Source organism: Nipponia nippon, unplaced genomic scaffold (genome assembly GCF_047370975.1).
Source record: "Nipponia nippon isolate SJK-2023a ecotype South Korea unplaced genomic scaffold, ASM4737097v1 scaffold_27, whole genome shotgun sequence".
NCBI classification, from domain to species: Eukaryota; Metazoa; Chordata; class Aves; order Pelecaniformes; family Threskiornithidae; genus Nipponia; species Nipponia nippon.
The window spans coordinates 6,902,291-6,970,991 of record NW_028262344.1 but is presented as its reverse complement, the minus strand read 5'-3'; the positions used below and the strand labels follow the sequence as shown (position 1 = coordinate 6,970,991).

The 68,701-nt window shown below is 51.8% G+C and overlaps 2 protein-coding genes and 1 long non-coding RNA gene across 7 annotated transcripts; 1 reads left to right on the top strand and 2 right to left on the bottom strand.

Moving 5' to 3' along the window:
- The first annotated feature begins 23,748 nt into the window (after positions 1-23,748).
- Positions 23,749-43,586, top strand: LOC104013823 (dnaJ homolog subfamily B member 5). Of its 4 annotated transcripts, XM_087762725.1 has the most exons (5): positions 23,749-23,802; positions 25,256-25,376; positions 29,860-30,104; positions 32,418-33,016; positions 38,254-43,586. In XM_087762725.1, the coding sequence occupies exons 2-5, from the start codon at positions 25,339-25,341 to the stop codon at positions 38,485-38,487; spliced, it is 1,116 nt and encodes a 371-aa protein (XP_087618851.1). In that variant the 5' UTR covers positions 23,749-23,802; positions 25,256-25,338; the 3' UTR covers positions 38,488-43,586. The 4 variants fall into 4 exon arrangements, with proteins under 4 accessions (XP_087618851.1, XP_087618853.1, XP_087618850.1 ...); XM_087762727.1 differs by lacking the exon at positions 25,256-25,376 and having other exon boundaries at positions 23,751-23,802; XM_087762724.1 differs by lacking the exon at positions 23,749-23,802 and having other exon boundaries at positions 25,222-25,376.
- LOC148055112 (uncharacterized) lies at positions 27,439-30,556 on the bottom strand. Its single transcript, XR_015705906.1, has 3 exons — positions 30,412-30,556; positions 29,064-29,180; positions 27,439-27,786 (listed from the first exon to the last, which is right to left on the bottom strand). It is a non-coding gene; the product is annotated as an uncharacterized LOC148055112 (long non-coding RNA).
- Positions 43,587-43,727: 141 nt separating the features above from the next.
- On the bottom strand, positions 43,728-67,619 carry LOC104013822 (transitional endoplasmic reticulum ATPase). 2 transcript variants are annotated; one of them, XM_087762723.1, is made up of 17 exons: positions 67,452-67,619; positions 60,636-60,747; positions 60,076-60,248; positions 57,730-57,872; positions 56,605-56,735; positions 54,743-54,874; positions 54,227-54,329; positions 52,268-52,401; positions 51,862-51,997; positions 50,698-50,810; positions 49,890-50,054; positions 49,657-49,779; positions 48,366-48,578; positions 46,759-47,067; positions 45,116-45,271; positions 44,594-44,748; positions 43,728-44,176 (listed from the first exon to the last, which is right to left on the bottom strand). In XM_087762723.1, exons 1-17 carry the CDS (start codon positions 67,466-67,468, stop codon positions 44,071-44,073), a joined length of 2,421 nt encoding a protein of 806 aa, XP_087618849.1. In that variant the 5' UTR covers positions 67,469-67,619; the 3' UTR covers positions 43,728-44,070. The 2 variants fall into 2 exon arrangements, with proteins under 2 accessions (XP_087618849.1, XP_087618848.1); XM_087762722.1 differs by lacking the exon at positions 67,452-67,619 and adding an exon at positions 65,107-65,125.
- Between the last annotated feature and the right edge of the window lie 1,082 nt (positions 67,620-68,701).

The window sequence follows — 68,701 nt, the reverse complement described above, 5'->3', positions numbered from 1 at the left end:
ACTACCGACCTGTCAGCCTCACCTCTGTGCCTGGGAAGATCATGGAACAGATCCTCCTAGAAGCTATGCTAAGGCACATGGAGGAGAGGGAGGGGATTCGAGACAGCCAGCATGGCTTCACCAAGGGCAAGTCCTGCCTGACCAACCTAGTGGCCTTCTATGATGGAGTGACTGCATCAGTGGATGAGGGAAGAGCTACGGATGTCATCTATCTGGACTTCTGTAAGCCCTTTGACATGGTCCCCCACAATATCCTTCTCTCTAAATTGGAAGGATATGGATTTGATGGGCGGACTGTTCGGTGGATAGCAAACTGGCTGGATGGTCGCATCTAGAGGGTAGTGGTCAATGGCTCAATGTCCAGATGGAGACCAGTGACAAGTGGTGTCCCTCAGGGGTCCATACTGGGGCCAGTGCTGTTCAATATCTTCAACGACATAGCGGGATCGAGTGCACCCTCAGCAAGTTTGCAGATGACACCAAGCTGAGCGGTGCAGTTGACACGCCTGAGGGACGGGATGCCATCCAGAGGGACCTGGACAAGCTGGAGAAATGGGCCCGTGTGAACCTCATGAGGTTCAACAAGGCCAAGTGCAAGGTCCTGCACCTGGGTCGGGGCAATCCCCAGTATCAGTACAGGCTGGGGGATGAAGGGATTGAGAGCAGCCCTGAGGAGAAGGACTTGGGGGTACTGGTAGATGAAAAGCTGGACATGAGCTGGCAATGTGCTCTCGCAGCCCAGAAAGCCAACCGTATCCTGGGCTGCATCAAAAGAAGCGTGGCCAGCAGGTCGAGGGAGGGGATTCTGCCCCTCTGCTCTGCTCTGGTGAGACCCCACCTGGAGTACTGCATCCAGCTCTGGGGTCCTCAGTACAAGAAGGACATAGACCTGTTGGAGAGGGTCCAGAGGAGGGCCACAAAAACGATCAGAGGGCTGGAACACCTCTGCTATGAGGACAGGCTGAAAGAGCTGGGGTTGTTCAGCCTGGAGTAGAGAAGGCTGCGGGGAGACCTTATTGCAGCCTTTCAATACTTAAAGGGGGCTTATAAGAAAGATGGGGACAGACTTTTTAGTAGGGCTTGTAACGATAGGACAAGGGTAATGGTTTTAAACTAAAAGAGGGTAGATTCAGACTAGATATAAGGAAGAAATTTTTCACGATGAGGGTGGTGAAACACTGGCACAGGTTGCCCAGAGAGGTGGTAGATGCCCCATCCTTGGAAACATTCAAGGCCAGGCTGGATGGGGCTCTGAGCACCCTGATCTGGTTGAGAATGTCTCTGCCAATTGCAGGGGGGTTGGACTAGATGACCTTTAAAGCTCCCTTCCATCCCAAAACATTCTGTGATTCTATGACCTTGGAGAAGAGGGAGCAGCTCAGGGCTCCCTCAGGCCCAGCATCCCTTCCCCACGAGATGCACAGGGAGCTGGAGCCCCTTCCTCTCTGTGTTCCCTGGCAGGAGCCCTGGGCACTCCCTCCTCAGGCAGTGCAACTGCATGGAGCCACTGCACCCCCTGAGTAGTCATGGGGTCCATCCACACCAGGCACTGCTGCAGGGCCAGGAAGGATGGAAATGCAGCCAGGCACCAGGCGTGGTGACAGGGGTAGGGACAGCAATGTCTGCCAGTTCCCACTGGGACCGGTCACATGATGCTTGGGTCCACAGGGAAGCCTGGAGGGAGCCATATGGGACCTGAGCAGGGAAATGGGTTCCCTTAGCACAGTGCCAGGAGCAGCAAGACGAGCTGCCTTGATGGGACACAACTTTGTGGGCATCCCAGCATGGAGGTGGTGTGCTCCTCTCCCAGGAGGATGCGCGTGGCCTGAGCCGCCCATGGGAGCCCATGCAGGGGGCTGTGCACAGCTTTCTGCCGGCAGCCATGCCACCGGCTCCCATGCTGCCAGCTCCTGCCACCCCCACATTGCTGGCTCAGTGGCCCTGAAACAGCACTGGGCTGCCAGACACCACCTCCTGTTCCCAGCATGCTCGCTCCCACTTTCCTCCCCACAGCATGGCTGCATGCAGGGACACAAGGTGCCTGCATGGTGCAGGGGTGGCCCCAGGACAAGGAGGGGCACAGCCTCCCGGGCAGGGTGTCTGGGTCCTCTGCTGCGTCAGTGCAAGGCCATGCAGGAGCAACACATTAACACCAGAAGTCCTGGGTGCCTCCCTCCGTGCCTCCCTGCACCTATTGCCCTGGCCTTGCAGTGGGACCAGGAGGTGGCAAGGGGGACGGTGGCCCCAGCCCTGGGCTCCCTGAGGCTCTTGTGCACCATGACTCACTGTTGCCCCTCTCTGCAACCGCCTGCACCTTGCTGGCCCCTAAGCAGCCACTATCGAGCACCAGGGCTGGCATGACAGGGGCCATCGGCTGCTGAATAAGATGGGGAGGAAAATGGTTTGGGGTATGGTGAAAGGCAGGTCCTGCCTTCCCATTTTGGCTGTGCGGATCCAAGCCCTGTGGCTGGCATCAGAGCAGATACTGACGGTCCCTCCGGGTAGCATGGGTGGGCAGCTGTACGGTGCCACATGTGTGCTGCACACCCCAGCATCCCTTCTTGCACCATGCATGTGCCTGCATGCCCCAGCATCCCTTCTCCATCTGAGATGCACCCCTAGACCTGAAAGCCAGTACACACGGTCCCCTCTGCCCCCCCATGTCAAGGCACGCAATGGGGACACTGGTAACCAGGCATCAGTCCAGGGCTAATCTGTGAACTCCACGGGGCCAAGGTGTACCCTGGCTGGCCAGGGAAGGAGGAAGGCAGCCAGGGTACCTGGAAAGCAGGGATTTGGATTGAAGGCACCCCAGAAAGCCAGCGCCATGCTTGGCATGGATGGAGGCACCCAGCCTGCAGCCGGACGGGGACACGGAGTCCTGTCTGGGTCATCTGCCAACCCACGCAGCATCGACGGGGCCACTCACTCCCTGGGCAGCTGGGTTAGGGGCTTTGGCAGCAACGATGGGGGTAGCAAAGGGGGAGGTACCTTGTGTTCAGCACGGGGCACCCCGTGACCCAGTGAAACGATCCAGGGGCTGGAGTGACTGATCTGCAAGGAGCCGCACACAACTATATGTCTCACTTGGCTGAGCAATGACTAAGGGATGGACAGGAGAGCAGTCTACACACCGCCAGGCAGAGGAGGAATTATTTAGGCTGGAGCACGGGGGCTGGAAGGAGATGGGTGGAGGGAAGGTGGAGGCTGAGTGGTATGCTCTGGCAGCGCTCCCCCCCTCTGGTGGAGGGACACCAGGTACCAGGCTGAGGAGAAACAACACAAAAGCTGGGGGACTGGGAGCTGCCAGCTCACTTTTGGGGAGAAAATACTTCCAGCCAAGGGGATGTCCTGCCCTGGCCCCAACTCCACAGCCAGGCGCTGGCTCAGAGACCTGCCCTTAGCACTGCAGGACAGCCAGCATCTCCCATGCATGGAAAAACACCCAGCAGCTGCCTGCACAGGGCAGGCCCCCAGGCATGCACAGCCCCATCCCTGCCCTGCCACAACACACAGGCAGCGCACAGCTGGGTATGTGCAGGAGCTATTTCTGTTCATCTCGGGGCCATGCCACTCCCATGCTGGGCCAGCCCCGTGCCTGTGGATGGGCTGTACCATGCTGCTCCAGGCCAGTGGTGGGGCCGGCTGCTGGGGGACAGACAGGCGCTGGCCTTGCAAGAATTCACCTTGGTGCCCACAAGGTGAATTTTTAACGGCAGGGAGAGGAAGGTGGAAAAATGACCCCGCTGTGTGGCATCTCTCCTGAGCCCCAGCCCGGCACAGCAGTGCTCTCACGTAAGCACCCGGTGCACAAAAATCAAAGGCAGGAGGAAGAGATGCTGAGACCCAGCAGCTCAGCATCCTCTGGGGCCAATCCCTTCTCCCAGGAAGGAAGGGAATCTCGCCACATGAGCTGCTCCCGCAGCCTACAGGTACCAAACCTAACTCCCTGGGTCACCTCATGTTTTAGGGGCTGATGGCAGGATGGAGAAGAGCAAGTCAAGCACACAGCCAGGACTCCTACTGATACTTCAGCTGGGCCACCCTGCCTCGTTGACCTGCAGGTTGCAACTCTTCTCCCTGCTCTGCAAAGATTTTTGCAGTGTAACTGGGGCACAAATATCCCAACCCAGCTAGCATGTGAAGTTGTGAGAGCCTGCAGCCTGCTCTGCGCATGGGGAGCGGAGCTGAGGAACCTGCATACCCTCCAGACCTTCCAGCCCAGGAGGATGTTTGCAAGGAGAGCATCATTTCTAACCCAGAAAACCCCTAAAACTTGCAGCCAGGAGTGCCTCAAGGGTCTCTGGCTCACTTTACTGGTGCAGAATTGAAATGTGTGTGTTACAGTCAGGGAGTGGGGATGAGGCTGGGTATGAGCCCCATCAGTCAAACATTTATAGGCTATGAGAGCAGGACCACAGTCCAGAATGGTGCAGGAAAGGAAATTAAGGAAGGGGATATAACCCAGCACCTGCCACCGTGATTTCATGCCCATGTGTTCAACAGGGCTTGTCAAATAATCCTGGCTTCTTTATTTGATGACTTTATAAATCCAGCTGCTAAAACACCACCACAGACATACCAGGCTGCTATCAGGTCATCCCTCCAGCACCCTGAACAACGAGCAATGCCGGGGGAGCGCCACAAGGCTAGCGACCCACCAGGACCCAGCCCTGGGGACCACCACTCATCATCACACCAGCTCCCACAGGCAACAACACCTCCGTCACCGTCTGGTCCCCTCCGAGCTGGCCTGGGCAGCGCACCATGCCCGGCAGGTCCTTGGGCTGGCAGCAAGGTGGGATTCAGAGGCCACAGCATCACCCCAGCTTCATCTCCTGTCTCCTCATCCTCAAAGCAACCTGACATCCTCTTCTAACACCCTCGGTATGGCATGGCAATGGCTGTACTAGCGCAGCAACGGCTGTACTGGCAGGGGTGCTGGAGGAGAGACGAAAATGTCAGGCAGATTCCTCCTCGCCTTGGCCATTCCTCTGCTTTCTGGAGCAGCAAAGCTGCACCATCTCCCTCGGGTACCTCCAATGGGCTGGGCACAACGGGCCCCGCCAGCCTCGTCTCCTCCTCTCCCCATCGCCCGGCATTGCATGAGATGAGTTGGTGGGTCTCAGCCTGGGTCTCGCAGGTCCTGGAATCCAGGGAGCTGCACTGGCATGCTGATATCCCTTGCAGGTCCCCCGCATGGAGAGATGTAGTAAAGATAAGGGCTGGCGACCGGAAGATCACGTGCTGTACGGAAAGAGTTAAGGGTCGACCCTCCCTTGTCTCCGCCCCTTATAACATGACACGCCTACTGCTGGGGGTATAAAGCCCGGGTCGGCTGGAGATCTAGGGGGATAACCTTGATGTGTAGTGTTTGTTACACAGTGGTGACCCCGACGTGATCAGGCAACAGCGATGGAGCTCGCGGAACTCATAAAGGTACTAAAGTCGGTAACGACAAGGGTGCTCAAGAGGGGGTTTGCGGCAAGGCGGCGCCGGCCTGCTGCAGGTGGTGTGCTGATGGGGCAGGAATCTCCTGGGAACGAAAAGCCAACGGGTTTGGTTTCGGAGGGGACACAGGCTGGCTGGGAAGGAGTGGCCTGTGGGACACAGACGGAACCGTTGTTACTGGGGGCTGAGCCAACGGAGGAAGGGGAGGTGCAGGGAGACTATGGTGCAGCGGGAACAAAGGAGTCGGGAAAGGTGTTCCCGATACAAGTGGGGAGTTTAGAGCGGCCGCCCACGGAACCTTCGGCACCTCCTGCACCGGCGGATCCGCCACTTCCTCAATGCCCCTGGGGCGAGTTGCAACAATGTGTGGAAAGGGAGCTGACTGATAGGTTGCTGGATTGGGTCCCGGGGGCCGATGTGGGATCCCAGCAGTATTGCGAACTACGTGAAGGAAGATGGTGGGAAGGAGAAAAGGAAGGCAAAACACCTGAGGATGCCTCGTTGTATCCCAGTGATCGATGAGTGCTGGACAGAGAGCAGAGCGCAGGACATTGGGGGATGGTGGTAGGGCTCCCCCGGCACTGCCAGTGATACCTGAGCCACCAGAGGGAACCCCCTATCCCTGGGGCAATGGGAAATCAAACTGGTATTCCCTCACAGTGGAGGGAGCCTGTACACGATTACCCCATGAGCTCTGATAGCAGTGAGGGCGAAGGGGGTGACGAGGGGTCCTCGATTGTTGCTCATCTGCCCCTGCTTCCGAGATGGACTAACGAGGTTCCAAGGGAACTCGAGACATTGATCAGCCAATTGAGAGGGGTGGTGGCAAATGCGGAAAGTCTTATGCCAGGGGGAATGCCGAAAGAGAGGGCAAACAGGACGGATTGGCGGATGATTGCAAAAAATTGTGTCTTGGAAGGAGTGCGATTCCAGGCCCCTCTGATTCAAGCACTTCCTATCCGAGCAGCCCCAGGTGGAGGATATGAGTGGCAACCGTTAGATGCGAAGCTGGTGAAAGAATTGGTCACAACAGTGAAAAGTCATGGATTAAATTCCCCAGAAACCCAAGTCCTACTAGACTGTGTTTTTGCAACGCCGCTTGCACCTTTTGATATCATTCAGTTGATGCGGGCCGTATTGACCCCCTCGATGATGGTATTGTTTAGGGAGGAATGGAGGAATCGGTGCACCCAAGTTGTTATCGAGGCGCAACAGGCCAACCATCCCGTGGCAGGAGTGACTTAAGAGCAGCTGATGGGTGAAGGGCAGTTCGCAACTCCTCAGGCACAGGCTCAGCGAATGCGGGGGCGTGATTTTGCTGCATCTTCGAAAGCTGCCCAGGAAGCGATACGCATCATCGTGGCCCTTGATAAAAGGGAGTCTCCATGGGTCCAAATACGGCAATCGTTAAGTGAGCCTTTCACAAAGTTTTTAGACCGGCTGCAAGCGGCGCTCCAGGTTGCTCGACTTCCTGAGCAGGCTAAGGAGGCGATATTGCTTGACTGTGCACGTACACAAGCAAACCCACAAACCGCAGTGTTGTTAAGACAGTTACCCATAGGGACCACGCTTTCACAGATGATTCGTTACGTGCTGGAACAGGTGCAAAGTATGCAACTGGTAGTGGCTGCGGTCCATGCGGCCTGCCGCGGTGCACGACTTATGTGCCATAAGTGTGGGGGGCAAGGACACATGGCGCGACAATGCCCTTCAAAAATAAACACCCCCGGAACAGGGGAAGGAGAGAGAGAGACCTACGATGCTGGCGCTGCGGGCGACTAGGCCACAGAGCTCGACAGTGCAAAGCGGGGAATCAGCAAAGGAGACTGGGCTGGGGAAACGAGAAGAGGGGATGGCCGAGGGCCGTGCCATCCCCACCTGCCCCAGTGATCAGCTCAACAGGCCTGACGACAGCAGCGCAATGTGTGGCACAGGGAGTCTTTCCTTCCCTGGGACCAGCACAGTCGCCTGCGGTTCCAATGATGCAATATCCAACTCAGCTGCCTTGGGGAGATGGGAGCGCGCAATAGAGGAGGCTGGGGATAGAGCCTCGCCGTATGTGGCACTCACCCTAAACATGACCACACGACCAGAAGTAGATATTATAGTTACCCCATGGCTCCCAGAGTTGGGGGGAACACCATGCCTCGTATTAAGAGCCCTTTTGGATACAGGAGCGGACATTACAGTAATCCCATCACATCTATGGCCAGATGATTGGCCACTCGAACCGAGAGGTTCGCTGCAAGGCGTGGGAGGCATGCAGACCTCGCATCAAAGCAGGAACCCAATGCAAATTATGTTGAAGGATCCGGAATCCGGACAAGCTAGGGTAGCATGGTGTAACCCTGTCATTGCTGAGTTACCCATTGTCATCTTGGGACGATGTTGCTTGCAGAAGATGAATATAGTGCTGCGTACAAATTTATCATAATGGCCGCTGCCTGTGTCCGCCCATTAAAACTCATCTGGTTGACAGATAAACCAGTGTGGGTAGAGCAGTGGCCATTGACAGAGGAAAAGAGGGTGGCTGTTTGACAATTGGTACAACGAGAACTTGACACAGGACACATCGAACCCTCTACAAGTCCCTGGAACACCCCCATTTTCGTGATAAAGAAAAAATCGGGAGCATGGCGACTGCTACGTGATCTACGCGCAGTTAATGCATGTATACAAGACATGGGCCTGCTACAAGCGGGCCTCCCTTCTCCGGCCATGGTTCCACCTGACTATCAAATAGTGGTTATAGATATTAGAGATTGGTTTTTTTTTTTAGTGTTCCCTTGCATGAAGAAGATAGAGTACGCTTTGCCTTTACTGTTCCTGAGCCTAACAATCAACACCCGTGTGCCAGATATCAATGGAAGGTGTTACCCCAGGGCATGAAAAACTCACCAGTCTTGTGTCAAATTGCTGTAGCTGCTGCGATACGCCCTATTCGAGAAAATTTCCCTACGGTCATCATTTTCCATTACATGGATGACGTGTTATTGGCGTCCAACCAAGAGGAGTTACTGGAAAAGGCACGCGTGCAGCTGATAGTCAGTTTGGAGCGACATGGGTTACACATTGAGCCTCGGAAAACACAGGTAGGGTGTGCAGTAAAGTATTTAGGTACTCAACTGAGGCCACGAAGCGTGACAGCACAATCATTTGAAATTCGGACTACAGTGACAACACTCCATGAGGCGCAAAAATTAATTGGACAACTGTTGTGGCTTAGAAACTTTATTCCAATATCTGAGGCAGAAATGACTACCTTATATCAACTCCTGAAAGGAGGAGATTCCCCCCTAGCTCCAAGGACTCTTTCAAGAAACCATCAGGAGATTCTTAGGACAATTATGGAGCGGGCCCAGCATTGGGGTCTCGCTCGATTTACACCTGAACAACTGGTCACTGCCCTGATTTACATGACCGACACCGCTGGCCATGGTTTACTAATTCAAAATAATGGTGAAAAAGGCTGGCCTTTTGCTTGGTTGTATCAAGGCAAACCAAAGACGGCTTTAATTTCTTGGCCAACATTATTATCCCAGCTTATTCTCCGCTGTCGGAGGCAAACTCAACACTTAACAGGGAAGGACCCGGAGGTCATCGCATTGCCCTGTTCTTTGGCACAGTGGGAGTTGGTACTTCCACAAGTGGGGCTCCTGCAAGCGGCGATAGCTGAATTTACGGGTCGTATTGAAGGTCTAAGACCACACCCCTGTGGGGAGATAATCCAGGTACTCCATTTTTTGCCAGCTAGTGCCATAGTTGAACAACCCACCAGAGGCCGCACGGTTTTTACCGACGCGTCATCGATTACTGGGAAAGCTGTCGTTACGTGGCAGGAGGATGGTCAGTGGACCCACATTAGTTATCAAGATCAAGGGCAATCCGTGCAGTATCTTGAGGCCAAGGCGGTATGGATGGCTCTCACTCAATGGCCCGAAGAGGCCTTGGATCTAATCACAGACTCTTGCTATGTATATAAGTTACTGAAGAAGTGCCGATGGGCACTTGGGGAAACGTCAGAGATTGCCGGAATGTTGCTCACCGCACTGCAAATGAGAACCGCTCCTGTCTGTCCTATCCATGTTAATAGTCATAGTTCCATACCGAGTTTTCTTTCTGCCGGGAACGAAGTAGCGGACAGCTTAGCAAGGAGCGTACTGGCGGTTGAAGAAACTTCTAACCTAAGGCGAGCTTTCCGCCTGCATGAGCTCCTCCACTGTGGAGCTCGTGGTTTAGCTAGGCTCGCTGGCATTACGTTGCAAGATGCTCGCTCTGTGATTGCTGCTTGTCCTGTGTGTTCCAAAGGTCCCCTCTGGGAGGCAGGGGTAAACCCTCGAGGGTTGCAGCCCAACCAAATATGGCAGTCTGATGTTACGATTTATGAACCCTTTAATCCACGTAAGTATCTGCATGTCACAGTTGATACCTGCAGTGGAGTTATTTTAGCGACTATGCATGCTAAACAAAATGCTCTTGCAGTTATTTTACATTGGCAGGACTGTATGGCGCAACTTGGCATCCCACAAAAAATTAAAACAGATAATGGAGCGGCATATGTCAGCAAGAAGACAAAGGACTTTTGCGCGCGCTGGGATATTCAGTTGAGTCATGGCATTCCCTACAACAGTACGGGCCAAAGCATTGTAGAACGCGCGCACCGCACATTAAGAGAGTTACTCGACCGACTTAGGGAGGGGGAAAAGATAAGCCCAGGAACAGGGGTTCCCCCTCCCCTTGACCCTCCCTTATTTCGGGCACAGCGTCTGTTGACGACGGCACTAATTACCTTAAATCATACCATTCGAGGGAACACCTATAAAACCCAGACTGCAACCCAGGCACATTTCCGGCTCGATGAGAACGAAGGGCCTTACCCTTTGGTTCAAGTACGGGACCTGCAAACCCGTGAATGGGGGGGGCCTTATTCCCTCCGTTGCCTGGGACGTGGGTATGCGTGTGTGCAAACCGAGAAAGGGACGCTAGAATGGGTACCAAGTCGAAATATTCGGCCGTATAGACATTAATCAATCTATTGAGTCTTATCTTGACAGGTTACCATTTCCCTATGCATCCTGATGGTGTGGGGGAGTAATGAGGGAGCCGCGACGAACTACTGGCTGGACTGGGCAAAATCCATGAACGTAACGGATGTGTGTCTGTATAAGTCTTACCATATATCGATTATTTTACACGCAGCTTCCCCAGCAAGATCCAGAGCTACTGGAGCTAAGGGAGGGGGAAATGTAGTAAAGATAAGGGCTGGCGACCGGAAGATCACGTGCTGTACGGAAAGAGTTAAGGGTCGACCCTCCCTTGTCTCCGCCCCTTATAACATGACACGCCTACTGCTGGGGGTATAAAGCCCGTGTTGGCTGGAGATCTGGCGGGATAACCTTGATGTGTAGTGTTTGCTACAGAGAGACCCATACCCTCCCTTACCGCTCCCAGAGCAAACACCTTGTTTGAGGGGCAAAAATTTGGGAGATGGAGGAAAATTAATCAGGGAAAGGGGTAAAACCAGGCTCGCTAGAGATAAGCCTGGGGGCAGCACGCCAATATTTGAGGGATGGTGTGCTAGCGAGGTCCTTTGGTCTGCCGTCTCAGTGGAGGTAGGGGTTGGAGAGCCATGCACCAGTAAAGCCGCAAGGGCTATGGATGTGTTAGAAACCACGGAAGCACCTGAGAATGTTCACATAGGAACTAGGGCTTCTCCCCCCAAAAAGGTGGCAGGAGCAATAGACCAACTGAAGTGCATCTACGCCAATGCACGCAGCATGGGCAACAAACCGGAGGAGCTGGAAGCCATTGCGCAGCAGGAAAACTATGACATAGTTGCCATCACGGAAACATGGTGGGATGACTCGCATAACTGGAGTGCTGCAATGGATGGCTCTAAGCTCTTCAGAAGGGATAGGCAAGGAAGGAGAGGCAGTGGGGTAGCCTTGTACATTTAGGGAAAGTTTTGATTGTCTAGAGCTTAACGATGGTGATGAAAGGGTTGAGTGTTTATGGGCAAGAATCAGGGGGAAGGCCAACAAGGCAGATATGGTGGGAGTCTGTTATAGACCACCCAACCAGGATGAAGAGGTGGACAAAGTATTCTATAAGCAGCTGGGAGAAGTCTCACAATCACTAGCCCTTATACCTGTGGTGGACTTGCCAGATGTCTGCTGGAAATACAATACAGCAAAGAGGAGACAGTCTAGGAGGTTCCTGGAACGCGTGGAATATAAGTTCCTGACACAGCTGGTGAGGGAGCCAACTAGGGAAGGTGCCCCGCTGGACCTCTTGTTTGCAAACAGAGAAGGCCTGGCGGGTGATGTGGTGGTTGGAGGCTGTCTTGGACACAATGATCATGAAATGAGAGAGTTTTTGATTCTTGGAGAAGTAAGGAGGGGGGTCAGCAGAACTGCTGCCTTGGACTTTTGGAGGGCAGACTTTGGCCTGTTCGGGAGCCTGGTTGAGAGAGTCCCTTGGGAGGCAGTCCTGAAGGGCAAAGGAGTCCAGGAAGGCTGGACATTCTTGAAGAAGGAAGTCTTAAAGGCACAGGAGCAGGCCATCCCCATGTGCTGGAAGATGAGCTGGGGGGGGGAGAAGACCAGCCTGGCTGAACAGAGAGCTTTGTCTGGAACTCAGGAATAAAAGGAGAGTTTATGACCTTTGGAAGAAGGGGCAGGCAACTCAGGAGGACGACAAGGATGTCATGAGGTTATGCAGTGAGAGGATTAGAAGGGCCAAAGCCCAGCTGGAACTTAAACTGGCTACTACTGTAAAAGATCACAAAAAACGTTTCTACAAATACTTTAGCAACAAAAGGAGAGCTAAGGAGAATCTCCATCCTTTATTGGATGCGGGGGGAAACAGAGGATGAGGAAAAGGCTTAATGCCTTCTTTGCCTTGGTCTTTAATAGCCAAATCAGTTGTTCTCGGGTTCCCTGAGCTGGAAGACAGGGACAGGGAGCAGAATGAAGCCCCCATAAGCCAAGGGGAAATGGTTAGCGACCTGCTACACCACATAGACACTCACAAGTCTATGGGGCCAGATGGGATCCACCCAAGGGTACTGAGGGAGCTGTCGGAGGTGCTCACCGAGCCACTTTCTGTCATCTATCAGCAGTCCTGGCTGACTGGGGAGGTGCCACTTGACTGGAGGCTGGCAAATGTGATGCCCATCTACAAGAAGGGCCGGAAGGAGGATCTGGGGAAACTACAGGCCTGTCAGCCTGACCTCGGTGCCGAGGAAGGTTACAGAGCAGGTCATCCTGAGTGCCATCACACAGCACATACAGGACAACCAGGGGATCAGACCCAGTCAGCATGGGTTTATGAAAGGCAGGTCCTGCTTGACCAACCTGATCACCTTCTATGACAAGGTGACCCACTTAGTGGATGAGGGAAAGGCTGTGGATGTTGTCTACTTGGACTTTAGTAAGGCCTTTGACACTGTTTCATGCAGCATTCTCCTGGAGAAACTGGCTGCTCGTGGCTTGGACGGGTGTATTCTTTGCTGGGTAAAAAACTGGCTGGCTGGGCCCAAAGAGTTGTGGTGAATGGAGTCAAATCCAGTTGGTGGCTGGTCACAAGTGGTGTTCCCCAGGGCTCAGTGTTGGGGCCGGTCCTGTTTAATATTTTTATCAATGATCTGGATGAGGGGATTGAGTGCACCCTCAGTGAGTTTGCAGATGACGCCAAGTTGGGTGGAAGTGTTGATCTGCTGGAGGGTAGGAAGGCCCTGCAGAGGGACCTGGACAGGCTGGATTGACAGGCCAAGGCCAACTGTATGAGGTTCAACAAGGCCAAGTGCCGGGTCCTGCACTTGGGTCACAACAACCCCAGGCAATGCTACAGGCTTGGGGAAGAGTGGCTGGAGAGCTGACTGGCGGAAAAGGACCTGGGGGTGTTGGTCAACAGCCAGCTGAATATGAGCTAGCAGTGTCCTCAGGTGGCCAAGAAGGCCAATAGCATCCTGGGTTGTACCAGAAACAGTGTGGCCAGCAGGACTGGTGATCCTCCTCCTGTACTGAGCACTGGTGAGGCCACACCTCGACTACTGCGTTCAGTTTTGGGCCCCTCACTACAGGAAGAACAGTGAGGTGCTGGAGCATGGCCAGAGAAGAGCAACGAAGCTGGTGAAGGGTCTAGAGCACAAGTCTTATGAGGGGCAGTTGAAGGAGCTGGGGTTGTTTAGCCTGGAGAAGAGGAGGCTGAGGGGAGACCTTATTGCTCTCTACAACTACCTGAAAGGAGGCTGTAGCGAGGTGGAGGTCGGTCTCTTCTCCCAAGTAACAAGGGATAGGACAAGAGGAAACTGCCTCAAGTTGCACCGGGGAGGTTTAGGTTAGATATTAGGAAAAACTTCTTCACTGAAAGGGTAGTTGGGCACTGGAACAGGCTGCCCAGGGAAGTGGTTGAGTCCCCATCCCTGGAGGTATTTAAAAGATGGGTAGATGTGGTGCTTTGGGACATGGTTTAGTGGTGGACTTGGCAGTGCTAGGTTAACAGTTGGACTTGCTGATCTTTAAGTTCTTTTCCAACCTAAACGATTCTATGATTCTTTGAAAATGGTCCCTCTGGTTTTTGGATACCAAGGGCTATTTTCTCCACAGCCAGTCCCTCCGTCTGCCAGAGCAGGCCTGCCACTCTGGGCCAGCCCTCCCTGTGGTGGGGAGGAAAAGCACTGGCATCCCTGGGCAGAGAGGGAAACTGGGGCTGCCCTCCTCACCCCATTTGGCCAGGGGGATGTCACCCTGACAGTGAGCAGGGAGAGCAGCCAGAACATCCCCCTCTGCTGGGGAAGGAGATCCGGTGGGGGCATCGGAAGTTACACAACACTGCACCAAGCAGACAAGGCAGTGAGCACAGCGGGGGCACACACAAGCCCCCGGAGTGAATTCCCTGATGTGGCAAACATCTCCCAAAGCCCCCTTGACACCCACCTGCACACGCAGGCAGAAGCCCACATGCATACGCAGGCAGGAGCCCACGCACCAGCACATGCCTGCCTCTAAAGGAAAAGCCTTGCCAGAGCCAGTGCTGAATTAGTGAATTGCCTCATTCATTCACCCTCTCTGGAAGCTCTGCCTGTACATGCAAACATACACACAGTGAAGCATGTGCAACAGACACATATGCCCACCCCTACACCCTCCAGGAATCCCCCCCCCCCCCCCGCCACCTTCTTCACCACTCGCTCTGAAATGCCATCTGTACCCACACATGTCCCTCCATGGGAACCCCACACTCTGCAGGTAGGAAACCCTGGATGGAGCCAATTTTGCATGCAACCCACTTCACGGCATGGTGGGGTGACCCCATACTTGCACCCACACTCCCTGGGGGAGAAAAGCCCCCCTGCCACTTTTTGGTCCCAAATCCAGAGATTCCCATGTGGGAGATGCCCCCTTAGCACTCACATAAGTGCTCCCAGCCACATTTGCCCCCACAGCTTAGAGGAGACCCTTCTACAGGGGATGCTGCTGTAGCAAAAACCCCTCATCGTGGCCAGTCAGGTCCCTCCATCCCCAAAAGCTTGAGCAGGACCTGGCAGGGGCCATGCAGGGCACAGGGGACATGCATGTGCATGGCATGCAATGTGTGAATGCCTAGCACCACATCCACGTGGTATGTACATGGACAGAAACTTCCATCTCTAAGCCGGAAGGTCTGGCCTGGGGTTGTCACATGGCAAATGCTCACCTAGGACACACAGACTCACAGCACACACCTGTGTGCAACCCTGGGCAGATGCAACATATGTGCACACACCTGGCACACTCCACGGTGCATGGCTCTGCATTTGGGGGATCAGCACACACAGGGCACACACAGCCATGGCCAGACAGCAGCAGGGCAGAGCGATGCCTGCAGCCTGCCTTCTTGCTCGTTCCCTGGCATGACCCTGCTCTGCCAGCACATCCTTACGTAACTGCAGCCAAGTGTGGGACAAGCCACCACACCAAGCAAGGAGATGGAGCAGATTTAGCTCATTTCTTTTCCTAGAATAACTTCTTTAAGCCCCATGAGGTGCCTGAGAAAACATCCCATCTCCACCCCCCACCCGGCAGCCTCCCAGCAGCACCAAGCTGCTGTGCAGCAACAGCAGCCAGCAGTGCAAGTGCAGCATGGCATCCCAGCCAGGGCCCCTTTCCTGACCAGGCAGGTCATGGATCCTGGCATCCAGGATGGTCAGCAGCTGCAACTCCAGTCACAAGCATCACAACACATCCCCAGTCCTATTCTCCCTCCCTTTGTACCAAGAGGAAACACTGATGTACCTGCAGGCACCCTGGGACCTGCGGGATGGCCACCCAGCTCAGTTCCCCCCTCTAATCACTGCCACAGATGCGTGCTGATGCCTATGTTGGACAGGGATTATTTCTTGCAGCCAGGACTGCAGCTCAGAGAGCAGCATCAGTGCTGGCATTGGCACGACCTAGGGATGAGGGCACCAGACAATGTGCCTCAAGGAAGCAAAAGCATTGGTGCCCACAGCCCAGAGCCTGCACCCTGTCCCCACCCATCCCCTTACTGGCTGCTCTTCCCATTTGACTTTGAATATTCTTATTTTTCTTCAACCTTATCTAGAATTTGAGACCAGACACAGAGGCTTGTATGCCCAGATCACTTTTCCCCCTTCACAAACACCGGTCATTCAATACTGCTCCAGCCTGAGCAATGCTTTAAAGACAATGGTTTGTCAAGGAAAGAGGAGCCCTGCCACTGTCACAGCATGCAGCAGCTCAGTCCCTCTCCCCAAGCCCAGCACATTGAATGCTCTGAGTTTTTGTTCCCCTCCAGCAGCAGCAATTTCTCCCTCCCACTCTCCTTCAGGCTGTACATTCAGTGCCACTGCCCTTATTGAATGCTGAAGCAAAGGGGTAAATTAGTTTGGGGCTGTATTTTCTTAAGCATTAATTCTTCTAGCCCTTTCTCATGCAGAGACACTGCTGCTCTCCTCATTTGCTCCCTAATTACATGGTGCTGTAACTTTCCCCTCTTTACTCGCTCTCTTCCAACAAATTGGAGGATGGCATTTGCCAGGTCTTTCACCTTAACCCACTGCCATCCCTAACCAAGCTCAGATGCATTTGCTTTGCAATGGTCCAGCCAGAGACAACCAAGACAACCTCAGCTTTATCTTTGTGCCTTACAGCAGCTCTGGGCACCACGTGACAGGCTGAATCCTCTCTGTCCAGCACTGTGGGCAACAGGACATGACTTTGGGAATTAGAGCCCCAATGCTCCAGATGTGGTCCCACAGCTGGCCAGTGTGCAGGGCCTCCAGACACCTTTGCATCCCCAGCACATCCGAACCCTGACAAACAATTAGCCCCTCCAGAGCCCCAAAGGGCTCATGGGGCTGCTGGAAAGCATTGGTGGGTGCTGGGGAATAGCCAAACCCCTACCCTGTCCATTGGTCTGGGTTGAGAGGAGAGCTCGGGGCTCACTCTGCTTTCAGAGTGTCCTCTCAAGTCAGTGTTACAGAGGGGGCTGTGGCAAATGCAGATCCAAGCCAGAGTGCTGCCACCAGACCCGTGTGATGCAGGTGATGAACAGGAACCCCATTTCATCCTGAGCAAGCACAAGAGGAGCAGGAGAGCAGGTCGGTGGATGCCTTTAAGGTCACCAAGGAGTAGGGCAATGCATCCAGCAAAAACCCATGCACAGAGCAGCCACCACAGACATCTCTGCCAGGCAGAACCAAAAGAATGTGCCCAGATACCATGGCAATGGGCACCCAGGGAGACCAGATTAAACAGAAGGCTCCAAGGACACCATGGTGTGACAAATGCACTCCTCCTGTTTGAACTAACTTTGGTCCAGGCAGATGCTCAGCAAGTAGGCCTAACCAAAGTTAATCCTATTGTGTGAGGCTGTAAGCAAGAATCCAGCACCAAAACAAAACAAAAAAAAAAAAAACAAACACAAAACAGTTTGGCTGGAGACTGGGCTGATAAGTGGCCAAACCCGCGTGAACACAACAGAAAATCTGACTATGAATCGACTACTTTACACTATAAATATCTGCAGCCATCAGGGTCCATTGAGCTCTCCCTCTGTAGCAGCTGGCTGCACAGTGGTGATCTCCCCTTGAGTAGGGACACCTCTCAAGGTTACCGCTCAAGGCTGAGAGATCCCTTACCCGACACCAGACATCAATGGGTTGGTAAGTGACATTTTTTGCATGCATGTAACATTCAAGATACCTATAGCAAGCTTACATGATAATCTTTGTATTCCATATTAACTTTAAGTGGAGTAAATAGTAGAGTATTGACTGCCAATCCATTTGTACTTATTAAATATTTTACATACCCAAATTTGCTGCTTAGAACTCAATAAACTAACTACTAGATCACGTCTGAGCAATCTCTGACTTCTCCTGCAACACATGGAAACTCCAAGGACTGCCCTCTGGGCCAGAGACACATGAGCTGCTTGACTTGCACATGGTGACCCATAACACACTGCTGAGAACCACTGGCCACTTGATACACCCCCCCCACCATCATGCCCCATCTCCCCCCACTCTGCCTCTGAGCAAGAAACAGGCACAGAGGAAAAGCATCCTTGCTCCAGCTGGGGCACCAGATCTCAGCTAGTCCCTGCCAGCATCCCCTCCCAGTTCAGCCTCAACACTGGCTGGTGTATCAGGCTCCTGATGAAAAGATCCAGCCAGGCCTGTTCCCTGCCAGCCAGGGTTTCATGCTGGCAGCAGCCAGCAGTAACTTGGAGATCCGCAGAGCCACCACAGGACTGGCACAGTGCTATACAGCAGGGCCAAGGGCTGGCAAGCACAAAGTCCCACAAGAATGAGCTGAGACAGCCAGGGTCAGGCAGCCCCAAACATCTCTGCTGCTCAAACCCAACTCCACAGGCTGCAGAGGATGCCCTTCAGAAACACAGGTCAGCAAGTCACAGCTCTACCAGCTGCTGGCTCCTCTTTGCATGCTCTCCTGGACAAGCCCTAAGCATCACCCCAGCTCACAAAGACGAGACTGAGGCATCTCAGCATCTTCCAGTGCTCCAGAGGGGGTGCTGGGAAATCTCCCTCCCTTCTCCTCTCCTGTACAGGGGATCTTTATGGCTTTACCCACCCACCGTCCATGATCCCCCTGGACCAAGGAGCTGGGATGCTCAGGAAGCAACAAAATCAGAAGGATTAGTAGTTATGGGCTATGGGTAGAGAGAGAAGCAACCTGGTACCACTGCGGCACCAGTGGAGTCTTCTGTTCCCAGCATAACATCGCTTGCATCCCTCTGAGCACCAAATGCCATCAGGCCAGGGCAGTCAAAGGGAAGGTGGTTTGGGATGCAATGAAGAGGTAAGATCAGAATAAAGGCAAGCTAACCTGTTCTTTCAGAAAACTCTCCTTGCCAGACAACCCCCCGGGTCTTTTTTTTTTTTTTAAATGTCATAGATTTAGTAGCATCACAGAGATATTAAGTTTCCTACAGCAGTCAACTGGGTACCACTTTGTGTCCTGATGAACCCATTGGATCTTGCCATCATCAGTTCATTTAGCAAATTAAAGATTAGGTGTCAGGCAGATCTGCAAAACGAAAAGCATCAAATGGACACACTCCCAACAGATGCAGCAAGGTTTGTCTCCAGCCCAGACACTATCCACCTCCAGCTGTAACCCTCAGGGCAAGCATCCCTGTGGGGAACACCCATTGATGCCCCCTGCCCTGAAAAGCAGGGACTCAGGATGTGTTTCAAGGCCAAAATTCCCCAAGTGACAGGGTGGCTGGAGAGACTAGAAGAGCTCAGTGCGCTTGGCATCCAAATGCCAACTAGAAATAACTTGGTTAAAGTGTAACTTGGAGAGCACCATCCCTAGGAGAAACTAACAAGTGCTACAGGACTCCTTTGCTGAGGAAAGCAAAGCAAAGGCTGGAAGCTGAAACAGAGCCAAGCCAAACTTCAGCACATCCTCCATATGCAGATGAGTCCCCATGGGTGACCAATGCTATTCAAGCTCCCCAGTACTGCTGGCCTCCCTTCCAGGAGGGTACATGAGGTCACAAACCAGGACACCATCAGGGAACCTGGGACAACTCACTGAGTTCCAGCATCTGCAAGCTGGGGTGGGGACACCACCTCTCCTCTTTCACCTGCTTAGACAGGGAGTTTGCAGAGACTGCTCCCACAAGAGGCTTTCCCAGCCTTGCTCTTCCCCCAGAAAGCATTGCTGCATCCCCCACACTGCCCTTTCCTTCCCACTCACTCTTGCCCTCAGGTTTTGGCTACTCCAGCAGAGTCTGAGCACAGGTGGGGGCAGGAGGGGACTGGAGAGGATCAAGTCCTCCCACACACTGCTGCCCACTGTCATGCAGAGCTACTTGCATCTCCCCCACACAAATGATGCAGGCAGCAGGAGAGCCCCAGCATGCTCATCCAAGGGGGTTTGCAAAGGTCAGCCTGGGAGGAGGTCTCTGGTGAGGGCCACATGCCAGCACCAGCTGGAAACCATTTGAGAATAGACACAGGAAGAAAAAAAAAAAAGAAAAAACCCAGCTGGCAGCACAGACACTGCCAGGAGAGGAAGCAGCAGGTTGAGACAAGGACACAGCTCATTATGCCACCCCCACAGGTGCAGAGCACCAAGCGGAGCAGCCAGCTCAGCTACTGCCAGCAGCACACTAGCAGGGGGAGGCAGCAGCCAGCATCCTCAGCCTCAACAAGGGAGAGAAAAAAAAAAAATCAAACACCATCATTAATGCTAATAGTGGTTTCCATCCCCTTCCTCCCACATGCCCTCAGGAAGCCTGGCATGCTCTGGTGAGACACAGTGCCACGAGGACATGGGAAATGCTGTTGGAACAAGCTCTTCCAGTGTTGTCACTGTCCTTGGAGGTTTTCAAGGCCAGCCTGGATAAAGCCTCAAGCAGCCCCCTCTGACCTCATGACTGACCCTACTTTGAGCATGAGGACTAGAGACCTCCTAGGGACCCTTCCCATCTGGATTATCCCATGCTCAGAGTAGGGCAGGCCTAAGCCCACTGCATGCTGGGGCTACCAACAAAGTCAGGATAACTGGGAGCTGGTGAGAGCCACTCTGGTTCAGTGGTTTCCTCAGGGGACATACCAGGGGCTGGATGAGCCCCAAGGAACAAGGTCCCCATGCCCTCAGGACAGGCTTGCCTGCACAGACAGCAGGAACTAAAACCCAGACCTGACCTGGAAGGCAACCCCCATCAGCATCTCCTTGGATATGCATCAACTCGGACCACAGCCAGGACAGCAGCAGGCAGGGAACAGGGCATTAATCCAACAAAAAAAACCCTAGGCATGGATTTTTCTTGCAGCCCTGTCCTCATCCTGCAGCTCAGAGTGCTGGAAAAGGCAGGCAGCATCTCCAAGGATGGGAACAGGCAGGAAGAAGAGACAGCACCAAATGCGTGGGTGCTGCTCTCATCGTGGAAAACAGAGTACAAACCCTGCTGCTGCCAAGCCCAGTGTCCTCAGATGCATCTCCTGAGCTCACCCAGCCACAGTTGCTGGAGACTTCCCTGAACGGCATTGAGCAGGGAAGTCTGAGCAGGATGGGGGGAGCACTGCAGCAAGGAGCCAGTGCTCTCCTGCACACAGGATCACACTCTTGCCCCATCTGCTCAACCACAGGGAGATCCAGCTTGGAGGCAGTGGCAGCAGCAACTGGGGAAAGGTCTCCTTTGCAGCAGTATGGCACCCACCAGGAATGTGCTTTGCAAACAGCACTTGGGTAGGAAGTTGCAAGGCTCAGTGGCCTCATCCACTGCTCCAACCTTCAAACACCAAGTAATAATACTTTAACAGAAAAGCAGCCCCACCGCTCCAGGCTACGGTCCCCAACCTCCCCATCCTCTCTGGGATAGAGACCTACAGCCAAGGCCTTGGGAAGAGCTGAAGCTCCAGGAGAGCACATTGTGCCCACAACATGCTCCTCACTCCTATAACCTGAGGATTTCCCACACCAGAAGCACCATCACTGGGCTCACCAACCCTCAGTGGATTTTTCTTTTCAGGAATTTGCTTAATTGCCTTTTGATCCAGACAAGTTTTTCACATCTTCTCACCATATCCCCACCCAAGGCCACAGGTTAATCAATGCTTCAAGAAATGCACTCACACCCCGAGGTGCCACTGCCTCTTCCCGCACATGATGCCCCACACACCCTTTACAGGAAGGGAGCTCAAGCAATCATTCCCTGCTCACATTCCCCCAGCCACACATGATTTTATTATCCCCATCATGCCTCCCTCAGTCATCTCTTCCCCCAGACAGAAGAGAGCCAGTTTATGTAATTGTTCCTTGTATGGAAACTGCTTCGTACCTTTAATTATTCCTGCCACCTCCCCCTGCACTTTCCCAGCATGTTTTTAAAAGGGTGCCGGATGTGCTGGCAGACAGGCTGTGAAGGAGGAGCAGTTTTGGTTAAGACCCCAGCCCAGGAAAGGATGGGGAGACCAATGCTGTGACCAAACTACAGGGGAAGGACAAGCCATGAACCCAGAAATTACTCCGAAATGCCCCATTCAAACACCTCCTCCATAAGGGGAAGCATACAGAGGTTACAAAAGCACCCTCTAATCATGACAAACATGATATTAACAGCCTCAACCATTCACATCACCTCTCAGCTTCATCCATGAGCTACAGCACCCACAGGATCAACTGCTTCCCCCCTTGGTCTCCAGGATAGGCCTGCAGGCAGGATGTTGTCCCAAGAGGGATCATTGCTCTGCATCAATGTGGTACCTTGATGGGGCAAGAAACAGCCTTGTTTCTCAAGACAGGCAGGTTTCTTAGGACAAGAGCAAGGACACTGGGTCCAGACAGCTCCACCAGCCAGGAGCCACCTCACTCCAGGTCTAACCCTGGCCAGAATGCCACAGAGATCAAGGGGGCAACTCACATGGCAAAAGCCCTCCCCCTCCTCCACACTTCCCCCTCAGAAGGGTACACATGACAGGGCTTTACAGAGGATCAATGCTAGGAGCATGTTTAGCTCAGCTATGCGGCTTCCCTGCTAGCTGGTCACAGCTGCAGGCACTGCTGCTGCAGAGCTGGGTTGCAACAAGACAAACAGATCAGGAGTGGTTTTAAACACAGCCCCTAAGCCTTGCACAGGACCCAGGCTTCAGGAGGACCAATAGCTTTTTCCTGATGAAAAAAGGATACCCCAAGGCAAGTCCCCGCACCATTCCAGAGCTAAAACACCACAGCCAACACCAAGACACGGAAGCCTCTGCTGCAGAAAGATCACAATCCTCAGCACATCAGGTGTTTGTCCAGGTACAGCACTATCCCTAGGGACCAGACACTCACCCCATCAGACACCCTCAGACCACCCTACACAGTGACTGCATGAGGCTCACTCTTCCTCCCATTCCAGTCAGCCCCATGTGAAGCAGGATGCTGCCTTAGCACAGGCAGGGCTTTCAGGAAGTCCACGCTGTCCTCCAACCTCACCAGCACAGCCAGGCTGCAGGAGCACACCTTGCACTGGGGGAGGAGACAGCTCAAGTGCCTCCCTACCTCCCTGAAGGGCTTCACCCTCCAGCACAGCTGCTCCCAGCAAGCTTCTCTTCTGATTTTTCCACCCTGGGACAGGCCAGAAGCCTGCCAAGTGCTTCCCAGCCCCAAAATTGCAAGAAACATGCTTCAGCATCACCCAAGCCCTGCCTGCAGCCAAGTGCCCCCCAGAACAGCCAGTACCACACCAGGGAGCAGCACCAGGCTGCCAGGCCTTGCACAGGACTCTCCCCCAGCAGGCCCCAGGGCCCGCACACCCCAGCCTCAGAGCTGCCCATGGCCTTCACACAGCCCCAGGCACCACAGAGATGCTCCCACAGGCCTCACATCCTGCCCCATGCAGGAGGGGGAGATGCCCCCAGCCCACTCTGACCCTCTGTAACCTACAAGGCCCCCACCCAACACAGAGGCAGCCGCGTGCCCACCGTAGCCTCAGTCCTGGCCCCACACACCCACCCCAGGCCCTACGGGAAAGAGTTTGACGCACGACACCCCAGCAACATCACAACCTTCCAGAAAATTCCCTAGGCGATCCTGCCGCTATAAACAGCCAGCTCGGCGCGGCGGGGCGGGCGTCCGACCAATGAGAGCGCCCTGGGGGGGCGGTACCGGCTTGAACTTCCCAATGGGCGGTTGGCGGTAGGGAGGCGGGGCGATCCAATGAGCGCGGCGCGACGACGGGCACCCTCCCGGCCCAAGGGGGCGGGGCTCGCGCGGGCGGGACTCCCCTGACGTAGCGGCCGGGGGGCGGGGGCGGGGGCGTGGTTGGTTCAGCTCAGCTCAGCTCAGCTCAGCGAGCGCGCGGCGCCCTGGGACAGCGTAAGCGGTGAGTGCCGGGGGCAGCGGCGGCTCTGCCCCACTGCGCTGCCCCACACCGCCGCTACACAGCCTGTCGCCGGCACTGGCGTCCCGGTGGGGACGGGGTCTCGGCCCCTCCGCCCCCTGCGGTGATAGCGTGTCCCAGTGGGGCTGGGGGGTCAGTCCCTCTGCCTTACGGGGTGACAGGGTGTCCCTATGGGGCTGAGAAGGGAAGTTAGTCCCTCTGCACCCGTGGGGTGACAGGATGTCCCGATGGGGGTGTTAAACCTCTGCCTTATGGAGTGACGGGGTGTCCCTATGGGGCTGGGGGGGGTCTGTCCATGGGGTGACAGGGTTTCGCTGTGGGGCTGGGAAGGGGAGGTTAGCTCCTCTGCCCCTTCGTGGGTGGGGAACGGAGACTAGCCCCGTTGCCCCTATGGGGCTGAAGGCAGGGGTTGGCGCCTCTGCCCCCGTGGGGTGACAGGGTTTCCTGGTGGGGCTGAGGGGCAGGGTTAACTGCTCTGCCCTACCTAGTGACAGGGCGTCCCCGTGGGTCTGAAGGGGGTGGGAGGAAGGGGTTAATCCCCCTGCCCCATAACAGTAACAGTGCATCCAAGTGGGGCTGGGAGGAAGGTGTTAAACCTCCCCCTCCATGGGGCTATAGTACATCCCTGTACGTGGGGCTGGAGAGGATGGTGAGGTGAGGGTTAACCCCTCTCCCCCCTCCCGCTTTGGAGGAAGTAATGTGCCCTGTTGGAGCTGTGTGGTGTGGACAGGAAGGGGTTGAACACACCACCCCTCCCCCCCGTTGGAGGTACCAGTGTATCCCAGTGGGGCTGGACCGGGTGATGAGGAAATGGGTAACCCCCCCCCCGCCCAGGTAACAGTAATGGGGTCGGAGAGGCCAGCAGGGAGGGGGTTAACCCCTGTCCCCAGTCGAGGTGCCAGTGTCCCCCAGGAGGGCTGGCGGCGGGGAGGAAAGGGTTAACCCGGTTTCTCCTTGGGGCCGACAGTGCGGTCCCAGTGGGGCTGGAGGGGTGGTCCCAGGCAGGGGCCAGCACCCCAGTGGGGCTGGAACCGGGACGCAGCGGGGGGGGAGGGGAGGGTGTGAACCCTTCCCCCAGGAAGGTGACAGTTTCTCACTGAGCCCCTAAATGGGGCACCGGGGGGGGGGGGGCATGGGGGGGACTTGACCCCATCCCCACACCAGTGTGAGCACCCCAGTGGGGCTGGAAGTGGGGGGACCCTATATGGGATGACATTGAGTGGGGATTGACCCCATCCCCATGCAGGCTGGCAGTGGGGGCCGTGCCGGCAGAGGCAGTGAGGGGAGGGTTAACCTGGTCCCCACGCAGGTGTCAGCACCCCAGTGGGGCTGTCGGTGGGGAGGGGGAGGCAGGCGGTGCGTGTGGGGGCCCGGGGAGGGGATGATTCATTGCGGGTAGTCATGACATTGCTGCCTGGTTCCCTGCGGCTGCCAGCCGGCACGGGCACGGGTGGCTCTGCCTGCCCTGGTGCGCCGAGATCCCCTCCGGCTCCCTGACCAAACCTGGGATACGCTGCCATGCCAGCCATCCTGCTCTTCTGGAGCCGCGCCGAGAGGTACGCACCCACCCCGGCTTGCCGACCCTGATGCTCGGCACTCGACGAGCCACCGGACCCCAACCCCTGGGGACACAGCAGGTTGGGGGCTGTCGCCTGCCTGGCATTTTGCTTGCTGAGGGTGGGATGCAGGAGCCACCCGGTGATGTCCTGGCCATGGCTGCCAGAGGATGCTCTCTGTGGCCCTCGAGTTACGGTGATGGATGGAGGGGGACGCAGTGGCATTGGATTTCCTTGGCACACCTGAAGGTGACTTCTCAGAAGTAGGTTTTGCGCTGACGGGCAGGGAGGAGGCACCATCCCGGTGCCCTGCTGTGACAGGGGGAGAGCTAGGAGCCTGCAACCGGCAGGCAGCTCCAGTCGCTGGGTGGGAGTGCTGCGGTCAGACCCCTTCTTCCGGGGGATCGGTGCTGATACCTGGAGAGGGGGACACAGGGAGCCCCACACATCCGAAGGGGAAAGACGGGGAGGTGCAAATTGGTTAACACAACTTTTTCTGCCTGGTGCATCACTGCCGCCCTACTTTTCTTCCTCCCCAATTCGCCTTGTGGGTGCACAACCCTGGGTGTGAGCAAGTCATTTCTGGGGACCCCAGGGGCTCCTCGCTCTTGCTACTTGGCAGCGGCGGGGGCTGCACGGGGGACATGATGGTAATGGGGCAGCCGGGGACCAGGCACCTTGCTGCAGCAGAGAGGATGCTGGAACTGATGGCAGAAATGTCTTAATCCGTCGGCTTAGTGAGCCTGCTGGGCCTCGCCGCCCCAGAAAGCGACAAGAAATCAATTAGAAGGAAAATTACAGCTCAGCAAGTGATTCCATTGAAGGGTCCCCCCCCGCGCGTGGCGGGAAGGGAGGGCCAGGCACCACTGGGAAGCACACAAAGGATGGCATCTCCCCACACCCCATTGATGCCTGCTCGTCGGAAGCCGTTACACCAGCTGCAGCCACTGGGCTGGCGAGGAGTTGCTTTTTCAGTGTGCTGGAGGAGCCAGAGGGGGAGGCTCGCCACAAGAGCATTGCTTGGCGGTGGCAGCAGCAGCATCCTTGGCAGGAGCCGGCACCTTCCTCTCCTCTGTCCCCCTGCCACCCTTCGGTGTCTCCCAGCTGGGCATGCAGCACCTGCCAGTGCCTCCGGACAACCGTGATGTTTAAAATAAAACTAGAACCTTTAAAAATGACAGCTTGGACTCTGAATGTGTTCGTAAAGTTTCGGTAAGTGCGTTTCCGCTTCTCGCCCTTGTGCCCTCATTACCAAGGAGCAACATGCAATGGCCCGAGGTGCTGGTTGGTGCCCATCTCCAGTGCACGGCATCCCGTGGTGATCTTGCACCCCAAGATGGAAAAAAATCTCCCCAGTGCCGCTGCCTGTGTGGGTTTGTTCCCTTACGTGACTGCCGAGCGGAGGGATTATGTCAAATGATCGCTATTCAGCTGACGCGCTCATCCAGAGATTGTACAGGCTGATGTCATGTGTGGGGCTGGAACAAAGATTTAATTTTTTATTTAATTCTTGTGGTTGCAAAAGGAGGATGGAGGCTGGGCTGTCTCAGCAAGGCTGGCCCCAGCTGGGGAATGCTTGTGGTTTTTTCCACAGCTGGGCAGCCACAGTTTGTCCTAAGGCATCCCAGTTAGGAGGGTGAATGCAGAAATCACTTGCCTGCCTGAAACCCGCCCTGCAGCACCTTTCCCACCGCTCCTGAGGGGGTTAAATGGGAAGGCAGGAGAGGATGACTGAGCAGAAGGGGGAGAGGAGGGTAGTGGTAGCAAGGGGAAGATGATCCCCAGGAGGTGGGAGGGATGGAAGGAGGCTCTTCTGGGACACAGTCATGTGTACCACCGCACATGTGAGTGTTGCCTCTGGAGCGTGCCTTAACCCACTGGGTCACCCGCCAGCATCTGGTCCTCACCAGCATGGTAAACTGCAGCACGGGGCTGTGTTTCGGCAGAGAAATTCCCCCTTCCCGGAGCCCAGCTGGACAAAGGGCTCCCTGGCTGGGAGAGCATCCCCCAGCAGGCATCCCCGCCCCAGCCAAAGACCCCTCGATGGTCAAGACTGGAGATCTTGAGGGGGGTGACAGTGTTTTACTGGGGCGAGACATACTTTTGTGGGAAGTGCCATGGCATTTCAGATGAGCAGTGTGGTCCCGGTGGTGCCATCAGATTGGGCTGCATGGGGTTGGAGCCAGGCGCTGTGATCCCTGGGGGGGAAAACTGAAGGTTTGCGACCTCTGCGTCTCTTGAGCTGGGATGCAATGGGGTTGTCTTCAGCGCTGCCTTGCTTGCTCTCGCTGCAGGAGGGTTGGCATCATCCAGACAGGGGTCAAATCCTGGTCCAAGTCCTGGTCCTGGTCACAGGGAGCCCCTGCCCCACACTGGAGACTGCTGCGGGGTAGGGAGGCGCTGGGGTGACCTTTGGCGGGGGGATTGGCAGGTTACTTCTCAGACACACACACACATACCCCCCCCGTCACTCACCCCGGGGTCTCCTGCAACCCCACAGGGAGGGCAGATGGGGAGGTGGAGGCGGGCAGGGCATAGAGCATTCCCTAGCGCCTGTGTGGGCTGGGTGATGATGGCAGCTCTGTGCACAGGAGCTGGCAGGCTCCTGCCAGGAAGCTGGTATGGAAACGTGCTGGCATTCAGGAGCTGCCACGGGAGATGCTGTCAGATGCTCTTTACGCCCCCAGGGACCTTCTCCTGTCTCTTATGTGCCCCCCCGGGCTGCCTCGCATGTCCGCAGGTGCCCCCATCCTTGCTATGTCCTTCAGAGGTCCCTGCACCCGTCAGCCCTTCTGCGTTGGGTGCCTTAGCCCTCCTCCCCACCTACAGCAAAGTACCTGCTCTGCAGCTGGGGCAAGAAAGAGCAAAAGTTGGTGGTTCAGATCGAGGGGGCCAATTTCCAAGCCCCTGTAGCAGCTACCCAGCTGTAGAGGGGTTATTGCCAAAGGCATGACCCAAGGCAAGCCTTGGATGCCAGGGGCTCAGTGCAGCACTGTGGATATGCACCCCCGGGGGTGCCCAGCCACCCTCATCTGAGCTGCTGTGGTTGGGGGGGGTGTCTACCGGGAGCTTATGGATAGTGTAAGGATGGGGGGAGGACATCTGGTAACTTGTATGATGGTGAAGGAAAGAGCCAAGGCTCACACCTGATGCAGAAATCCATCTGCTGGAGCGGCTCAACTGGCTGGGGCTGCCCAGGGTTGTTTGGAGCAAGGATGGGGTGAGAGGATGAAACCTGGACCATAGCGGGGAGTGGGACGTGAGCACGAGGACTTAGCAGAGGGCAGCCGGTCTGCTGGGGGTAACACCTGGAGAAGAGCAGGGCCAGGAGTAAGCACCGAGCTCTGCTGCATAAGGCAGGGCACGGCAGGCCAGGTTTGGGAGGGATGGGAGTTTGCCATCAGAAAACCGAAGGGCAAGAAGCAGCGAGAAGCATCATTGGAGGAGCGTGGGGCTTGCTCAGCCTCTGCTCGGAGGAGCTGCTTTCCTGTCTCCTCCAGCTGCTCTCTGGGTTTCTGTGACCCCACTGGTGTTTGCTGTTCCAGCGGCATGCCTGGGGGATGAATTAATCGCCCGTCCTTTTCCTCCCTTGGGTTACAGCCACCGGGTTTTCCATGCCTTAGTATAGGCATGGCCCTGGCCTCGGCCCCTGTGTGATGGACAGACCAAGCCCCGGGAGCCAGTCACCTGTGCCAACCTCCGAGCCTCATGCCAGGCTATGGTGCTTCACTGCCTCTTCTCCTGCTTCATATTTCTGGCTTACTGCAAGATGTAGTTGAAGGCTCTCAGGGAGTGCAAGTCAGGCTAGAAAATGTTTTTTTTAAAACAAACAAACAAACAAACAAACAAAAAGCCTCCCACCGTCACAAGATGTTTCTGTCTAAAACGGCTTCGTTCTCTCTTCACTAAATACAAATTATGGCTCTGACACGCCGGAGGTGCTTATCTCCAGCTGAATACCAATTGCTTTCAGGAACAAAATGTTTGAAGTTCCTTTAAGGTGAAGGTCCCTGCCACCGCTTTCAGCCTCCAAAAACCTGCTGTCATCACCCCACCTGAGTCCCAGGTGCCAGGCTGGGAGAGAGCCGGGGGGTGGGCCGGCGGCTACATTTAGACACGTCTCAGCCATCCTGGCTCAGCAGGGGGAGGACGGGACAGGGACATGGTTCCGGCCTGACGTTAGCGGTGGCGTGGTCTGTATAATAATGCCATGCCCCGGCTCAGGCTCTCCCTCTCCCCGTCAGCCTCAGAGATGAGTCTCTCCGTCCCCACTGTGAGGCTCAGAGAGGTAAAACCGGAGCCGGGGCTTGTCCTGGCACCGGGGCACTGACCTCTGGTGGAAAGCGTGGACTTGAACCGGCTCTGGTGCTGTTGGCTGGTGGGACGTGGGGAGCAGCGGCTCTGTGATAAGCGTGCACCAGTCCGATCTCTGGCTGCCCGAGTGTGATATTCGCCTTACAAAGAGCTGTCTTTCTGCTTTCAGGAATAAGTATTCAGCTCCCAGCAGCATTGCCATCATGGGGAAGGACTATTACAAGATTTTGGGCATCCAGTCCAGTGCCAATGAGGATGAAATCAAGAAAGCCTACCGGAAAATGGCCCTGAAGTATCACCCTGATAAGAATAAAGACCCCAACGCCGAGGAGAAGTTCAAGGAGATCGCGGAGGCTTACGATGTCCTGAGTGACCCCAAGAAACGAGCCATTTATGACCAGTATGGGGAGGAAGGTAAGGGGACGAGCACTGCCACTTGAAGGCAGGGGTGCTTGGTCCAAATAGGCTTTTATAGGTGAGGGAGTGTTTTCACACCCTCAGCACGGCCGGAGTTGTCCTTGTGATTCATGCCTTCCTCCAAAATGGGGCTGATAGCTGCAGAATCAGGGATTCTGCCGATGCCAGAAATCGCCTCTCAACCCACTCCTCCCCGGGCTGCTCCATTTTTCCAACCCATCACCCCGATTCCCAGGATGGCCAGGTTCTCCCTGCCCTCTGCCCCAAAGCCTAGCAGCTAGCTGAGATATTGGAAGGAACTCACCTCCTGGGTCATACCTGGGGTAATTCGTAGCAACCTTTTAATTAATCTAAATTTCCCAGTGGAGAAGTATTGCTTTTGCCTGCATTTCCCCCTGCATTTAGGCGCTGGTTCCGCTGTCCTCCCCGGTACAGGCTGACCTACAGGATTCAAAGCTTTTCCCAATTTAAGTAATAGGTCCTTGTTTTGAAACCAAGTGGACGCTGTTGTCTGGGGGTTGGCACAGAGGAGGAGAGCCACTCCACCGCAGGCGGCCTTATTAGTCAAAGATGGAAGAGCGCAACCCCATTTGAGGAGAGCACCAAATAGCATCTGCATTAATCAGCCCAGGGCTTGGGTGCTTAAAAGAGCAGGAGGTCTGGCAGGAACAGGCTGCTGGGTGGATGATGCAGCCCTTCTTGTGGGGCCAGCAGGCAGGTGCATCCCCTAACGAGCCACCAGCAGAATTAACTAGTGGTGGATTAATTCTTGACCCATTAGTTATGTCAGGGCTATGATGGATGCACCTGAGCCATGTGATTTTCTGTGGTGTAAAACGAGAAGAGGTTGTCTCAGGTGGGAAACTAGCCTTTCCCTGGAGGTGCTACCGAAATCAGATCCTGCTTGGGCTGGCATCATGGGATTAAAGGTGAAACCTCCTGGCTGTACAGTCTGTTAGGGATGGGGGCTCACCAAGGATTTGGTGAAATCGCCAAAGGCAGCTAAAATAAGAGCGAGTTAAGGAGGGAGGAGAGCATCCCCCTCCTCGCAGCGGGATGGGGAGTACTGGCAAAACCAAACTCCATCGGCGTTTTGGGGAACTGACACTGGTCACACGCAGAAATGAGATGAAAGATGTGAAAAGGTTTTGTGGCTGGAGAGAGGGGGACGGAGATGCCGCTGAGCTGGCTGGACACGTCACAGGACAGGGACTGCCGTCTACCTCCCAGGCAGTGATTTCCAGACCAGTCATGGTCCATGGCCCCACACACCTTTCATTTCCCATCAGATGCCTTTTTTTTGGAGCAATATGGCCTGGGGATCAGCATTTCGAGGGGCTTCTGGGTCCCACATGCTGGGATGGGCGAGGTGAAGTGAAAGGTCCCCCACCCCAGGACAGAAACTTAATCAATCAGAAAAGATCCCCAAACTTGCCTGCTCTGTGCTTGTCCCCCTCCTGTCTCCCACTGCAGGGGGCTGGCATGAGGGACAGCCTGTCAGAAATAGCCCTTCACTGTCACTGGCGTGCCCTGAAAATGGTCCTTGAGCTAGGCTTGGCTTAACCCTTCCTGGGCCCTCCTGGTCAAAAATAGCCTTGCAGAGCATGTGTGACCTCTTTGGAGGCCACTTGTTGCATGCCTTGGCTGCTTGCGACTTGGGGGAGTGTGTGTGTGTGTGTGTGCAGTGACATAAGGCCCTACCAGAGGTCTGGCAGGGGAGTTTCCCACGGGAATGGTTGCCAAAAGATCCAAACCTTGAACTTACCTGACATTTTATACAGTCTGTAAACAGAGAGCTGTATCCCTCCTGCTGTGTGCTGACCTGGAGGTCTGCTGACCTCCACCTGTTCTGCCACCAAGAGTCATGGTTGCTCACTGAGCTCAAAGCCTTTTCTCATGTGCTGGATGTGATGCTCCTGGACCACGGCCATCGGTGCAGCCCAAAAGACAGAGCTATTTGGGCAGAAGGGAGCCTGCCCATGGGGAAAAATGGAGATGGGCTGGTCAGGAAATGTTTTAAATGAAAAGGCCGTGAATTAGGTGGAGAGAACCAAGCAAGTGCTCAGTCAGGGTAGTGGGGACAAATCCCGAATGGCTTTTGAACTTGCTGGGTGTAGGAGCAGGACTGTGTGTCATGGGTTGGGGTGGTGCCTTCCTGGCCCACAGTCTCCGCAGGTGACTGGGCTGGAGGGGGCGACCTGCACCCCCAGGAGCTGCTGGAAGACCATGCTCCCGCGTGGAAAGTAAGGTCCCAGCATGGCGTCCACCTGCAGGGAGCGTTAATGTCTCATCTTCCCCCTTCTCTTCCAGGTCTCAAAACTGGAGGTGGCTCTTCAGGTGGCTCAGGGAACACTTTCCACTACACCTTCCATGGAGACCCCCATGCCACCTTTGCGTCCTTCTTTGGAGGCTCCAACCCTTTTGATATCTTCTTCGCTAGCAGCCGCTCCCGGGTGTTCAATGGCTTTGACCAGGAAGATATGGATATCGATGATGATGATGATCCTTTCAGTGCCTTCAGCCGGTTTGGCTTCAATGGCATTAATGGGGTTCACCGGCGGCACCAGGAGTCCCTGCACATGCGGAGAAAGGTCCAAGACCCACCCGTCATCCATGAGCTCAATGTGTCCCTGGAAGAGATCTACCACGGCTCCACCAAGAGGATGAAGATCACTCGCAGAAGGCTCAATGCTGATGGCCGGACCATGCGGACTGAGGACAAGATCCTAAACATTGTCATCAAACGGGGTTGGAAGGAGGGAACCAAAATCACATTCCCCAAAGAAGGGGATGCCACCCCAGACAACATCCCTGCTGACATCATCTTCATCCTCAAGGACAAGCCTCACTCACACTTCAAGAGGGACGGGACGAACGTGGTCTACACGGCAAACATCAGTCTTAAAGAGGTGGGTATTGGTGGGAAATCCCGTGGGGTGGGAGGTGGCGCTGGGTCATGGCATGTGGAGCCAAGAAGGGACTCAGTCCTTGTCCTGCACTGATGAAAAAGGACCAGGTAGGTCGTGAGAGACACGAGCAAAGATCTCTGCAGAGAGGAGCCACAGAGACCAACTTGTGCTTGGTTTTGGAGATGCTCAACCTCTGTGCCGGGCATAGGACATGGGTGCTGTGGTCCTTGCTGAATGTGCCTTGCTTCTTGAGCCAATACAGGTGGTATTTACCCATTTTCTCCCTTCCCCATATGTCTTGTCCTTCTGTTTTAGTGTATTCACATGTGGAAGTGAGCCCAGATCCTCTGTATGAACAAGGGAAACCCCAGGTTTTCTGGCATGAGTCTGGTCCCTGCTTGTTCTCATAGACAAGCCTGCTGTGGCTTAGGTACTGTCTGGGATAGCGCCAAATTCCTCTCCCCACAGACAGAGAGCAGGCTCACGTGGAGAAAGGTGGTACCTTGCCCTCGCTGAGCAATGCTTTAGCCAAAACCAGCTGTTTTCTTTGGTTCTGGCTTCCCTAGATAAAGAACCAAATAAAATATTCAGGCAGTGAGCAAAACCCAACACATCTAGGCTGTCAGTCCTGGAGGTCACAGTGGGGCTGGATGCATCAGAGCCAGCAAGCTGCGCAAAGATGGGAGAGGAAGGGGAGATTACCCAAGTACAAGATGCCATTCACTGCTGCTGCTGTATAACTACCTTTTAATAAATCCCAGCTGGCAGCTGCATTTAACATTGACGTTTTTGGCAGCTGCCATTTGCCGTTCCTTTCAGACTGTAGATGCTTGTCTGTCTTCTTAATGAACTGATTTTTTTTTTTTTTGAAGACAGATTTGTGTTCTCAAACACATTTAATAGAAGTAAGCTCAATGGGCCAGACCTGGGGTAGGGAAACATGAGCTCATTAGTGTGCCAGCAAGTTGGGAGAGCTTTGTGATGGCTCTGTGTCCCAGCTGGGGCTGTGACCGAGTGTACTGGGGGCAAGGGGCAGCCACGTGGGTCAGGCAGATCTGGGTGCTCCTGGAGCAAACGCATCTCAAGTTAACCTGCAGACTCAGGAGTTGAACTTCCTTGATGGTGCAAAGTGCAGAGGTTTATTCCTGTGGTGGCTGGATCCCCTGGCCACTTCAGAAATACTCAGGAGAGGCTGCCTTATTTATGGAGTCATGCATGCCATATCTCAGATATTTCCTTCTGTGCATTCCCCCATCTGTAAAATTAACCCCAAGCTGGCTGTGCTGATGTCCAGACCGTTAGCCCAGGTTTGTGCACTGCTCAGGCTGGAGGGACTCTTGCCCGGAGTTGCCCTTTGAGCAGCAAGCAGAGAAACCAGCTCTGGCCCCGTGCGCTATTGCACCAGAAGTGCTGGTGCTGGGCCCAGGGAAGCACCGGCTCTGCCGTGCTGAGTGGTTCCCCAGCCGCCTCACACCCACAGGGTGCCTGTGATCTCCATCCAGCTGCCCGTGAGCAAGGCATGCGTGCTGGCATTTGGTTTGCACGATGCAGTCACAAAGAGAGACTGGTGCAAATTGCTGGTCTGGGCAAATTTCTTGTCTCTTTGAGCTGGACTGTCTGGTCTCTGTTCTCCCCCACTGCAAACCCAACGTGCTGGGCATCCTCAGGGAGCTGCTGGCCTGGCTGCCATCGCCAGCCTGCTGCTTGCCAGGGCAGGGTGATACTTTGCTGCTTTTATCTTCCATGAGAAGAAGTAGCTTAAGTGTTCTGGAGCATGAGCAGATGCCGGGAGCTCCCTGGCTCCATATGCCACCATCTCGGTATATGACGGAGCACCTCGCGGTACAACTTCTTCATCACCTGAGCCTATGGCTGTAGCCTTGGGGGCTCTCCTTGCACCCTTCCTCCTTGTGAGTCTGCCTTTTTTAGCCTGAGCTTTAGTCTTTTCCACTGCCACAAGAGCAGCACAGTGCAGTACCGGCAGGCAAAGCTGGCAGGCAGTGGGTGCTGTGACCTGACTCATGGCCATGCTGGAGACCCCTTGCCAGCATCTTGCTGCCATGGGGAGCAACGCACCCGGTGCTCGGGCTGGGGGCAGTCAGGAGAGCATCCTCCTCCTCCATCCCACAGACCCCTCCGCAGAGCAACCCGGGGAGGCAATGCCCTCCCAGTGCTTGCATCCTGGCCCTGCTGGGTGCCGTGTCCCCCCAGCCAAGGTGGCACAGGGTGGTTGCTGCCCGGTGGGCACCGCTGCCCAGCTGCTGCAGAAGCCAGAGGTGTAAGAGGGCTTCCCCAGAGACTCATGGGCTGCAGGGAAGTGTCCCTTCCTAAAATTACAGGTGCACGTCGCAGTGGGAGGTCGAGAGAGGGAGGAGTGACACTGCTCTGCCAGCAGCTGCCTCTCCTGGGAGGCAGATCTTCAGGCAGCACTACCAGCAGGGGCTTGCGCCTGCCCAGCTGCCTGCCTAATGCCTGCCCTCAGCACTCTGCATCCTTTACCTGGCATCACCTTCCTCGAAGCATCCACATGTCAGTGCCAGGCTGAGATGCAACCGGTGGTGATATTTCCCCCTCCCCCGGCTCTGCTGCAAGTGGAGGAGGATCTGATGCTGACCTAGATAAAGCTCAGCTCTCACAGTGCAGTGCAGAGCTCAGCTATCAAACCCATGGTGATTTAATACCTAGGGATAAACTGAGCCTCTTTCTAGGATGCAGGGAAGCTCCTGTGGTTACTGGTGTTACTTCAGCAACCAGTTTCCCAAATGCCAATGAAGTTGGGCAAGAAGAATGAAAAACAGGAACATATGGCAGAGGAGCGATCACCTCTGGTTCTTGTGTCTTGGCTTTAGGAAGGAAACATTAAGATCCCATCTGCCTTCGCTGTTACCACCCACTCCTGCTCGCATCCTTCTGCTTGCCCTGTCCACATGCTCCCATAGGGAGTTTCTGGTCTCCTTCCCATTTTATGGCTGGAGATGTCCTTTCCCTGGCACACGTGGACCCGTGCAGTCCTCCATGGTGCATGATGGTGGGCACCAACAAACAGGAGGGCTCCAGCATCCTTGGGTGAGTGCAGGGCAGAAATGCATTGACATGGGGAGATCGTCCTTCGCTTCCCCCCCAACCTGCTGGAGATCCAGCCAAGCACCTGCTGCTCACATGGAGCTGGCAATGGGCATCCTCCTGCAGCCAGAAAAGCTCTTCCCAGGAGGAGACCCTGTGGAAGGAGATGGCCCCAGCTCTCCTGTTCTCTGCTCATCAGAGCCCAAGAGCTGGCTCTGGCACGGGTCCCACTGCAATCGCTCTGGTGCAAAGCCCTGGCTCAGCTGCAGAAGCTGCAACCGTAGGCCCTGAGCCAGTGGCCAGCATAAGAAAAAGAGGTGTTTTTCCTGGTGCTTGTTGTTGCTCTGCCACCAGAAGCTTTTCCTGGGGAGGGGGATGCAGAACATCCCCCCATCTACCCCAGAAACAGCAAATTGCATCCTCCTCCCCTTCCTTTGCAGGGTGGAGGGGGAGAACGGGAGGGTTGGGACCCCCAGGACCCAGCTCGGAGGGCCGAGCACTTTGCATGCCAGGCAGGGATGAGCCTGTGCCAGCCCCCTGCCTGGGAAGCTTGAGGCTGTACCCCTGGCAAACCCCCTCCCACCCCACCCCCCCACCCCCCCCCGAAGCATTGCTTTGCAGTCCTCTCCCTCAGCCTTTCTCCCTTGCCAAAAGCCTGGAGACGATCCTGCCCACGTGTACGCCAGAGCTGTCTGACTTATTTAAGGACACAAGGATTTTCTTGCTGCATTCCTGCATCACGTGGCTCGCCAACGCAGGCCGGCTTGCGGCTGCCACGGCACCCACCGCCCTGGCTGCAGCTGGGGGCTGGGGTACAATTGGGTGACACCCATGAAACTGGCTCTTGGCTTTGCAATGGGGACCAGCAGTGGGGACCAGCCCCTCGGGAACCAGCCCCTTGGGGACCTCAGCTTCCAGGAAAGCTCGGTGCTGTGCTGCGGCCGCACCGCTGTCCCGTGCCGGCATAACCTTTTGGGGGTCGTTTGGTGGGGGGCACACGGGACACAGGCTGTGCTATAGATAACCCCCAGCGCTAGGCAGAGCTGCCGGGCTCCAGAGGGTGACAGCTGATGAACTGTGGCAGCATCCTATGATCTCAGGAAGGGGTGAGGCTAAATTTAGCCTGTCCTGTTGCTGCGAGTGGCTGGGCGCTTGCTGGTGATGCCTCCTGGGGAGCCCAGGAGATGGGAAAGGGGGTCCTTCCCCCCATGAAGCTGGGGCACCCCTCTCCTGGGGCACCCCTCGCCTGCATGGCTCCTGCAGCACAGTTTGGCCAGCACCAGTACAGACCTGGATTTGCACTGGTGAGCATCAACCACGTTGCTCATGGGTGATGCAAAGATTGGTGTTCTCCGAACCCCCTTGCTTTCTAACTTTCCTCACCGAGGTGGGAAGCTAGGTGCGGCTGGGTAAGGAAACCGATGTAATGAAACTCAGTAACAACAGAGTGTTATTAAGCAGGCATTTTATTGCAGCGCTGGGCAGCACTGGGGATTCTCCACCATAAGTGCTCCTCCAATTTGGTAGACTTTCAGAGATTATATACTATAAAGTCATACATATTCACAGGATTTCCGTGAAATCATTTACATAAACATGAGATTTCCTGGAACTTATTAATATATGCAAATGTCCGATCCGCATGCGCAGTCGTCTCCCGTGGTGGTCTTCAGGTGGTCTTTGGGGGTCTTCAGATGAAGGCTCGTAGTCTTCTTCACTGTGTTCGCTGACTGACTTTTGCTTCAGTTCTGGGATCACGTAGACCATGTCCTTCAAGGCTGCTGTTGTCATCCCCTTGCAACTTTCTTATATTTGTGCATTTGTTCTCCCAAGGCCCAGTTGTCTGAGATGGGATTATCCCGGAGCCCCCTTATCTTACAACCATTCTAACTACTCCCTAAATCACAAAGGCCTTTCTTTTGCTTAGTTAAGTGACTAAGATATTTACAATATCCTCCTTGCCCCCAGGCTTTAATTCTTTCAGGAGGCATTTTGATGCAGTGGCTTTGTCTATCTTGGCTTTAACCCTTTCATGGGCATCATCCAAACAGAGCCGGCTGGTTTAACCCAGGGAGCAGCCGGTGGGGGGACAGGGTGTGGCAAAATGGCTGGCGGGGATGCTTTTGGGTGGCAGTCCCGTCTGACAGTGTGCCCCCCCCCGCTTCTCCCCACAGGCCTTATGTGGCTGCACCGTGAACATTCCCACCATCGATGGGCGGGTGATCCCGCTTCCCTGCAATGACATCATCAAGCCAGGGACAGTGAAGAGACTGCGTGGGGAGGGGCTGCCCTTCCCCAAGGCCCCCAGCCAGCGAGGAGACCTGATCGTGGAGTTCAAAATCCGCTTCCCAGACAGAATAGCTCCCCAGACGAGACAGATCCTCAAGCAGCACCTCCCATGCTCCTAGAGCCCGGGGACTCTCCTCCAAGCAGCAATACTCCAAATGCATGTGCTGCAGCATCTGGCCTGCATGGAGCAGAGGTGCTAGAGCACTTTCAAATGCAACCCCAAACCCCACACACCACTTTCCTTTCCCAAAATTCCCATCCAACCCACCCCCCCCACCCATCCCTCTTGGCCCGTTTTCTACTCCAGCAGCTGGGAGGCTCCTGCCCTGCCCATCACGGCTCTCCTGGCTGCCAAACTTTTTATTTTTCCCCAGAGGTCCAGCTTTTCTGCCTTGCACAAGCAAGCAGCATGGGCCCTTTGCCCGGGGAGGTGCATCACATTCTGGATTTTTGTGTCACCTGCTTTTCAGGCCACTTTTCCTGGACTTGTCAGGGTTCAGTGCAGTGTAAATAGAACTTGGCAGGATCTCATATCCCCACTGTTAGTTTTCCCTTCCCCTCTTTGATACTTGCTGCTGTTAGGGGTCCCAGCTGTACTATGGTGCCAAGGAGACATAGGGCAGAGGGATCACTCCTGCCCGCAGTGGCCCCCCCGGAGCCGGACTGTTTCTAACCTGGGACCACAGTACCTAGTCCAACCACAGGCCGCTCTCCTGTGCCAAGACTACAACTGAGCCTTAGCTGTGCCAACCAATGGAGAGCAGAGCACTTGGGGATGGTCCAGTCCAGCCTCCTGCACCTGACCAGGGCTGGGGCTGTCCTTGGTGCCTATGGGCAGCTGGGGAGCACCTGCTTGCACCTGCTGCTTGCAGAGCCCCATCCAGCAGGAGGAGGGGGGGGAAAGCCCAGGGTGGAGCTTTCTTGTTTAAATGTGTTGAGTTTGCATTGCTGTTTGTTGTGTGTTGTTTTTTTTTTTTTTTTAATACACATATATAGAGAGCTCGTTAGATAAACTCCATAAGGGTTTCTCTCTGCCTGTTTTGGGGTTCCTAGAGTGGGGTGCTATGTGTGTATGTGTGCACGCGCGTATGTACGTACCACAAGCCTGGGTGCAAAAGCAGAGCCAAGCATGAGCAGAGCTGTGGTTTTCACTAACATTTACATTCAACCTTCAGGATTTTACTAGGACGAGACATGCACGTGTATATATTTTTCTACAGGGACAATTCATTCAGGAGGTATTTCTGGGTGTTAGGGTGGAGCTGGGAGGTGCATGAGGCAAGCTGGCTTTGTTTTTAAATGCTGTATTTTTTAAAAACCTTTGGATTTCCATCAGGAGACTTTTTATTGTTCTTTCTTACCTTTCTTGGCCCACTCTGCCTCATGCCAGTTTTTTCCCCCAGGAAGGGCTCCTATGGAGTGGGAGGCGCATTTGACCTGGCTTTGTACATCTCCTCTTCCACTACTGCACCACTGAGAAAAACCTCTGCCAAAATAGTCCCCCCCCAACCGAGAATCCTTTTTTAAAAAGAGGTATCACTGACTGACTGACTTTTACTTTAAACAGGGGGTCTTTTTTGGGGGGGGGGAATGTGTGTGAGTGTGAGGTGTCCATTGGGGCTAAGTGTACAGCTGTACATTGTATCATACATGGCAGGGAGGCTGGCTGGTGCCATGGCTCCGGCATAGGGCAAGGACACCCATTAGGCACTGCTTAATTTATCACCCGGTTTGACTGGTGAGGGTATGCCACTGGTTCCCACCACTGGTCCCTGTGGAGTTTGTCATAGAGAAATCTGGTGGACACTGCTGGAGCAAGAAGACAGGTCAATGTGCAGATGCAAGTTGCTTTGTTTTTCTCAGTTTCAATGAGACCTGAATGTTTTATAGTGGGTTTTTTTTGTAATTTTTTTTTTTGTAATGCCAGTATTGAGAGAAAAAAAATAAAGTATTTTAAAAAATATACCTCCTTGGGATGTGTTGTGATGGAAGATGTTGGGGCTGTGCTTGCCCTGGCCTGGGTGCAGGCAGCAGGGCCAGGGAAGAGGCTCAGCCCCCACCGGCACTGGGGGAAACATGGTCAGGGCTCTGCATCCCCTTGGGGCTCCCAGGAAATGACTGACAAGCAGCAGGAGTGTGGGCTGGCTGAGGAGGGTCTGTCAGTGGTGGGGTGGTGCAGCTGGGGAATGGGACAGTGAAGGGGGTGGGCCCTTGCTGGCAGAGGCTGCCTGAGGGGGCTGGAGAGATCATATAATCATAGAATCATTAAGGATCACTTGTTGGGAGAAGCAACTGATGCTGGTGCCCAGCTCTTCTCAGAGGGGCCCTGGGGCTGGGCAAGAGGCAGTGGCACATGTTGCACCCAGAGACATTCCCACTGATACCAGGAAAAATGTTTGCCCATAAGGCACCGAGCAGGAGCAGCCTCAAGGGCAGGTGAGGTGATGTGCCTTTGGAGGGGCCTGGGCAGAGGCTACCAAACCCCAAATGGGGAACATGGCTCACTGTCCCCCTCCCAGGCGAGAGCTCAGAGCTATGAAATCACCCTGCAACAAGCTAACCCTGAAGCCCATACAGCAGACAGGGCTGGGAGGAGCTAATGGGCTGGGCAGACTAGGGGGCAGAGCCAGCACAGCCCCCCAGCCATGGGGGCTGACGCTGCCAGGGATGCCCATAGGGCAGGGGCTGGCCATGGGGAGGGAATGCCCTTGGAACAGGGATGCTCCTGGGGTCAGGGATACCCATGGAGCAGGGATGCCCATAGGATGGCCTAGGCTGGGATAGGGGACATACTGAGCATGGCTACTGCCTGCCCTCTGCCCAGAGAGGTTTGGGGTGCTGCAGGGCCCCAATCTCTTGGGTCAGGGACCAGCCTCTAACGCCAATGCCATGGCTAGGCTGCACACGGTCCTCTGTGGGGCCTGGCTGTAGGGCTGGGGGGACATGGCTCTGGGGCCACATGGGGGGCAGAAGGAGATCCCAACCATGGCAGCGATGAAAGCGCTGCCCACCTCGCTAATCCTGCTCCATCCAGGGCAAACCCTAGCTGACAGCACCTTCCTCCCACCAGCACCTTTAGAGCTGCCCAGTCCCCCCAGCAAGGTGCTGGACAGGGGAGGAGTGTACTGCAGGAAGGCTCTTGCCCATGCAGCTACCAGAGGTCTCTGCTGCAGGGGCAGCCCCTGGAAAAGGGCGGAGGCCAAACCCAGTCCCTGGTGGTGCCTGCTCTCCTGGGGCTGCTGGGGGTGGAGGTTCATGGGGGTGGAAGGGGCCCAGCCAAGCTGCTTCAGGTGCTGATTTGGGGGATACCCTCAGCCCCCCCCCCCAGCAGGTTTACACAGCTCCAGCACAGGGCCAATGCTCTCAGCACTCCCGTGGGTGCTGTCCCCATGAGGAGCCACATCCCAGAGGCAGCAGGGAAAAGAGATGAGGGTTTCCAGCCCTCGTGATGGATTTAATTAGCATTTGCAATTAGGAGAGGTGGCAGGGAAGACTTCGGGCTGCTGGGACACACACACCCTACCATCCCCTTCCCTGCTTGCCCCAGCCTCCACAGCACACAGAGACACCAGGGTGGATGCGCTGGGGGCTTGCTGAGTGGTCACAGCCCCAAACTGGCCAGGAGGAAGAAATCCAGAGCTAGGGAAGACTTTTAGGAGTACTGGAGAGCTCCCAGCATGGGTGCAGAACCTTCCTAGGTGGCTGAAAGTAGCTGGTTCCTGGTTTCCTCGCTGGCTGGAGCTGCCTCTCAGGATTGCACTGATGAACAGGTAAGACATGATGAAAGCAAAGCCAGCATCTGCATCCACCCTGCTTGGAGGAGCACAGAGCAGCAGGGAGAAGTGCAGGCAGGGAAGCAGCCCTGGAGTAAAAGGTTTCCAGTTGCCGGTTATCCCCAAAAAGGGCTGGTGTCAGGCTGGGGAAGTGTCACCCTGGAAGTCTGCCTACAAGAGGGACAGGCCATCCTCCACCCTGCTGCCATAGGAGGAGACAATGGCCAGCGTTTTCTCTGCAGCACAGAACAGAGGTGGCACAAGGACAGGGCAAGAGCAGTGCTGGCAGGCAGATGGCTCTGAAGTAGGACAGAGCACCTGAGCAGGTGCTACCCACCCTCCCCAGGGGCTTATATGGCCTCCCACGACAGCAGGAGGTTGTGCTATTTAAACACAGTGCTCCTAATTTCAGTGTTTTTCTCCCCATTGCTATGCACAAGCCCCCCTCTCATGGATAGTCCCACCTTCTGCCATTTTGAGATGAGACTCACCTCACCTGTCTCTCCTCTCCCCTTAAATCTAGCCAGGTTGATGGATCCCTCCTAGATCTACCAGGCTTTGGGGCTGAAACTCCCACCACCCAGGCCTCGCACAACTGCCGCAGCAGAGGTTGCCCTCTCCAGCATGGCTCAGCCCCAAAGGCCTGGGGCACCCTTGTGCCACACAATCTACATTTAAGCCTCTTTCTTTGCAGAAATCCTTAGTTCCTGCACCCTCCCCTAAAAGCCAATAGCATGTGGCCACTCTGTGCATTCTATGGCCATTGCCTCAAACAGGCTCTCCCCTTCAGTTCAGGGCTGGGCCGTATCCAGCCTGACACACCGCTCCTGTGTGCATGAAGAACCAGACCCAGGGCTTCTCTCATATAAAACACTGAAGTACAGCAGTAGCATATTTTTCAGTTCAGAGAAGGGAAAATAAACCAAGGAGCAAGGCAGCAACCTGTAAGTGGAAAGGAAGGATAAGAACCATGATCAGAACCCAACTACTGAGTATGAGGCACAACAAGGGGCAGGCTGGCAGCAGAGCCAAGCCTGTTGTCAGAAACCTAAAGGGATGCATGAAACATTGCAGGGGAAGGGGAAAATCTCTCCACAGAGCCTGATGAACAGTGCTGCTGCAGCACCAGAAGAGGAAGCTCCCCTCTCCCCTAATTATAGTGGGGTCACACCGTACCACAAACTCCAGAGACAGCCCAAGAGCCCCCTTGTGCCTGCCTTCAGGCAGGGCAGATGAAACAGGGATTACTGGAGAAGTCCTTTGCTGCAGAGGAGCCAAAGCAGGAGGAGACCCGACAGCTCAGGGCCAGCATGGGAGAAGTAAGAGATACCTGCTACTAGGCTCTCTTACTTGGTGCTTCCTGCCAAACTAGGGCAGGGGAGAGAGACTGCCAAAACAATTTCTGCTGTTAACTTGGGCTAAGAGGCATAGGAACGAAGAGCAACCTCGAACAGACCAGGGAAGCATGCATACAGATGGGCTCCACCAGACTGAGTGCTCAAGATAGCATGTGAGACACAGGGGTTACAGAGACAGCACAAGCTACGCTGCACCAGTCACACACAAAGGAATTGCCAGGGCCTGGCTAGAGTTTTGTGGGATTTTTATTAATTTTTTTTTATTATTTTTGTGGGATATTTTTTATACAGGCTAGCATTGTACTCTTTGCTAAAGCTGCTGATTCTGCCACATAAACTAGAACAGAAATTTCTCAGAAATTAAGTCAGTTCCCCTCCTTGTTAATTCACGGTCTGCCTCTCAACTGAACAGCGGTCTGGATTTGTGTTTGCAGAAAACATTCTCTGTACAAAGTCTGATGTGCAGCTACACTGTTCTGACTGAGGAATAAAGCTGAGAGGCCACTGAACATTGGATTTTTCCCTGTACAATGTGGCCTGATTTGGAGTTTGGTCCACAGAGGACAGTGAGTTAACCATAGAGATCATCGTCATTGTCTTCGCTGTACACATTGCCCCCGCTGCCACCTCCTGTGCCTTGACTCGGACTGGCGCCGCTCTGGTTACCCGATGGGAACCTGCATGCAGTGGTGCAGAAGGGGAGAGAAGAGATGCTGTTCAAATGCCTCCTCACAGCTCAGCATGATCCCCTCCCTCCACACCAACACCCTGGTGCCAAGTAGGACACACAGGAGAAATGGGATGAAGCCTTACAGCAGGTCATGCAAAAGGCTTATACAACTGCTGGATGGCACCTGTGTTAAAGGAAAAAAGGGTTGATGGAATTCAGGAGCACTAACAGAGCAGCTACAACTGACCTGCAGCACAGCCTACACCCGCCACATGCTCAGCTGGCTGCTATACACACTGGGGAGAATGGGAAAATGTGGTGGAAGAAGGAATTTGTTACCCAGAATCCAGCAGAAAGCTGCCTCGGTGATCTGTTCTGGGGCTGGCTGAGCCATACTGCCCTCCCCCCACTCCCCCACAGTTACCTGAAGCTGCCAAAGCCACGGCTCTGCTGTAGAGTCTGTGCAAACATCTCGTATTTCCTGATGTCATTGTCACTGACAGAGCGTCGAGCAAAGCGCATGGCCTCCTCAAAGTGATCCCTGCGTATCTCGGGAACTGGGTCGTCCTCCTCCACTTCCTGCAGCAGGACAGAGGGCCCAGGTGAGCTGTGTGCCCAAGCTCCACGGCCTGACAGCTGCTCATGGCCTCCCTCTAGGCCAGGATGCTCCAATGCCTGCCAAAGTAGGGGCTGGAGAGGGACACTGTGACAGACTGTGAGTTACAGCTGCAGCAGGGGCCTTCTGAGCAATGCTGACAATGAGGCACCCCAGGAGGGCCTCGGCCTCCCACAAGATGAGAACAAAGTGCTCCAGCTCCACGCTCTGTGCTGAGAGCCCACTCATCCCCATCCAAGGATTATGGAGAGGAACGCATCCCGCCTCACCCATGGGCGGAGGTGGGCTGCCCATCTCACAAGCGGGGAAAGCTCAGAGTGCCCCACTCACCATAGCGGAAGGGTTGGTCTGCCTCTCACGTTCTCGCCTGATCTCACTCTCGATAGACTCACGGATGGCCAGTTTGCAGGCACGCTGGCAAATTTCTGTCAGGTCAGCCCCCGAAAAGCCATTGGTCATCTTAGCTAGGAAATCCAGGTCGACATCCTAGTGAAAAACAAACAAACAAACCAACCAACCAACCAACCAAGAGAGGCCTGTCCTTTACACCTTACACCCTCAGGTGACAAAGATGTATCTTTAGATCCCATGGTATCAAGATGCTGCCTTAACTTTGGCCAATTTTGAAAAGATTAGCTGTTAAGGTTCTTGTTTTTGGGAAAAGTTAACCACATACAAAGGCAGGCCACACTCCCCACACACCCAGCAAGACCCTGCAAAGCAGCTGTAAATCATAGAATGGTTTGGGTTGGAAGGGACCTTAAAGATCATCTAGTTCCAACCCCCCTGCCACAGGCAGGGATCAGGTTGCTCAAAGCCCCATCCAACCTGGCCTTGAACACTTCCAGTGAGGAGGCATCCACAACTTCTCTGTTCCAGTGTCTCACCACCCTCATCATAAAGAATTTCTTCCTAATAGCTAATCTAAATCTACCCTCTTTCAGTCTAAAACCGTTATCCCTTGTCCTATCACTACACTCCCTGATAAAGAGTCCCTCCCCATCTTTCTTGTAGGCCCCCTTCAGGTACTGGAAGGCTGCAATAAGGTCTCCCTGGAGCCTTCTCTTCTCCAGGCTGAACAACCCCAGCTCTCTCAGCCTGTCCTCATAGGAGAGGTGCTCCAGCCCCCGATCATCTTCATGGCCCTCCTCTGGACCCACTCCAACAGGTCCACGTCTGTCTTATGCTGGAGGCCCCAGAGCTAAACACAGTACTCCAGGTGGGGCCTCACGAGAGCGGAACAGAGGGGGAGAATGCCTCTGCACTGTTCACCCTCAAGAAGAGGCAGGTTGACTTGTAGATTTAGGATATGTTTTGCTCAGGTCTCAGCATTAGGAGTCAAATGAAACACTGTCAGACTGGAAATGGAGATGGGGCACAGGCAGACCAAGACAACCAACCTCCTCCTCCTCCTCCCCCTCAACTGAGGGAGCAGTACTGCAACCTCCTTTGAAGCTTTCCTTCCCAACAGCACCTAAAAAGGTAAGCTTGGCATAAAATAGCTTGAGCTCTCACTTGACATCTGCTTTTCTCTGATTAACTATCAGTTGCATTATTGCCTGCTCCCCAAGCAAGGGGCATAGCTCTTGCCTATGATAGAGTTCAGCAACAATTAACTGCAGTAGTTCCTCTTCAGTTTCCATTTCCCACCCCTGTTTTCTACATTTACTTTTCTTTCAGAGTACAAGAATCTTTTCCATCTTGCCATAACAGGCTTTCCTGTTCTCACACAGTGGGCAGAACTCCACTATGTGATAAAGACCTGCTATGCTTACACACCAACACCTAGCTTCGTTGATACTTAGTCTCAAGCCTCCCCCTACCTCTTCATTTCCATCCTTCAGGGACTGAAGGTTTCCCAGCTCTGTACTGCATGGAGCAGTCACCAGCCCTCTGCTCTATCCCCAGCTTGTGAGGAGCACATGCAGCACACAGCAAACCCAAGTCAGACACAGTCAGGGTGCAGATCCTACCTTGGCAACTGGTGATTTCCTCAGGTTGGCCTTAAGAATAGCAACCCGGGACTTCTCGTCAGGCAGGGGGATGTAGATGAGTTGATCCAGGCGGCCGGGGCGCAAGATGGCTGGGTCAATGATGTCTGGCCTGTTGGTGGCACCGATGATGAAGACGTTTTTCTTGGTGGACATGCCATCCATCTCTGTCAGGATCTGGTTGATGACACGGTCTGCAGCACCACCACCATCGCCGATATTCCCACCTCGAGCCTTTGCAATGGAGTCCAGCTCATCAAAGAAGAGCACGCAAGGGGCTGCTTGGCGGGCCTGCAAAAAGCAAATGGGAATGATTACTCCATGTTAATACCACCAGGCAAGGAGCACGCCAATTTCACACTAAGCCTACCCTACAATTAAAGCAGCTCAGAGGAGTACCAGAGCACTGCTGCTGCAAGGAGAGCTTGGAGGAGCTGCTCCGGAACAGTCTCCTACCACACAAACCCTCAATTAAATTCTCCTGAACAACAAGCTGAATTTCCCCAAAGCTAGCACTGTGAACCAAGCAGAAGGGTGGTAACTCCAGTGCCTAGAGGAAAAGCTGGAGCCAATTTGCCTGGACCAGAACTCTCCCTGCAAGATCTGGGGATGTCAATTGGTTATTTAGGCACTCAAGTATCAGTAGGCAAGATATATCAAATGGAAGGGAGAAATCCAATCACTGTCTTCAGCTACCTAATGGGTAGTTATAGGGAAAAGGATGAAAGACCACAGGCACAAATGGCTGCAAAGAAAATTCCAGTTAGAAATAAGGAAAAAAAATATTTCTTCACAATGAGAGAGCTCAAACACTAGCACAAGGCCCAGAGAGGTCAGGTATTCTCCATCCTTAGCACATGTTCAGAACACGAGGCCCTGAGCAACCTGGTTGAATTTCTAAGTTATCTCCCTGCTCTGGACAAACAGCTGGCCTCTGAGGTTCCCTCTCAACCTAAATTTTTCTCTCTCACTCTCCTTCCAACTTTGCTCTTTCAGAACCTTCCCTGACCACAGGAGTGAGGATTCCCAAGATAATCCATGCAGATACCTCCTGTCCCAGGAGGTCACGCTATCTACAGGGGAACTAGGTAGTAGGAGTGAGCTCCTTTCTAAGCCATATATATTGCAGGACAAGAATAGAATAGAATAGAATAGAATAGAATAGAATAGAATATTTCAGTTGGAAGGGACCTACAATGATCATCTAGTCCAACTGCAGAAGAAGAATCTGTAGCATGTTTTGAAAATCTGTAGAAGGTGATGGCTAATGAGGTATCAAAGTAAATTTTTTCAGGGATGCAGAGAATATCTATGCCATCCTAATGCTAGCCTCACTGCTAAGACACTGGGGCATTTATCATCCTGTAACAACAGATACAAATTGCAGCAGGAGAAAACCATTTAAATAGCTATGTTGCCAAAGAGAATTAATTCCCTAACATCAGGAAAGCAGCCTCTGCTCTCAGTGCAAGTGGGGAAAACACAAAACACACAAACAAGAACCAGGCCAGTAAGACAAGTGCAGTGAAGACAATGTTTTGGGGTTATCTCAGCACAAACATAGCACAAGGAGAAGAAGATACACTTACCTTGTCAAAGATCTCACGCACGTTAGCTTCAGACTCACCAAACCACATGGTGAGCAATTCTGGCCCCTTAATGGAAATGAAGTTTGCCTGGCATTCATTGGCAATGGCTTTGGCCAGCAGTGTCTTACCACAACCGGGTGGCCCATAGAACAGAACCCCTTTCGATGGGGTCATGCCAAATTTGAGGAACTTGTCTGGGTGTTCCACAGGATACTGAAGGAGAACAAAACAAACAAAAACCTCTCGTGATGACCCAGAACAGGTCTGTACCTTAGAATCACAGAATGGTTTGGGTTGGAAGGGACCTTCAAAGATCATCTAATCCAACCTCCCTGCCATGGACAGGGACATCTTTCACTAGATCAGTTTTGTTTCTGCTCCTACCAGAAACACTACCTGAAATTTCTGGTGGGTTAAACACAAGATTCTGCCTGCTTGGTGCCACTGGAGTTTTTAAATGGGTGCTGGTTTGAAAAGCACCACAGCTAAATTGTAAAGCTGCCTTAAACAGTCTATTTCTACCTATGAACTAAGTACCAGTTCAGGTAGTTTTCCAGCACACTTAACCCCAGCTTCACTCTGCCCTGCAGAAGCAAAAGGGAACAGCTCATTATCTAACCTATTTGCTCTGCCCTCCAGAGACAGGCAAGATGTCTGATGTGAGCATTTATCCTCCGCAACAAGGTCATAGGTGATGATTTTAACACCAGAAAATTAGACTGAAAAGTAGATTCTTTTATTCACAGACAAGCTGTTTCTACAGCGCCAACTGAAAGCAGGGACATATCAAACCCAAACCACCCCAACGCAGGCAGGCACCAGAAGTTTCCAGAGACCATTCATGACTTTGTTCCAGCCTCTCCTTTCATAGAAGGCTTCACAATTACTTCTCACCTATCCCTATGCTAATGCTTCAGAAGCTCTCTGTATGAGAATCTTCATCCATTTTCTGTCATATAAAGCCACCACGTAACAGGATTCTCAGCAGTGATCCCACTGCTGGTCTCCACTTAAGAGAAGCAGAACTGCTGCTGTTTCTGTATGTAGCAAAACACTCACCCAAGATGTCACTGTAGACTCAGCTAAGGAAAGCCTGATGCTGCTTCCCAGCATCTTCCTCTCCCTAAGTTCACTAAGATGGAACAGCATGGTATTTTCAGTCCATTGCAAGAAAATACCATAAAAATTCTGCATTTACCCTGTTCACAGCCCAAACAGGAATGTGAAGAGGTTCTGGATTTTATTATTATTTTTCAAGCTGACTAGGCAAAAATCTGTTGGAAACCCTTACCTGTACAAGCTCCTGGAGTTCTCTCTTTACATCTTCTAGACCACCAATATCTTCCCAGGTAACTTGTGGCACCTCCACCACAGTCTCCCGAAGAGCAGAAGGGTTGCTCTGGCTCAGAGCCCACTATCGTTAGAAGAAACAGCATTATATGAATTCTAACATGTTATGTTCACATGCTTCAGATAAGCAATTAGACATTGCACCCAAAAGAAAGAGGGACACTCCTGCATTACCCTGAAGTCATCCATGGTCACAGCCAGTGAGTTCATCACTTCAGCATCAATGGTTTCATCTTCTAGGTCTATGAGATCCATCTTCTTTCTGATAGCCTGAAGAGCAGCTTCTGAGCAAAGAGCAGCCAAGTCAGCACCAACATGGCCATGGGTCTCGTTTGCCACCTGAAAGCAGAGCACTGACTATGACTCAAGGATACAAGCAAGCGCTCTGCAAGGGCAATGCATGCTCTGGTCACTCACTCAGAGGTGCAACAAAACTCTGCAGGACAAGAACATCAGTGCTCTGCTGCAAATTCAAGACGAGTGCTATCACATATTTAACAGATAAAGACACTGCTGTTCCACCTCCTACTTGAGTTCAAAGCTGCAACTGGAATTCAGATGGTGTGCAGAAAGATAACTCTGAGGACTGCAGTTCTTCATTCAGGACAGAGATTACAGTAACCATCCAGTATCACCACAATGTTCACCCAGCTCTGTGAGCACTGTTTCAGGCTTGCTTTATTTTTAAAGAGAATGCCACAGCAAACAAACCCAGGAGGACAGTGGCAAGGCACTTCCAGACTGGACTGATACACATTTATTTCATTTAGCCATGCCATTCTTCACTAGCGAGTGAAGATTTTTGGTCACTGGTAAACTAGTTAGAAGGAAGCCCAGAGATCACACATTCGCCCAGTTTCATGCTGTCCTAAATGAGCAACTACGTTTACACAATCAAGCCATAACAACTCTTCCACTACAAAACAGAGCATCAGGAATGTATGCCTGCAGAGACAAGCTTTCCTAATAGCATGCTACTCACCTGTTCCAGATCCACATCATCAGCCAGTTTCATATTTTTTGTGTGGATCTGCAGGATCTCCAGGCGCCCGGTGGCATCTGGGATACCGATATCTACCTCTCTGTCAAAACGACCTGGGGAGTACAAAACATACGTTGAGCTGCTGATTCTGTGAACTAAAGGAGCTGCAGTTGCCACCTTCCTCTGACAGAGGAACATGATGACGAGCCACAAACACATACAATTTCAGAAAATGCCAGAGCTTTGGGTTTCTCTGCAGCATCTATCAGCACAGTAGTAGAGTCAGATCAGAGAAGGAGGAAAGGCTTTAGCCATTTAGGGAAATTGAGACTACTGTATTAACTAGAGTTCAAGATTATATAAACACAGAGGATTTCTGGTTTTTTTTCCAAGCCTCATTTATAGGAAAATATGCTTCCCCTAACCGACACACCATAAGACATTTTTGCTTATTCCTACCTTTGTGTCCTCAGCACAGGAGTCCACAAATACTGAAAGATTTAATTTTTCAGACCTTTCATAGCAGTACTCAAGTGGTGAAAAACATGAACTGCCCCAATATCTGGAGAGGCAGGAAACCTACGTATTACTGCAATATTAACTAAGGTACATATACTATCATTTTCCTCTAGCCATAGCTGTGCATTCAAATGCCTCACTACACATTTAAGAGGCCATTTTTTCCTGCAAACTTGACTGGTTTGCTATTATAGACTTTACCAACTGGTCATACAACAGACATTCATTCACACTGCAAAGTTTTGAAAACCTGAATCTCAGAAACTATCAGACTTCTCATCATAAAAGTAAGAGAAATTGGACAATTCAGAGCCTTCTGCAACCTGAGGCATGAACAACCCCTTAAGTGTTTAGTCCTGAAATAGCCTCACCTAACTGATGAAGTGAAAAAGCGTGCTACCCTTTAAGTATTTCATTATTTCTACAAGTTCTAACCTAACAAAGCACAGAAAGTGATACCAAAGGCTGGAAGCCTAGAAATAAATTTCAAACAAGTAGCTGGAGACAAGTCAATAGTTTATGTAACACACAGATGTCTAATATTAATTTCTGCTCAATCTTTCCAAGGCCCCTGAAGCATAGCCCATAACAAAATATCTGATACACACACACACACACACACAAAAAGATAGCAATCATGGTTACCAAATCGCCTGAGTGCTGGGTCAATGCTGTTAGGTCTGTTGGTAGCTGCCATAACGATCACATGTGCTCTCTGTTTCAGTCCATCCATAAGAGTCAACAGCTGAGACACTATGCGACGTTCCACCTCTCCATGTGTCTATGGAGAGAGAAAGTAATGATTAGACCAAAAGCTCTACAACACAGCACAGGAGCTAGTACTGCACCAGAGCAGACAGATACAACAGATGCGAGCTGTTAAGAAACATCGTGAACTATATTGGATTCTTCTAATATCCAACTTCTGACATCCAACTGAATTCAAGCATTAAGTTAAATACTGCTTTACCCTGTAGTCAAATGCAGATATTCACACCAGCTGCTACCAAAAAAAAGATGTACTCCTTTACCTTCTACAGGCTTTCTTTACCTTCTCTCTCTTAGGAGCAATGGCATCCAGTTCATCAATGAAGATGATGGCAGGAGCATTCTTCTCTGCTTCTTCAAAGGCTTTCCTCAGGTTGCTCTCAGACTCACCAGCCAGCTTGCTCATGATCTCAGGACCTGAAAAAATAATGGCACTGTGGCACCCAAAAGAGAGGCAGCTAGCCCCAAGGCATGCAGCTGAATTCTTTTAGTACAACGTTCACATGGGAGTATCTATATTTCATGCCAAAGCAACCAAGTTCATTAAATTTGCAGCTGAACAGGCAAGAACAGCATGCAGAATTACTTTCTATCATTATTCTGGTGTTTTCAGTTTACTCTAACAGAATGCAGCATTAGTCAATGAGCTACCTTTAGCCGCCTCTTTCCTTACCCTATTTCACATTTGGTGAGCTTCTCTGTAATGTGCCACCACACACAGTTAATGCCAGTCCTAGCTTGCAAGAGAAGCAATCAAATTATATGGTGATGAATTATCAGGGTAGGGAAGGAAAAAGCTGTAAGATATTGAAGCTGTCTTTAGCTTGCATTACACAGGTATACATTTACCTCTGTAAGATCCTATAAATGAGTTCCAAAAAACAAAACAAAACAAAAACACCACCAAAACACCAACAACCCAAAATCTATCTCCTCTCAAAGAATAAATAAATAAATGTGTAAGCACATCAATCCCAGAAGGAAGGACAGCATTCCCCTGAGATCTCCTACAATTGCTGAACGCTAGCGCAGGCTCACAAATTTATTCTGTTTTTACAGATTTTTCCATCATGCTGATGGGAGTGGTAATGAAGAGAAAAGTATGCTTCTAAGAGATCCAAGAAAAAGAAACCTGACCCTCAGGAGTGCAAAGCTGCTAGCTGACTGAAGTGCACCAGCTGCAGAGCCACTGGTGCAGGCAGGTACTAAGAGTGTTTCATTACAAGTAACTCACCAATTCATACCAGCTCTGTCTACAACACTGCCTGCAGCTCCAGGCTTGGGACTAGCAGACAGAGAATGCATCACTAATTCTGACAATGTTATTTTTATTACGCAATAGAAGTACAAGTGTCTAAAGAAACGTCTGGCTTATTAGCATGCAGTGACACCTTCCGTACACTTAGGAAGTATATGACAAGGGTGACATATAGTTAAAAACAGTCAATTTACAGCTGATATCTTGAGATACAAAGCAAGTCACTTCCCTACTGCTGCTCACTGCTATGCTGTGCTATACACTCACTCCTTTGCTTTCACCTTCATGGGTCTAAGTGATTGAAATCAGAAAAGAAAAGCAGCACTCCTTAAGTACAAACGTTCAGTTATTCCAGCACTGACTCTAAAATGGGACAGAAGAACAGTGAGGAAAATCTGGTCCATAAACCAGTATCCATCTCAACTGCTACAGGTAAAGAGTGATCAATAGGAGGTTCTGTCACTTGTAGCTAAGTTCCAAGGTACTCGTTATAACTTCAGGACAGTTCCTCTCAGTTAATGTTATGTGAAACAGAACAGGTCTTGTGCTTTACTTGGGGGGGTGGGGGTGGGGGGGGGTGGGGTGGAATCGATCTACAGCAGACCAGCTTCTTTTCTGAATGGAACATGCTGGCAGCAACAGAAACAAGTGTCCCATATACATAGAATAATCTCATCACTTCACTCCCAGCTCTACCCTCACCAACATAAATTAACACTCAGCCAGATAGACTCCAAGTCCCTGCATTGCAAAGCTGTCTTTCCAACCATCCTGCTACAAAACAATGAAGCTTAAGGGAAGTGCCGCTACAGACGCTTCCACACAAATGGCCTCTAAGCGTCCCCAGAGGCACACTTCAAAGAGGTAAGGAGGGATGTCAGGGAGACAACATGGCTCTATAAGCCCTATTAATACCATTCATTATCATGAGATGGATGAATGAGCACACAGCAGATCTGGGGCCAAAGCAGCCACAAAACTTACCATTGATCAGAAAGAAGAAAGCCCCCGTTTCATTGGCCACCGCTCGGGCAATCAGTGTTTTACCAGTGCCAGGAGGACCATACAGCAGGATCCCACGTGGAGGCTGAGGACAAAGGCAAGGGACTTAGGTGGTGAGCTAGTAACCGAATGCCTAAGTAGCTTCACAGTGAAGCTGTAAGCATTTGATAAAGCCAGTCTGAAGTTGTGATGCAAACTCATGCAACAGCTGCCATTCCAGCATTGCTATCAACACCCTTACTACTTTGCATGACACACAAACAAAAACCTTGCCAGTAACTGACAGTGCTGATTCAAAGCATCCTCCTGCTTTGCAAGTTGCCAATACTTTAATCTGTGTCCAAAACATGTAAGGAAATACTTTCTTAACACCAGCATTAAAAAAAAAAAAAACCCACAAATTATTTATTCCCCTCCCAATACCTCATAAACCTCCGACATCAAGAGTCATCCGCAAGGGCAAGCCCACTCATCCACCTGGTGCACTCGGAGACTTACCTTCACTCCTATGGCCTTGAAGAGCGCAGGGTGTCGGAGGGGAAGTTCCACCATCTCCTTGATTTGAGCCAGCTGCTTCCGGCAGCCACCAATGTCATCATAACCCACTTCATTCAGTGACTCTTCTTCATCCTACCCAAAAGGAAATACATTAAACATTTGAGTGAAAACAATAGTTCAACAATCCCTCCCGGTCTACAGAACCCAGGAATCCAGGTTTTTGCTCGTTGCCATTTTCTGCTGTCTTAAGGCTCTCACTTTCAAGTCTTCCTGGTGTCTTCTACAATTGTTAGCTCTCTCTTCCCAGACATGCAAAGGGAAATGCCTGTACATACCTAGACATCACTGAAGCCCACCCTCTTGAATGACAGCCTCTGCTGCCAGGACCCCTACAGACTCTAGCGCAAAACAAGTTGTGTGACCCTCTGATGTGGCTAACAAAGATAACAATAAACAATGAAGCCCAGTATAAAATATACTTATTCCTTAAACTGTAAGTGATATTTCTAACTACTTGACATACCCTAGCTACCATACAGTTCTCCAATATAGTGTTTTCTTTTGGGATTAACTCAAATTAACAGAGAATGTTAAGATCCAGATGTGCAGATAAGACCAACTGTAACCAACTCTTTCAGTATAGCTCTACAGCATCCATTCATTTGGCTGTCCAAATCTCTACTGGCCTTAGTTATCTGTAACATTAGGCCACACTAAAATAATAACATAACACAGCCTGGAATCTCAGAGGGGCTCAGTCCAAGCCCTACAAACAGGAACTTCAAGCACTGAAGGTCTCCAGGTCTGGAGATTTCTGCCCTCTCCGAGCCTTGCTCCAGGGTTTGGGGAAACCTTTTTCCTAATATCTATTGGGAATTTCCCTTGATCCAGCTTGTGCCATTGCCTCTAGTCCTGTCCCTGGGCGCAGCTCTCAGAAGAACCTGGTTATCCACCCCTTCCCATCAGGCAGTTGCCAGCAAGCCTGCCTCTTTGCCTTCCCTTCTCCATGCTACATCAACCCACTCTCCCAGCTGCTCTTCATTCATTCTGACCTCCAGCTCCTCATCATTTTGGTGGCCTTGGCTGAACTTGCTCCTACCTGTCTCTGCTGTATCCTGAAGAGCCCAAACTGGACTCATCCAGTGCCCAGACAGAGTCTCACAAGTGTCAAATAGAGGTGAATTTTTCAGAAGGCAGCTAACTACAAACCAGCACTCACCCTGATTTGCAGATAGTAAAAAGGCACTTACTTTATGAAGTATACAACCATCTTAGCTCATTTCTCTGAGATTTCCTACTCTGTAACAGTAAGGTGGCCAAGACCTGACAGGCAATCCACTCAGGCTGCCTCAAGCTTGGGACGCTCAAGGCTAGATACCTTAAGGGACTGGGGAACAAAAAAATAATAATTAAAAAAAAAAAAAATTCAACCATTTAGAGATTTCAAATTTCTCACTGAAAAAGCACTAATTGCTTTCTTTTCATGTGGCATGAAATTTAGCAACATTGTAAGCCCTCCCTGCTATGGATCAAGGGAACTTTGGAATTAAAAGATGCATCTAAGTCCAGCATGAGATATCCGGAAGCAGATGCAAAAACAGCTGCTGCCAAAGTATGGCACCTCATCAGCAAACCTAAGCATTGGTGCTATCTCAGCATCTGAGGAAGGATACTGGAAGCACATTTTTCTGACTACCTTCAGCAGCAGCTCATCTCCTGAAACCAGAGGTTTTAATCATTACATTCAATACACAAAATGTCAAAACAGGAACTGCAAACACTGCTTGCTCTTAAGGACTGTCACCAAAACAGATTTTGGACAGAGGGGATTCAGTAGAACCGCATGGCAGGATTCTGCTCACCTCTCGTTTGATGGGCTCTCCTTCACAATGGATCACTGTGTCCGGAGCCACTATGCAGTAAGGACTTGGATCTGTCTCCACCACTTTGAACTCCACTGCACGCATCCCTCCACGCACCAAGAAGATGTCACCTGTAAAACCCCACATTTCAGTAGCCTGCTGCAACAGATGTCTGCAAAATGTCAACCCTTGTACTACCAGCAGCCCCAGAGGACAAGAAAGTGGGTTACATAGGCATACACTGCTGGCATTTTTAACACTGCTCTGCATTTTAAACTCAAGAGCTGCATGTACTGTGACTACCCAAGCACCATTTAGATCTGTAGCAGTTGAAGTTCTCCAATTTCATCCAGAAACAAACAGCAAACAAAACCAGCAAACAACAGAAAAGAATACTCTGCCTAAATACAAAACACAAAGGCAAAGAATCACATTTCTTTTCCATTCAGTTTCAATTTAACATTTCTAAAACAGGCAAAAAGCCCTAACTTAATAAAAATTCATTTTGAAGTTGTTATAACTAGTTGTTACTAGTTATAACTGGTTGTCTCCAGAAGCAGAATAATATATAATACTGCACTATGACTCCTGGCTAAACTGGGCTACAAAAGCTGGATAACTTCAACTTGTGTTTATACTGTATTAGGACCTATTTGTTCCAGCAGAAGTGCTACTAGCACAACTCTAAAAGTATATTTGTGTTTTATGCACTCTCCCAGTTATTAATTAAATTACTTTGAAAAAGTGAATTTAGTCAGGGTGCCAGCTAGTATATCCAACCAACTGATTAATATGCGGGCAACTCCCCAATCCCATCAAGTGGTAGCAACTCAGGAGAAAATCTCATTAAACTGGGTTCTACCTGAGCCTTTTCTGATGCTCTCCCATCCCATATAGCAAAAAACCACAGGAGAACTATCAAGCTGCTCTGCCAACCAGCAAGATATCACCCTTTCTTCTGAAGATTAGGAAAAAAATTAAATCAGCACCAGCAAAATCTCACTCTACAGATGTCAGTCTAATGCTTTGTGGAGATCTGTGCAAGCTTCTAGAAATTCTCTTTATTCAGTCTCAGGACTAGCTCACACTTGCTGCCATCAGGACTTCAATAACAGGTGCTATTACCTTTCCTGATGGGTCTGTATGCTTCCAGGAAGTACGGCTTGAGATAGACCTCAAACAGATTCCCTGTTATCCCTTCTACCGTGTCATCAATTGGCAGCACATGGATACGTTTGCCATATTTCACATCTGGGCAAGGCTGGATGCTGCAACAGAAGAAAACTCCAGTTAGCCATATCATCCTGGACTTACACCCGAGTCTGGAAAAGGCAGTGATGTCCCTTCCCAGGCCAGTACAAATGCCAGAAAGGACCCTCCAAAGCCCTGGTGAGACTTCCCACCTGCATAAGAATGCTGACAAGGCAAAAATCATGCCCATCAGAGAGCTAGTCTTCACAACACATGCTTTCCTTCACTCCTCTCAGCCCTATCCAAAACTGCTGGGGAGTTTCATACTTTCTTCCTACCCCCTGCTCTTCTGTAGCCCCCCTTACCATCCCCAATGCACATTCACAAGTTACTAATGCAGCTTAAAGACCTGCGAGAGTCACGAGCTAACTTTTGTTTCAACAAGGAGCTACTGCTGAACCAACTGTAAGGGAAAGAGAGCTGGGGGAAACTCTTTGTTTCTTTCTCTCTCTCATAACTTACTACAGAGAATAGAGCTCCTGTTGCTGATAACCCTGATTCTGAGCAAAGGCTCTCACAGTACCAACCAGGGGTAGCCAGGTGTCTGTCAATCCCCCTTTGTGGAGACTGACATTTAGGTTAAAGCCTGAAGGCCCCTTCCCCCTTTTTAAATAAACATTTCAGCTATTATTTTACAGTGTAGGCCAACAGCCTACTGTAGCGACAGCTCAGAGTATCAAGCTGTGGCAGAGAGGCAGAAAGCTCAAACTGGCTTTGCCAGCTAAGAAAAGCCTATGTGGAACTGCAGCTGAGCATGCAACTTTTCATACGCTACTTTGTTAGAGACTCTTAATAGATTCTTTTACCACGTGCTTTACAGAGAGGATATAGCAGAAGAATAAAGGAAAAGACAGACTGTGCCAGAAGGAAAACAGTTGACAGACTACAGGCAGGAAGTGATTAGCGCATGAATCTGGATTTTGGCAGAAACCAGGCCACAGAAAGTAACACAATAAGTACTTAAAGATCAGCAAGAGAAACTTTGAGAGCAAGAGGTGTGAAAATTCTCTGACCCTTGCAACAAAGCTAAGACAATCAGTAACACATCTGGAAGGCTGAGAACCACTACAGACACAGTCCCAGCAGAGAAGGGGAGAGCACAGGCTGAACTGTCACACTAGAAATTACTCCAACAGTAACCTCACATCAGGTTAAAGTAAGGATTCACCTTTATTTTAAACCCACAGACTGGCTCAAAGCACTGTTCTGTTCCAACTACAGTCGTGTTTAAAACTTGCGTTTTCTAGTGGTAGAGAGATGGGTGGAACAGACTCGTTCCTCTCCTCTACAAAGTTCGTATGAAACACATTTTGCATTTAAAGATTATTCCAGATATCACTCCAGGAAGTCTAGTGTCAGAAACCAGGCTCCAATTTTCCCAGAACATGCACGATATTCCAGATTAGGAAGATATTCAGAAGGAAGAGCTGCCAACCCTCACATATTTAAGCCTGCAAATTAGCATTTTTATGTTTAAGAAATGCTCACATGTTTTTCCCCCCACTCCCATCATAGAATGGAACCTGCCTCCTGTAAGCCAAGATGTATACGTGTATACATTCAATGCTTTCCCACTGCCTTCTGCAAGTGTTGTACAAAATTCCTGCAACACTGTTAAAGCATTCCTAATTTTAAAATTATGTTATAACAAAAATTGGAACATAAACAACCTTCAAGGATTTTTAATTTTGCTATCTGACTGCTTCATGTTTTTTTTCACTCATTTCTAGCAAGTTTTAACTTCTGTTTGTCATAGGGCAGCTCAGTGCTTGAGCTAACCATACTATGAGATCAATTACAATGTTGCTTACTGCTTTCCACAGTTAACTTTGTAGACATTAAAAATTTAGACAGGAAAGACTCGTGAATTCATCTGACTGTAAATTTGGGAAGAAGACCATGACAACAGTGGGGTAATTGAACTACTTAATTTAATGACAGGACCTGGGCTTGTGAAGGTCCTGAAGAGACTTCAAGAATCTTTAGCATCATTTTTTAGTATTAATCTGAATATGCATACAGCCAGAAACACATGCAAAAGCAAATGGAGATCCCTGATGTAGGGGACACACTTGAAAACATTTCTGTGATCTCCTCTGGAAGATGTAAGAATACTTCCTGCAGACTCTGTCTCTGCTACAGACTGAATCAATTCAGAGCCAGTGCACAAGTTATTTAGGTGACCCAGGGATACGCAACAGTTCGCAAACTAGTCCTCACCTGATCACGTCACCCAGGCGCACTCTCAGGTTGTTGCGAACAACCCTATTCATGCGAATCTTCTCATCTGAGCAGGTATCATCTGACAGAACAATGCAGACTGCTTCTCTCCTCTTCTTTCCTTTTAGCAGAACAGTGTCTCCTCTGAACAGTTGCAATTCATCCATTTTTGCCTGTAAACAATAACAGCATTAGAACAAGCTTTTGACAAAACAAGAATTCAAGTGTTTGAAGGAGAGTTACTTGACTTTGGAGAATTACATCTTGGAAGCAATATACTAGATCTACAAAGACAGAGGCTCCCACTACACCGGTCAAGAGCTAATCCTGAAGCCAGACTAAGGGCACAAGCTCAACTGAATCCTAGAAGTTGGGAATCAAAATATATTTTATCATGGAAGAGCATTAGAAAACAAGACAACCCACCTCCCTCACTTGTAACTGCTGCAGCTTCTGACACAAATACTTAGATTCATGTTGCAAAGTTACATTTCAAGTTAATAGACAGCAACAGCTTGCATATTACCAGATTAAATGCTTTGCTTTTATAGATGACGCACCTGGGACAGTGACACAACACTGTTGTCTTCATTGATGGCTTCATCAACAATTAACCGATTGGGCCTGTTCTTCTGCTTCAGAATAGCAGTCGATAAGTCATCCACTTTAGAACTGGCAAAGAAAACAGAAGTTAATGAGTCCAAGCGATATTGCTCCCCCCTTTCCAGCCACCCCCCTGTTTTGGTCTCCATTTTCTACAGGTTTCTTTGTTGCCTTGTCTTTTAGAAACCATACTTGTTTATAAAACAAAGGAGAATATTATTCCTAGGCACCAGTTTCAGGAGTTCAAAGCAGAATGTATTCTGTCACTAAATATAACTACTTTACTAGCCTCAAATGGAAATAGCTATGAAGCTATCTATGAAAAGAAGTGATCAGTGAGATGTTGCTGACTGTAAGATGTTTGGCCTAAAAGAATTAGTCAGACTCATCTGAAATCATATATAACCACTGCCACCGAAACAAAAGTTCAAGTCTATTTGGTGTCAAATCCCAGATAAATAGGGGAATTAAAGGACAATGCTGCAGCTCCCCTGACAGGAAGAGTTGCAAGAGTTTAGCCTGTCAAGGCCTATTAGTTAAATCTAGCAAACCAGTAGAAATATTCAAGTGCTCATGAAAAATGGGTTGGTTTGTTTGGTTTTTTTTTTTAGGATATAAGCACCTTTCCATAATACCTTCACAGGAGTCACGGCAGCTCTAGCCCACTACACCACAAGAAATATGACAGATAATTCATTTGCCTTGACAAAATGGAGCACATAAAACAGCAAGGAAACAGAAGAAAGGCAGATGAAATTATTTCCTTCAAAATCTAATACAGCAAATAATTCACTTTACGAAAGAAATATGAACTTGAACCAACTGATTCCCGAGGAGCTCTTGGAAGTTGTACAATAGCCAGCCACAACAGTAGCAGACCATTGTAACTCCCCTTGGTGGACATCTGACTACTCTCTCAAAGTAGTCCAGATGTGACAGTGACTAAGGTCGGAATAGAAAACTGTGCACAGTTTGGTTTGATTCTCACCAAAAAGAAAAAATAAAGTCTTCCTTTGTCCTAAGCAAGTGGCAAGCACCAGCAAAGAGTAGGAAGCTTTGTAGACAACTGTGTTGGCCGTACACTTTGGCTCCATTTCACTGTTTTAAGGACAAAATAACCAGAAGAAATCAAACCTTGAGTGGAAGTGGCAGAGCAAGCAGCTATACAGCACAAAAACAGACCATGGCAGCAGTGCATCACTTGGCATGCTCACTGCATTTTTAAAAGTACATCAGAGAGAGGTGACATACCCGAGGTCCCTCCACCCCTCAAGATAGAGGTTTTTCCAAGACAGACTATGTGGTATTGGCTCCTTTCTCTGACATGTAAAAGGGGGAACACCACCAAGCAAGCCTATGAGGGCAGCCAGATTGTTTCCAAAAGGTTTTCAAGCTCTGCATAAGCCCTGGTAGCATAGGAAACATGTTGGAAATGAGAGGCAACATTATTTTAGAGTGAACAAAAGGAGGAGTTGTAAAACATGTCTTTCCTGGACTGCTAGCACTGGGAAAGTCGCCTTTTTTCCTCTCTTCATTAAAGAATGCAAGAGGTAAGAAATCGACATCCATCCCTTTCAATGATCTTCTCTCACAGTATCCTCCTGGACAAAATGTCCAGCATACAGCTGGATAAACACATAATGCAATGGGCGTGCAATTGGCTGATGGGTCAGGCTCAAAGGGGTATAGTAAATGAGGTTACATCGGGCTGGCGACCAGTCACCAGCGGGGTTCCGCAGGGATCCATCTTGGGGCCAGTGCTCTTCAATACCTTCATAAATGACTTGGATGCAGGACTGGATGGTTTGTTATCAAAGTTTGCTGATGACACAAAATTGGGAGGAGCCGTTGACACTCTCAAGGGCAGAGAGGCCCTGCAGAGAGATCTGGACAAATCAGAGAGCTGGGCAATCACCAACCGTATGAAGTTTAACAAGGGCAAGTGCCGGATTTTGCACCTGGGACATGGCAACCCTGGATGTCCATACAGACTGGGGAACGAGAGGCTGGAGAGCAGCCCCACGGAGAGGGATCTGGGGGTTCTGGTCGACAGCAAGTTGAACATGAGGCAACAGTGTGCCCTGGCAGCCAGGAGGGCCAACCGTGTCCTGGGGTGCATCAAGCACTGTATGGCCAGCCGGTCGAGGGAGGGGATTGTCCCGCTCTACTCTGCACTGGTGCGGCCTCACCTTGAGCACTGTGTGCAGTTTTGGGCCCCACAGTACAAAAAGGATACAAAGCTACTAGAGAGTGTCCAGAGGAGAGCCACAAAGATGGTGAAAGCTTTAGAGGGGGAGCCAGACGAGGAGCAACTGAAGTCACTTGGTCTGTTCAGCCTGGAGAAGAGGAGACTGAGGGGAGACTTCATCGCGGTCTACAGCTTCCTCACAAGGGAAGGAGGAGGGGCAGGCGCTGATCTCTTCTCCCTGACGACCAATGATAGGACCCGAGGGAACGGCAGGAAGATATGCCGGGGGGAGGTTTAGGTTGGACATTAGGAAAAGGTTCTTCACCCAGAGGGGGGTGGAGCACTGGAACAGGCTCCCCCAGGAGGCAGTCATGGCGCCAAGCCTGACAACATTCAAGAAGCATTTGGACAATGCCCTCAGACATAATGGTGTGAATTTTGGGGTTGTCCTATGCAGGGACAGGAGTTGGACTCGACGATCCTTGTGGGTCCCTTCCAACTCAGGACATTCTATGTTTCTATGATCATGTGAGATGTTACAGATCCATTCTCTAAACCCAAAAAGACACAAGAAAGGCTGCTGGATACATCCAGGAAGGGGCTCATGAATTCCATCTTCAGCCTAAAATGTGGTCTTGGTAGAGTCCTAAAAGGTCTGGGATTTCCAGGAAAACTGAGAGCACAATAAGAAAACTGAAATCAATACATCATCAGGCCAGACAGGATCATGTGGTTAAAACAGTGGATAAAAACAACCACCTACTTGTAAGGACCTTGCCTCAGCATTAGTTCCTGGACACTGGAAATTAATTTAGCAGGTAGATTTTAAAACTTGAGCTAAGGGACACCAGAAAGAAACAATTTTAGCCTGTTCAAAGCGTGAATGTAAATCATACCCCTCTGCACATGAGATGTGGATCCAAAGGCCTTTTGATAAGAAACTGCTGCCAGACTTCGACTACATAAACTGTCACTGAAACTGAGTGGCTGTCCCTCAGGATGCAGAGACTGCTGTGCAGCCTAAAAAATGGTCTGGGATACAAGATAAAAATAAATGGAAGAGGAACTGGGCAGCAAGTGGAAGCTTTTGGACCAAACCTTTCAATAAACTAAAAGCTGTATCAATCTGGAAAAAAAGTTCAGATACCTTCTGACACACAGCAGTGCTGAACAGCACAGCAGGAGGTCCACTTAGTTCTGCTAAATGTGAGAAAAAAAGTTTTAGTACTGAAGAACTGAATCTGCACTTTCCTAAGTAAGAAGCGAGAGCTGGATCAATGTTGTCAGTACATTACTGCACTTAAAGCAATTGAAAAGCTTGGAGGCATTAAAAATGGAATAAAGATCTCCAAGAAACAGCATGCAGACATCTAAACGCATGGGGTCAGCTTCAGTTATCTGACCTGACAGTTCTGCAGACAAAGAAACAAAAGTGTTAAGAAATTACATGACAGCTACACAGGAGAGTGATGTTATTTCTCCTACAGACAGGGGTAAGGACTTTGACAGACAAGCACTACCCATCTTCCAGTAGCAATTTAGAATATTATTATCACCATTTGCCCTCATTGCATCTCTCCTGGGGGTTCCTCATGCTGTAACTGAGATGACGGATGCACTTCAACCACGATCAGACAATCCCCGACATCTATGCATCAGGGAAGGAGAGCCTGAACTGAAAATACTAAGCAGGAAAGCCTAAGGCGTGGGTTGGGGTTCTCTCCTGCCAACTTTCCTACGTGTGCTGGCAAAATTCAGCAAAGGGCAGGACAGAAAGCTAACCTAGGTAATTTTTAAAGCTCCTCAATGAGTTTCCCATCAGAGAGAGCCTGGTGCAAATCCTCTAGATCATCTCCCCTACTCACCCCTTTTGTCAGCTTCCTCACACACTTTCCCTCTCGCTCCTTTCTTTCACTAACTCAACAAAGAGATAAACTGAACGCAAAATGTAGCTTTAGAGCTGTTTTGGAATTAAAAGGAAATTCAAAGCCTGCATCAAGCCTGCCCCTAGACAGAGGCCAGAAGCAGGACATAATGGCACAGCTAATGGCCAAACTTGCATATAAAGTGCAAGACATCAATAAAATTGAAGCAAATATGTACTAGCCCTAATGACCAACAATAATGGGTACCCAGTTTCCATCCTTAGCCCCCTTTTCTCTCTCAGTAAAGCAGTCCAATAGCCCCATTTGACACAGGGAAGGGGGGGGACGGGACACGGACAACTTTTTACAACTTACTTCACTTGATCGTTTTTCTCTGTGTCGGAGCTCCCCTTGTTCAGCATGTGATAACGCCCAGAGGCTATGCATTGTGGTGGACAGTATGAAGAGTGAGAGCAGAAAGTAATTACTGATTCTTCTGAAAATGACTACCAATCTCTAAAGCTCCACATAAAGTAGGGAACTAAGGTGTTCCTGCAAGTTTGTGATAAATATACAACGAAAAGTCACCGACTCAAAGCGATTCCAGCTTCAGTAACGAAAGTGAAAACAGTCATGCCTTCTGTATGCTGGTGTGCCTTTTTATCAATGCCCTCATGAACTCGCTTCCAAGATAAAACCTGTCAGCAGTTTCTTACCACCTTGAACCTGAACATCCATGTTACAGACTGAACTACTTTTCCCAGGTAAGTATGAAAAAAAATAAATCCATAAAACATTTTATCCATTGAAGCAAATAAGTGAAATATCTGATGAATTGTTTATTTTCTGTAAGAGGCTATAAATATGAATGTTTTTAAGAGTAAATTATTTAAATCTCTATTTTGATATCAGTATTCAACCCGCAAATTTTCTTCTAACTGCTACTCAAAAGGATTGGAGTCCTAGACAATTTGCGCAATGTGCAGTATTGCCAGTTCTGGGAAAGACATCTGTACATTCTCCATACTACTGTAGGAGTCCCAGTGTATGGTAGCAGTTGTGAAAGCGCATTTTTGTAGTTAATTTGTAGTGAATTATGAAAATTTTGTATTTTTTGTAGTGAATTATGAAAATACATTGAATTGCAAGTCTGCAAAAACGTGCGTGTGTATTTTTAATATACACGAATATTGCCAGATAGATCATCCCAGATTGACTATCATTGCCAGATAGATCATCAAGGCAAGAAAACACCTGGGGCTTAGTTTTGAGGGTATGTGGGGGATGAAAGGGATGGGGAGGATTGGTTTAGTATTGTGATGCACCATCAGTGAGCGCGACGGTACGAGGCTGCTGATCGCGTGGTGTCAGGGAGGCAGGAGCTGGGCACAGGGAAGCTGATATCCAGCCACTTACTGGAACAGCACATGACAACCAAGCAGGGAGTTCATACCCATGCTCAAGATGCCAAGTTCTCAAATACTGTTTCAGACAGGTATGCACACGAAAAACAAGAATCTCTATTAGCTCTTGCAATGCTACTTGCTGTGCTAAAGCTCAGTTCAGCAAGATGGCTGCCAACAGCATTGACCCAAAAATTGCAACTAAAAAGTAACTGTTTTCCAGTTGCAGACTAACTTTTGTTGATTCCTATGTGGAGAGAACAACTTTGCAAAAGTAGAAATTTCTTTTTAAAGATGCCGTTCACCTCACTCAGACTCAAAATATGCCTTTGAGACCATCACTTCCATCACAAGCTCTACCACGGACACTATATTCTTGGTACACCTTGCTGGAACTGATTTAGTAGGACCAAGTAGGTCTAAATTGCAGGAGTTGCAAAAGAAAAGAAGATAAACCATGGACACTAAAGGGACTGAAAGTACCTCTGGCGAGGCCAACGTCACTTAAAGTATTCTTGGATTTGGGAAATTATCTTCAGGTTCTATTTTTACTCCTCTCAAGGGGCAATGATGTGGCTTGCACACGTGGGCTGGGAGCTGAGACACCAGTATTACTCAACTCATTTTTGAGGAGCACAAAAGATGACCCTCAGCCTTGAACCAAAACCAGAGTGAGGCAAGACACCAGAGATGAAAATATAGCCGATTGCCTCAGCTGCCACAGAGGCCAGCCCGGCACAACATCTCTGCCCCTTCTACTCCCAAGTTACTTCTAGCCCCGACCCGAGGGCCGCTGCGGGCCTGCGGGGAGGAGGCCGGAACATGCCTCTCCCCCCTCGCTGCCCCGCCAGCCGCTCCACTGCTTTCCCCGGCGCTCTAGGGCCTGGAAGACAAAGCCCTCCCTGGCTGAGGCCTAGCCCAGGCGGGACGGCCCCGGGCGGGGGCACGGCCAGAGCCCAGCGGGAGGCCCAGCCTGGCCAGGCCTCGCCTCGCCCCTCCATGACTCGACACTTCCCGGGGAGGCCCAGCCGGGAGGAGGCGGGGGAGAGGGGCGGTGGCGCGCGGGGCCCCCCTGCGAGCACGCGCCTGGCCGGGCGCGCGCGAGGAGCGGCCCATCCCCCTCCCAGCCCCGCCCCCACCTCCTCAGAGCCTGCATGACACAGCGGGATCGGGGGCCGGATCGGGCCCGCCGCCGGGCCCGGCCCGGGCAGTGCCGCGCGGAGGCGAAGTAAGGAGAGGTAGGCCGAGGCCGAGCCGGGCCCAGCACCACCGCGGCCAGAGCTAGGCCACGGCCCGCCGCGGGCGGCTCACACTTACTCTGATCCTGAGGCCATGGCGCTGAGGGGGGGGAAAGGGGCGAGGGGAAGCGGCCGGCGGCGGCTCCTCAAGACGTGCGGCGACGGCGGGTCTCGGACAAGCTAGCAGCAGGTCGGGACGCTTCACGCTGACTGAACCTCAGAGCCGACTCATCGGAAGGAAAAGCTCCGCCCCGTGCTGCCTCGCCTGCCTAGCAACAGCGCGCGCTGACCAATCGAAAACTCTACCCGGTCAGCGCCTCAGCCAATCGGGAAGGCGGAAACGAGGGGACGAAGAAAAAAAAGAACGAGCGCTCTCCCTCCTCCGCTCCGCCCCTCTCCTTTCCCTTCCCAATCGTCACGAGCCAAGCGCAACACCCGTCAGCCAATCGCAGCACCGCCCCTGTCGTCGCTGTTCTACAGGGCAACACGGGTCGGGCAGCCAATGGCAAAAATCCACCAATGGGAAAATCCAGGTGGAAAGTCCCACCACGACGGCCATCCAGGCTAGCCTCGCCTCGCGATTGGCTAGCGCCCGAGGAAAGGGAAACGCGCGGGGAGAGTTGCAGCCAGTCAGGAGGGGCGGGAGGTGGGTGCTAGAGGAGCAGTCGGAGTTCGCTGAGCGCACCTGGCCTTAGCCGGCGGGGTCGTGGGCGCGGGCAGCGGGGTGGGTTTGGTCCCGTTGGGGGTGGTCCCGGGACGGCCTCGGCGAGGCTTTGGGGGGACGCGCTCCAGAGGCTTCATTTCCCCCCGGGTGAAAAGGTGTGTGTAGGGGCCTGATCTTTCCTCTCTGCCCAAAGGTACCCGCGGGGCTCCTTTCCCCGATTTTTTTTTTTTTGCAGGTTTTCTTTTCCCTGATTATTTTTTTTTTTGCGGGGCTGGACTGCCCCGCCAGGTCCTACTGCCACTCATCCCAGCACAGACCCTGCCCCATCAGGGGTTTGAAGCTCTAACTCCCCTTGAACCACCCAAAACAGCCCTCCCGCAGCTCTTTCACCATCACCGGCCACCCCTCCGTGACCCGCTGCCCTCCAAGTACCACTTCCCTGTCTGTTTGGGCACTCACATCCCCACTTGGGTGGTGTTTCCTTAGAGCCAGAAACATTGCTGGAGCCAAGTGGCATTGCACCCACAGCCCTGGCCCTGCTCACGTCAGGGGGGAATCAGGTGTGTCCAATGCCTGTTCTCAACCATCCAGTGCTGGCAGGCACTCCCTTGTTTTCTCCTAGTGTTATCCCAAATGCAGGGTCATTAGCCTGGCATGCAGATGCC

What these genes read in the sequence shown, in the direction of transcription:
- LOC104013823 (XM_087762725.1), top strand. Translation starts at nt 25,339, where the DNA reads ATGCCAGCCATCCTGCTCTTCTGGAGCCGCGCCGAGAG. An exon ending in TTCTGGAGCCGCGCCGAGAG is followed by an intron (nt 25,377 to 29,859) that starts GTACGCACCCAC and finishes TTCTGCTTTCAG; the next exon opens with GAATAAGTATTCAGCTCCCA. An exon ending in TGACCAGTATGGGGAGGAAG is followed by an intron (nt 30,105 to 32,417) that starts GTAAGGGGACGA and finishes CTTCTCTTCCAG; the next exon opens with GTCTCAAAACTGGAGGTGGC.
- LOC104013822 (XM_087762723.1), bottom strand. An exon ending in AACTCCAGGAGCTTGTACAG is followed by an intron (nt 48,579 to 49,656) that starts GTAAGGGTTTCC and finishes GTTCTCCTTCAG; the next exon opens with TATCCTGTGGAACACCCAGA. An exon ending in TGCGTGAGATCTTTGACAAG is followed by an intron (nt 47,068 to 48,365) that starts GTAAGTGTATCT and finishes TGCTTTTTGCAG; the next exon opens with GCCCGCCAAGCAGCCCCTTG.